Here is a 71,855-nt window from a genome sequence, read left to right as displayed (position 1 = left end):
TATCCTGACATAGCAACTTTAAGCTGTGTGTACTGGAGGGAGGAAACAACTAGGCAGTGATGAAAGACCAATGGAATAGGGGGTGATTGCTGACTCAGAAGTTATTTTGTGCATGCAGGGACAGAGGTGACAGCCAGAAATGTTACGTGAACTTGACTGAGTGGCCACACCAGACCTAGCCTTGAGGAGCATTGGTTTTGCTGTGTCTGTCTATTCTTGTTCTTCGTATTTGACTTCTAGCAACTAATTCTCGAGAGACTCCTACACTGCTTACTCTGACTGAAAGTCTTCCTGGAGTAAAGCCACTTCCAGGCTCTGTCCTGGCTGCTTTGCTCTTTTCACTGAGGGTTCATGCCCTGAGTGGACTAAAATTAAGCAGTTACCCACCGCACCAAGCCCCTCTGAGAGACAGCCTGTTCACTACAGCTAGCATCCTGGCTAGCACATTTGTCTTGCTCCTGCTTTGCTGGAGATGACCCACTATCTTCTCACAGAAGGAATTCAGACTGTCCCTTGTCTTCTCCAGGTAGGATAACCCACACAGGCATCAATATGTTGGGCTTCTGGTAAACTTGGAGTCAAGTGGGTCCGGGTACCTCCATCTTCCTCTTAAGTTCAGGTGTGGCCTTAGGGTCTTGAAAATCATCCTGGGCTTATAAAATTGGGCCCGAAAAGGAGCTGTTCCCTAGTCAATGAAACTGGCTTCTGAATGGCTTTGCTTCCTCTTTTCCCTGTGCAAGAAGTGAAGATAATAAAATGTGAACATCAAACCTTGCTTTGTGGAGTTCTTTGATCCACAGATGGAAGGTTATATAAATGCAAAGCACTATCATTATTTATAAGAACACACAGTCGACAGCTCCTTGCAGTCTGGTGCAGTGGAAATAAACAGGAAGGCACAAATTTAGCATGATGACTGCTGGATCTAATAAGATGCAAAGACAGGCTGGCAAGACGTGAGTTTGTTTGAACACATGATGCTGTTTTACCAGTAACTGACACATAAAAATTATGAAAAATTAATGAAAAAAGAATCACAAGTGATGAAAACTGGTCTGACCCCTCAGTGCAGCAATCTCTGGGAGTTTGCCTCACCTTTCTTCCAAAGAAATGTATGTTTTAGAAGCAGACTGCTTTCCTTCCAGGTATAAATTAATGTGGTTAAAATGACTCCCTTAAACCAGTGCTGACTTAAAGTGCTGGGTATTATGTTTAGTTGTGATGGGAATGCATTTTAACTAATAGCAAGCTGTCAGCTTCAGAAACTGAAATCCAGGAGTTATGCTTAAGAGGAACAGGTGGGAAGACAGATGCTCCTCTTCTGCTAGAAATGAAAGAGCAAATTCCTGAGCTTCTGCCTGGCTTTAGGAAGCAGCTTTCCCTCTGTCTGGCTGGTGCTGTGGGATCCTTCTTTTCCCTGCTTTGACCAATTTTTTGCTTCCAGTGAGTAGGCGCAGTACAGGGGGGGAAATACAAACTCTCTGGCAATATGGTTCAGCTCTTCCTTGTGGAGATGCCAACCTGGAGGAAGAAGGGGAACTCACCAAAGGCTTGCTCATCTATTGGTTCCCTTGGGACTCAGATGCTACTCATCTTTCTCATACCTGGGAATCAGTAATTCGGTGCAGACACTGCAGGGGGAAGGATGTGGGTCCCCTCGCTGACTTTGCTTTGGGCACTGTGAGATCCCTGTCAGGCAATAGGGAAGGTGCTGCTGCCCACACTGTTGTGTAGCCCATCCTCTCTCCCTGCTCTCTGCTCCAGACAGAACTGCTCAGGTTCCCTGACCCAGGGAGGAGCCGGCTGAGGGCTTCCTCTCCTTGCAGCACTCTTCCTAAGCGCCAAATCAGATTAAAACATGTTTTGACCGGGGTTTGCTGGGTTTGGAGATACAAGGTGGGTTTTGGTGGCTGCTGTGAGCTGACCTGGTTAGGGGGCTGTTTTACAGCACCATCATACCAAGCCCTTTTGGACCGGTACTGCCTGGAGAGACGAGGTGAAACAAAGGCAGGGACAGTCAGAGCATGACAGTATTTTGGCATCTGGCTCCAGTCCCCCTCAGTACCCACACAGGAACTTGAGGCAGCAGGTCAAAGTACATGGGCTAAGGGACCTCAGATTTCACAGCAAGTCTTTGCTTAGGACTGGGAGACAGGTGAGGTACCTGGGCTAAGAGAGACCTGCTTAAGCTTACTGATTGCCTGTTGCACTCAGGCAGGCAATGGCCATCTTATTTTAAAATCTTGTTCCCTCATGCGGTGCAAAACCCTGCTGTCTGCAGACTTCTCTGAGCAACTGCATTACTCCCTCCTGGCACAGGGATTTACTTGTGCTGAGCTCAGCAGGGCCAGGCTACCAGCGATGCTCACTGCCACATCGCTGAGGGTCTGGCTGCAGCTCAGCCTGGGAGGAGGAGATGCCTTTGCCTGCCTCCTCCAGCCCTCCAGATGGAGGTGCAGGAATGAGTTTTCACAGGTGTGAGAAAGAGTAGGAAGTTCAGCAAAATTTGTAACTTTGCCTGCTGTTATCAACACTAAGATAGGGAATGTGTCCAGACCTGACCATCACATTTGCTAAAGGAATGATGTAGCTACAGAATGAGGTACTTCCCAGAATACTTAATTCCAAGAGTACTTGGTCTCAGGATATTCAAAGGACTTCTGACCAGTCCCATATATCTTCTATGCCATGGCCAAAAAGGGGATGTGAAGTGACATGCTTGGTTAATACTTTTGGACTATGCTTGAGCTGGATGGATACTATAGGTTTTGTGAAGTGGTAATCTTGTCTTTCATGGAAGTGTATGTTCTCTGGATTTTGTGTTGTGCTCTGGAGAAATGAATTGGTTGTATATCCAAGGAGGAGACACTTTACCTAGTGCTTTGATGCACAGCATTTTGGATATATATTATGTGGTAAAAACCTTGTCTGACTTTTTTATGTTCATTCTTTCTCTCTCCATCTGTGCCTCATATTCAGTGAATAAGTAGTAATACTTTTCCAGAGTATGGAATTAACTGCCAGTACTCCTCAGAGTTTCTGATATGTGCTTTACACTGCACACATGCTGAATTCCTATGAAGGTGTTCTTGCTTCTTAAAGCCCTTGGCATAGGCAGATACATACTATAATTTCAGTGAAACGTGAGCTCTTACCTCTCATGGCCTTCTGGATGCCTTCCAAAATCATTGTTCTGGTTAACTTCTCTACTTCTCTCAACAGGTAATGGTGCTACGTTGCTTGGGCTGGGAAAGGACACTGCCAGCTACAGCAGCATGGATATGTCTCTGTGTACAACTGGAGAGATCTGCCAAAAGTTCCTCCCTCACTCAGATGTCTGCAGTGGCAGAAACCAGAGAGGGGGCTGCTGTGGGTGTTTCCCGTTTCCAGCTCAGTGTTCTCAAACAACCACACACTTTTTCAAAAGGAGAGAGGATATATAACTCAATGGGCAAAATCACAAATATCTCTGCTGTTCTATGAGAGCTGTGATGTGACTGGAAAGCACTCACAAAGTGAGTATCCCAACCCTCTCCTACTGTTATGTTTTTGTTTGCTATTCAGCTGGACTGAAATCTGGGAACACTGTCAAGCAGAGGAGGGTGGATATGTCACGGAAGTTACTTCCACGTTCCACTGGGCATCAGCTCATGGAGAAGCACCTGTGCAAAGTGAAATCCATCATGCTTTTGCCTGCTTGCTTGCTCGTTCTTGCCAACAAGCAGCAAGCTGAAATGAGCAGTATATGCACTCTGAATTGTTTTTCATTGCCAGTAAGCAGGTCCAGAAATAAAGGGGACTGGGAAAAGGTGCAATATATCTCCATGTCCTCTGGAATATACAACAGTTGAATATGTAGCAGGATAAGAAAATCCATGGAACAACTTTTGTATTGTTGTTCTTACATCTGGGCAAACTACTTTATCATATGCTAAGGGCAGAGTCGTAGACACATCATCTGATGTTACAGCATCAGCTGTAACATCTAGCGCTGGGGCTAGCTAAGCCAGAATAGTCCTCCAGAAACATGTTCTGGGCAATTTCCTCTGGAGTCCAGGAGCCTCAACAAACATTTCTGCAGTGCGATGACAGCTGGGATGAAGGCTGCTAATACTGGCACAATCTGAAGAGAGATGCATTTTACTGCTGCAAGATTATGTAACTGCTTTTGTCAGGCAGGATGAATCTCGGTTCTGGTGAAGTCAGTGTCTTTATAGGAACTGTCCATGGTGTCAATTCAGAGGAGGAATGACGTTTTTCATCTGTTGGGAAGTGACACCCTTGTTTAGAGGTGGAAGGGGCAGGGAAGGGGGGCAGCCTGCCCACACTTGATGGGGATGACAGCAGCACATCTCTGTTAGGCAGTGGCTGCCTTCTCTTTGTAGCCATCTCTACCGGAGAGTCTCAGTCTGGGTTATTCTCAGTCTGCTACTACTAATGAAAGCCTCTTGGTCAAGAAGCAGTGCCACTTCCCTTCCCTCTCCACCCTCAGACCCTTTTTGTTGACTGTGTCCTTCAAATCTTTCTCAGCTATCTGGTGATCTCCCCACAGTCACTGTTGAGCCAAGCTGAGCATATGTTCTTTTATTTTTCCCTTGTAAATCAACTCTTCTGACCCTTTTATCATGTTTTACTGCTCTCCTCTGAAATCTGTTCACTTTGGGCATGTTTTTGTCTGTTAGATGCTGAAAGCAGCTCTGGATGCTGTCTGGCTGGAAAGGATTATTACCTGCTGGAGCACCTCAGGGATTGGAAGAAAGGGATCTACTGCTGCAGGAGCTGTAAACTGTTGGCCATCAGCTTCAGTTTTGCAAACCAGGCAGCTGCCTTCATCCTCCTGGGCTAGCTGGTGCTCTCCACCCAAGAGGTCTCCTCTGTACAGCTGCAGCAGATTTCCATGGCCAGAGCAAACTGCCTTTCCCAGTGCTGCTGCAGATGGTTTTCACCAGAACCTGTCCCAGCACTAGGGCTCAGCCCAGGCCCACCAGCAAAGGAGGCTGCAGGAGGAGAGGACAAGCTTGCATTTAATAGCAGCAACTCCTTGCCTTTGCAACAGCCACAGCTGGAGGCAAGATTCCTCCAGCTTTTTGTCCTTGCTATAATTCATGGCCTGTTTGCGTATGAATTTATGATCTGTCACTGCCGAGCCTCCTTCAGTTTCACTGTTTCATGGGTTTTCCTCTCTCCCTTTGCATATCTGTTGCAGATCACCAATTTTTTCCCCCTTCCATACTCCCCTTGCAATATTCATTCCAAGGGGGAACAGATTTCTTTTTTATTCCAGGATGTAGCCTCTCCAGGTCTGTTGGTCTTCCTTCCCTCTCCCACGTTTCTGCTGCTTGCAATAGCTGTCACTTCAGGACCTAAAGGGCACAGACACAACTAAGTAAGGGAGAGTCACCAGGGCAGCAGTAAGGCATGGCCAGAGGAATGAGGCTAAGAGGCTGGCTTTGTACAGTGTGCAGCATTAGCACAGTACACAGCCCTGGCTGCTGAGCTACCACCACAGTCTGTTGATGATGTGGTTGAAATGATGTCTCTTTCTATGGGGCAGCTCAACTGCAGTGTGTCCTCTGAAGCTCTGTAAAATGTTTTTCTTCATAAAAATATATGTTTCTACATAATGGCCAGTATGACAGGACATAGAAAGTCTACAAGATCAGGCCTATGGCTGCACAGTTTGAATCATATCTTCAGGGAAATCCAGTGCAAGAGCTACAGATGCTGGGTAGCTGTGGGAAAGTTTAGTTTTCTGACTAAATGAAATCGATGCTGCTGTTTTGACAGCTTTCAAAATTAGATGATGCTTGCAAATACTCATGTCTCTTAATGCAAAATCTTTATGGATGGCTGTATCTGAAGGAAATATTGCCTGCAGGTTATGGTCGCAAATGATTGCTGATTTGTGAAACTCACGCCCCACATAAAAAGCGGTGGGTAGGTGGGGCTCTTTCAAGTCTTTCTCCCTGGAAATTTGAAGTGATTCATTTTGTAATCCAAATGTTTGTCCCTGAGCCTTCTGCTAAGTTTCCAATCTTGCATTCCATCTGCACTTCAGCTAACACCAGCAAACCCCCACCACTGCCTCCAGGGCCCAAGGTCTCCCAGCCAACCTAAAAAATATCACACCATGACAACCTCCTACCCTGAGATGGTTTTGTTTGCACTGCCTAGCAGGTGACACTGCACCTGAAACACAGCTGGTGTAGTGATTTAACCCCAGCTGGTATCATGCAGCAATTCACTCACCCCTTCCCAGGCAGGGAGGAGAATTGGAAAGAAAAGATAAACATAGTGGGTTGAGATAAGAACAGTTTAATAATTGGGGGAAAAATAATAATACTACTAACAAATACTAATAATACCAATAATAATTGTAATGTAAAGGAGAGAGAGAGAGGAATAAAACCCAAGAGAAACAAGTGATGCTCAACCCAATCGCTCACCACCCAATGGCTGATGCCCAGACTGTCCCTGAGGAGTGATCAACCCCTTCTGGCCAACTTTCCCCTGTTAATGTACTGAGCATGATATTCTGTGGTATGGAATATCCCTTTGGCCAGTTTGGATCGGCTGTCCTGGCCATGCTCCCCCTCCCAGCTTCTTCTGCAGCTCCTCACTGGCAGATCATGGGAAATTGAAGTCTTTTACTTAGGGTAAGCACTACTTAGCAAAAACTGTAACATGAGTGTGTCATCAAGATTATTCTCATACTAAATCCAAAACACAGCTCTCTAGTAGTTACTAGGAAGAAATTAACTCTGTCCAGCTGAAACCAGGACACTGTCTTCCAGAGACGGAACAGTACAGCTGCCTGTGCAACCCAGATGTCTCCAAGCCAGTATCACGGTCAACAGGCTGAGGAATAAGAGATGAACAATGCCTAAACCCCAGTGGTTTAGCAGGGAAAGCAGGAAGAACTGCTCATTGACTGTCACAGCCATTGTCAGATGTTGTGCACAGGACTGAGTTTCACAGACCAGTGTTGAAGTAAGGTGAGGTAGTGAATTTTCTAAGTGGTGGCCTCTTGCAGGACTCTCAGTACGTTGATGGGCCCTCACTGGCAATGTAAATACCCATGTGTGCAACAGGCAAGCACACATGCAAAATTACACACGTGCAAAACTATGAGCTCATACGTGAGGGATTACATGATTCATCAATTTGTGGGTGGAAAATAGAGGTCTCTGCTCCTCTATTTCCACAATACAGCAAAGAGTTGTCTGCAATACTTGGGTGACCTGATATTCTTCTGTGGCCTCAAGGATTTGTGTCACGTTAAGCCAGTTGCCTCAGGGAGTGGCAGAGTGCAGGGCAGGATTTGTGGGAAGATAGTTCTGGGCCACAGAGCCTGCACAGAACAATGTTACAGCTTCTGGTGCTCCAAGCTTTCTGTGCATTTATAGAAAGGGAAAATGAGCCTAAGATTTAATCAAAGCAGTTATTAGTGCTTTATAAAGAGTCAAGATGGAGCTATATTTTGTGTTTTGTGGGTGGGTATACACTAATTATTTGCTACTTATTTGCAATTCTGCCTTCAGATATGTTTGCTGTTGTCCCAGGTGTTCTTCAAAGGCAACATCAAAGATGGGATCCCACCACTGAAGCACCAGCACATCCTTAAAATGGCCCTGAGGATTCTCCCATTTCTCTGATAATGCCATTGCTTACTAGATCATGTTCTGTACACACAGTCCTATTAGCAGAACAGGACCTAATTTGTTTCTCTTGGCAGCAAATCAGAGCTACCAGAGTTCCAGGGTTCATGCTGAGTTAATGCTGAGTTCCGTGCTCTGCCTGAAACTGAGCACCCAGTTGCTACTAAATTTTCAGACAATTATGAAAAAAAAAAAAGAGGGGGAATTAGGGGGGAAGAATAAGAGAAAAAGAAATGTAGTTCATATTTCCTGCATGACAGTTCAGATCATTGTGTTTGGAAAAATAAATATCTGCTACAACAATGTGCAGTCCCCTGTGAAATGGGGTGTGTATGCGTGTAGCTTCAGATTCCTGTGTTGGTTTTAGAGATTTCTCTAGCAGCAGCGCTTAGCCCACACTGGTAACAGGTTAGGAATGTCCATTTCAAAATTGGAGCTGTCTAGGGAAGACTGAATGGAATAATTGATTTTTTTATCAGACACAATAATTGAGGAATAATGGAAAAGGAAAGCTCAGAGGAAGAAGGGCCTGGGAATTGTGGTAATACAAAGTAGAGGAATCCCTTGGGGACAGATCATATCAACTGAAGTGGAAGAAATATATAGGCTTTTCTGTCCTTCTGGCCTCTTGTAACAGCAAAATGAAGAGGAGAACTGGGACTATGAAGGGAAGAATAAAGCCAACTTCTCTCTTTCACTCCACTTTCAGTTTAACCCTCTGCTGTCTTGTGCAATTGAAAGTAAAATGGGTTGTCCTGCCTTTCTTCCTCAAATTGATGGGTTGGGAAACTGTAATGCTGCTGAAAAACAATAGCAGTTCAGCAGGTTCAAGGGTAATGGAAAACAGGCAGGCCTGGTGAGTCTGGGTTTGGGGTTTGGAAGATGCCCCTTGAAGAATGTCTAACAATAATCAGCTCATGCCACCTCCTGGGTAGCATTTAAAGAATGTGTGGATGGTCTACATCAAGAAAAAAAACAAAACCAAAAACATAGATAAATATCTGCAAAACATCAGGAACACCTGGCATAAGCAATTGTCAATTTCCCTACAAGCTGCCTACAAAACCCTTTTAGTGATTTATGGCACCTTACAATATCCCAGGTCCCTGGGATGCACTGCCTTCCTTTGGAGAAACCTGTTATACCAAGTAGCATACTACTGTTTCTTGGTAAAGTTTTCTGAGACTTTCTAAATTAATTGATTTCTTTATACCTTCTTATGTTTCTCTTCCAGTAATTTTGCCATCCCTCTTTTATATCTATCTCCTTATCAGAAATGATCATACTTACTTTTAGTCACTGATTAGTGAACTGGTACAAACTTTGCTCTTTCCACCTTTTCTTGTAATTAGATGTCTCTATTCTGGTAATCAATATATATTGTTCTATCAATAGCTTTTGGGTATTGAAATGCCCAGAACAGAGAACAATAGTTTAGGTGTGACATCCTTAGAGAAAGAAGAGCATGGCTTGCTGCTGCATAATCTATATAGTACAGCTTCTGTACACAAATAAGGGGCTGACATTGTCTTGCCAAAGTCATATGCAATTTGCCCTCTATTATAGCCCTTAGTGTTCCACTGTTGCAGCTATCTTTGCCATTAAGCACCTGTGGTTTGGGTTATTTTCCTCCTCCCTCCCTGATCTCAGATAATTACTTTCTTTCCCCAAGCTTAATGTTTCATTTGGGTAATTTCTTCCTGTTGTTTCAATTTCTCCAGCTCCCAGTTTGTTATTTCTCCTCCTTGCTTGCCTTTGAAAGCAGACTCTCGCATCCTCTCTACTTTCCCCTCCTCAACTATTCCACATCTCAAATGAAGACATTAATAAAACCAGAATAAACCATGGAACAATAAGAGTCTTGCTGCAACACCCCTCATGATGCTCCCCTTACTGGGGACATGCCACTGAGCATGGCTTGCAGGCTTTGTTCTTGCTTTGTTACATCCACATGTATGCCTTCATGAATTTGTTTTGCCACTGTAAGAACTCTGAAGTTGCTCTATGAAATTCCCTCCTTACCAATGTATGCAGAACTGCATCTGGTCCTTTTTCTTTTCCCATCATAATATTTTTAGCTAGTGTGTCAGGAATGCAAGCCAGTGTGCCCCAATGTGTTCAGTCACTTCCCAATGCTCCTAACACACAGTGCTTCTGTATTCCTTGCTTGGCAGCCCACTTGCTTTGCTTATGCTCCTCAGCTTTGCTTTACATTTATCTCCAAACCTTTCCCAGTTCCCCAAACACCAATATACATCCTTAACCTGTGGTGTATGCAGCCCTTCGCAGCTCCCTTCCAAGCTCACTGCAGTTTATAGGACCAGAGCCTCAGCTGCTATAAATTGTTATAGCTCCACAGAAATCAATTGAGCTATATGATTTGTTCACCAGCTGGACATCTGGCTGGGATTTTATGAAAGACCATTTGCGTGGACTGCAAATAGGGCATTAAAGGTCCCTAGGGCCAAGTGAGCTTGGGGAATGAAGGAGGGAAAGGGAAAAAACAAAAGAGATAACCGTGGAATAAGCCAGCCCTAGCAGCCAAAAGACCTGGAAAAGAGCCAGGTGAGACAGAAAAGACCATCAGCATGGACTTCTGTACTCTGAAAATGACATTAATTGGGACATTAATTGTACTCCCTGCAGAAGTCTCTCACCTCCTTATTTTGATGGTCCGCCTAGTCCTTATACAAGTTCTTATTCTTAGTATTGGGTCATGTCCCATTCTCTTGTATTTAAGCAGTGTCTCTCCCCAGGTAGCAAGACTCTTACTGTTCAAGGTGCTGTACATGCACAAAAAGACCAAAAACTTATATTAGAAACCTGCACACCACCTGCTACCAGTGGATATAGGCTGTGAGCAGAATACTGCTATTAAAAAAAGAGCAGCTTGAGAGGTAGTGAGCCTTGTCTTTAATGCTGGGAAAGTTGACCCCATGGGCTCCTGCTTCCTCTACTTTCTTCCCTCCCTTCCTCAGGTCCCATCTTTTCCCATTGCCCCTTTTATTTTGGTGAATCTCCTTCTGAAAACAACAAATCCATTGGGCTGTATCGCTTTGAACAAGATAGTAAATGACAGTAATACCATGATGCCTCGTGTCTGTAGCTAACACTGTGTGTCCTCCTTTGTCAAAGAGGAAAATGGGAAGCAGGAAAATCCATCAAAAGAAGAATGCTTTCAGAAGATGTCAGGACTGCCCAGTGCATAACCTGGCTGCTGTTAGTGAAATCTCAGGGCCACTCTCCTAGAGAGCAAGAAATCACTCAGGTTGTTCTAGCTGAGCCACAATAACTCACTGCATACCTTCCCTCAGCTCAAGACAAGGTGCCCTTGGTGAGCCCTAGCAGGAGGAGGTCTGAGCAGAGCTTGGTGCCCTCTGGCTTGTCACCAGCCCTCTGTGCCAGCAGGCAGCTGCTGGTGACCCTGAGCAGAAACTCTTGCCCTGGAAAGGGGCCTCTGCTGCTCACCTCTAAGAAACAATTTGTACTTGAGACAGAGAAAAGCTGAGGCTTCTAGCAATCATTAGGAAAGCACTGAGGTGTATAGGCTGTTGGGCTGTTAGTCATTTGGGCAGTCCCCATGAGGGGTTTGTGTGGATGGGAGGGTGAAAAATGTGCCTTTACAACATGTGTAAATGGCAACTAATTTTTCTTTTTTTTTCCTTCTTTTTTTTTTCTTTCTCTGGAGTGCAAAAGGCCTATAAAACAATTAGAGCTTAAAATTGGACTCCTGGCTGAGAAGGAGAGAGGGAGTTTATGCCTTGTTAAGTGTAATCAGTCTGGTGATCAAGGGACAATTTCAGCTGCGTGAGATATAATTACATCATAAACTCCACATTACAAACAGGTCAAGCAGAGGTGAAAAGGTAAAGAGGGAATAAACTACTACGCCCTTTGGGGGACGTGGCAGAGGAGACTTTTCTGGACTCCATTTCCCAGGGAAACTTCTCCATCTGGAATGGGAGCTGTGAGCATGCAGGAAAGGCAGGCTGGCACCCCAGGGCTACTGCCTGCCCTCATTCTGCCGGGTAGCTGGACAGGCAACAGACACACCTGAGGTTTCACATCTGCCAGCTAGACTGGAATCTTACTTTGGGCAAGTTAAATATTAATCATGTTTCAGAAAACAGACAAACATTTCTTTGTGGCCTGAACCTGGACGAGAGTGTTTTTGGCTTTTGCTGCCAGCTGAATTTAGGATGACAGCCAGCTACAAAGAAAAAGGAGGCATAAATAACCCTCCCAGGTGGTGGTGGCACACCTGAGGCTGAGGATGCAGGGCCTGTTTGCAGGTACAGGGGCTGCAGCACAGCTCAGCGCCGAGCTGGAGAGAACATGGTGCCAGAACAGGTGTGGGAATGCTGCTCTGGAACCCACTGCCCAGAGGTCCTACACCTCAAACAGGACTCTCAAGGTGTTTCATCAAAGGAGTGGTGGTGCAGAGCTCAGCACCAGCTTGTCCCTCTCCCAGGCTACCTGTGGCAGCAGCGAGAAAGGGTCTCCTCTCTCCATGCAGGAAATCACATCAGGCACAGGCAGGGGACCAGACTTACCCTGGGGGCTGACTCTGCTGGACCCATTTGGGACACATTCAGCAACACTTTTTAGAGCACAAGTGGCTCCTTGGGTCTATCCAGGAAAAACGAGAAACAAAAATCTGGTTTAACATTTGCTACTTTAGGTAATACTTAAAGGTGTGGTTTTGAAATGAGGAAAATTGAGTAATAAAAAAGAAGGAACACAGTGAGGCAGTGAGGGGACATGGGTTTGTTCAGGAACAGTTTTAGGAAATTAAGATTTCTCAGCTCAGGGACTTGAATTATTAACAAAAGATTAAAGTAATGTTGGAAAATTCTTTTTTCATAGTTTTCTGTCTCAAAAATACCTGAGCATTTTAAAAACAGTTGTGTCAGTAATTCTGGTCCTCATTTCTGATTTTACTGCTAAAGATCTGCTTTATAGACTAGAGAACTCTGTCTGGGATCAAGAGTTCAAATTTTTTCTTGTCACTGACATGCTTCATGTTATTAGATAAATCACTTAACCTTTCTGTGACATACTTCCCCATCTGTAAAATGAGGTTGATAATCATACTGCTTACTTCACAAAAGTGTTAGAAGAATGAATTATCACTGTTTTTATAAACATTTATATCTCTCTCTGGGGCAAAGACTGTTTTTGTTTTTTTCTGTGCTCATGCAACAGCACAGGAGTCCTGCTCTGTAATGGATATTGGTAGGTTGTATCATAGAAAGATAAAAAATATAGCTTTTGACAATGCAGCAAACAGGGTTTGCAAGTACGACAGTTAGAGTGGGTTAGATTAAAAGAGCAGCACCTCCTTTTTTTTTTTTTTTTTTGTGCTGAAAGAATGATCAATTAAGTATAATGATAGCATCCTGAAATACAGCCCTACCTCAAAGTGGGCAGTGTAACCCTTATGTGATGACCGTTCTTCTGTAAAAGATGGAAAAAACGATTGATGTTTATACAGCCCTATGAATTGAATATTTTTACTTATTGTGCTTGGAGAATTTGGTCAAGATCATGTTGCATTAAGAGCTTTACAAGCCCAGAGCTGGAGACAGTCCTCACCCAAAAGAGTTTGAGACCAAAAGAGACACAGCATGAACTTGAGAGAAACTATGTCAAGAGAAGCAGAAATACATATGTCCAAGAACACACAACAGGTCACTGCCAGAGATGGGGATTCCCAGGCTGACGTTATTTTAAGTCATTCTTGTCACTGCCCCCTTGTGACTATGGCTCCTGTGCTGTTCCTGTACTGCAAAACAGCTTTATTCACACAGGCTTGGTGTTGTTACTAGGAGCAGAAACAACAATGCAGACTGGCTAATCTGGAAGCTTAGTGACCATGCAGACAACTGAGAAAGCAGGGAATTGGGGAAGTTTGAACTGGCTTTTGCAGTGGGACCATCAGCAGCAGCAGTCAATGCAGCCTTAGCTAGTGCCTGATGCTGTTGTCATGGAAGAGACTTTCATACATCAATCAGATCCGAGTCAGTCATAAGTAAGGAGCTCAGCACTTACTGACACAGTACATTTAAAAGCACTAATTAGTCCCTGGTGCTGTCTACAAGGAAAGTCTTAAGCTGCAAGTAGCTTAACACAGTTTCACAGGATGGCAATGAAGAAGCCTGGATTAAACCCTGCTGTGAATCATTACTGCCACAGCTGTAGCATCATACAGACTGCTCACAAATAACTCTGTGTGAAGTTGGGCTGACATCATCAGGCATCTTCTTGAGGCATTCCCTTCATGACTGGCTCAGTCCTTCCTACTCATGCCTGTCTTTTTGGACCAGCACAGAGGGAGTAAGCAAGAGTTTATGGGCAGAGTATTACAGCTCTGGCTGTGCTTTGGGACACAGAAGTGGTTCCTAGCTCCTGGCTGTGCCAAGAGCAGAACTCACACAGAATTGCTGCTCTTCTGTCTAGGCCACTTTGTCACCTTCCTTTGGCTTTGGGGAAGATAGCTTTTGTCATTTTCCTGAAGTGGAAGGGCCATAATTTCCAGGAGTTTTAGGGACCCTTCTCAGTATGTCTTTCCAAAGGGTTTAAGGAAGGCTCACACCCTGGAGGATGGGCCCCTTGCCCTCCCTGCCCAAGTTACCAGGGACAGTAAGGGCAGGGGTATGGAGATGAACAGCTGGGACTGTGAGGAGAAACACAAACCAGACGGGACCTCATGGAGCAGTGGGTGAGCCTTGTCCAGTCTGAATGCAATCACCTTTGGACTGTGAGCCGTCCTGAGACCTGTAGGACAGTCTGTGGTGTTTGTGTGATAGGTTTACTGCAGTGCTGCCTGTCCTGAGGTGGGCTTCAGCTGCCAGATGAGGAGAAACAGGCAATACAGGACCAGACGGGTTCCCCAGTCATGCCACCCACGTACAAAGTATGCCTGAATGGAGAAAATTTGGAGGGAAGCTGTTTTTTCTGCATGCTTCCAAAAGCCAGTGGAAGTGCACTGTATTTATATTCCCTCTTGCCTAGCCTGGAGCCATCTTGGCTTGGCAGTATGGTGATGTCCCTGGGACAGTGCTTGCATCAGGATTGGACACTCCTTCTGCCTGTGCTCCCTGTGCTGTCCTTTTCTGCAGGGGAAAAAAGCCCCAAAGAAATCTGTTAGTATACCAAAGAAATCTGACAGCAAATGGAAAAGAGCCCAAAAAGTTGAAACCTGCCATCAGTGTGGGAAAGGATGAGAGAGAAAAATTATGGCATGCAGTCCTGACACCACTATTTCTTGGCAGGAGATAACTGCCTGTGCATCTCAGATAACTTCCCAGAGTAAGAAAGCACAATCACAGCTCAGCATAAAGGAGCAAAGAGCTTGGAGAACAAAGGCCCCATCCTCCTGCTGACCCTTGAGGGAAAACCGATGTCCTTCCCACCCAGACTGGACAGTCTGACCAGCTTGACTCCTCACACTTTCCAAACCTTCTGTACAGTGGTTGGCTCTGTCTTCCCACCCTGCTGTCTCAGACAAAATCACTGTCTGCAGAAGGGAATGCCTCCAGCAGCAGGGTTGAATCTGGCCACGATGCCATCACTCTGCTCCCTGTGCTTCTGCGGTGAGGAATCACGGGTGGGTTTGATCAATCCCAGCTGGACAGGCAGCCCGAAAGTTGGCTTTCCCCAGTTTCTAAGGACTTAGTTGCATTATCTGTCCATATTTGGTGGTCACCTGATACCCGTGCCCAGGCTTTTTCATCCTTGGAAAAGAAAATAGCTGACATATTTGACTGTAACTGTTAAAAGGAGTCTGCCTTCCAGCTGAAGCAAAACCCCAGGAAATCCTTAATAAAACTCCCAGCAGTGTCAGAAAAGTGACAAGAGACTGAAGCAAGGACTTAATAATGGAGTGACCTTCCAATCAATTGGTGTGAGTTAATTAATTAATTGCTGCAGTTGCAATGACATTCTCTCTGGCTGAGTAATAGGGGAAATCAGCCACCTGAGGCTCTTAGGGAGTTAATTGCCTTAAACTTTGTTAAAGCAGAGTGATAATACCATTTAAAAAATGCTATCAATGCACATTTCTTGTCTTTTGGGATCTTCCAAACCCATGCTTCATTTTGCAGAGCAAAACCTTTAGAGTTTTACTTGGAACAACCAAGTAATGGAGACAGATGAGGTGGAGAAACACGGAGCACAACTGTGAAATACAAGTTCTGTATCATCTGAAACAGGAGCCATGCTGGTGAATTTGAAATACCCTGAATCACTCTCTAAACTTTCAGTGTCCATCCAGACTCCTGTCCCTTCTTAAGTGTTTTTTCTCCATCGGGGAGTGGAGTTTCCCTACTCTCTTGGAGTTGTTATTCTCTTTTAAACCTTGTATGAAAACTCTTTTCTTTTTTTCAACCTGATTTTATCTCAAAGAACTGTTGGTAGGTATAGGAGAACTATTCTGGGAAGTGAAGAAACACTTCTCCCACCCCTTTCACAGCTACCTATTTCTCAGGCTGAAGCTGAGCTTTTCTGTGCTTTAGACCTCCCTCTCAAGTGAGTCCTTTGAGATCTTTGCAGGACATTTGGTCTTCTGACAGTGGAAGTGGGTATTTTTGGTTGGAGCCCCTGCAGACATCTTTTTAAGGAGGCAAAGTGGAGGCCTTTGAATGATGTCAAGCTGTCCTGAGGCAAAACTAGCCCTGTACCAGCAGCAGAAAAATCCCTGTCAGAAGGCTTAGCCTGTGGTGTGTCTGGCTCTCAGGCTGTCAAAACTCTGTGCTCTCCCTGCATTCCCTGCTTGTTTGTCTGTGGCTCCAACACACAGTGTGCTCCAGGCAGCTGCCTTTGCTTTCCTGCCCAGGGCTCCCATCTGTACCCTGCAAGGTTTTGGCTCCCTGATAAGTGATGGAGCAGGAGGAAAAAAATTCTCTCTCCAGCACTCAGAGTTTTCCCTAGCCAGAGCCTGCTAGAAAGCTTCACCTTTTCTTGATATTTCTGATTGGAAACAACCCACAAAAAGTGAGTTGGAATAAAGAAACAAAAAGAAGGAAACAGCTTTGTCTCTCAAAAGTTCATCATATGACAGACAGTGAGTGTGTATAGAAGCATTGAGAACTTGATGACACCAATTCCCATAATTTTTATCCCAGTTGTTTATGTCCTTGTTTTCCTCATAAAGCCCTCTGAGTCCTGCTATTATAGCATAGTCTCAGGGTTTGTCAAAAAATGAAAGGAGAGCATAGCCCTTCAAAAGATGGAGGAGAGATTGAAATGGTTAGGCCTCAGAAAAGAGAACAAAACCAAGCGACTCATGTTATAAATGGTACGTTTAAACATTCCAGAGATTTTATAGGGCCATAATAATAATTTTCTTATTGCTTGAGGCTGGCAAAACTGGTATTTTCTTCCTTTTCCAGCATGAAGCATTCCTGGTCTCCAAGGGCCTTTTGGGGAGGTGACTTGGGGCTGAGTGTCTCAGATCTCCCCGCTGCAGCCCTGTCAGAGACTTCCAGTGAGGGACACCACAGCTCTCAGATGCAAACCGCCGTTTTCTCCCTTCTATCTTATCAGTCACTTCATGTGGGAGCTCATACACATATTATTAAATATAAATACAAACCCCAGGCACACATTTTTATCCTTAAGTAATAAAATCTAATGGAAGAATTTACAGTCATGGGTTGTAAAGCAATAATAGTTGTAAAATCATTTAGCAGGGTTCAAACACAGGTGAAAAGAGAAGTTCAGAAGTTCAGCATCTAAATATGTTTCCTGGCAGTTTCCTATGACAAACAGCAAATCCCCTATTGACATGGTACCAGTAAGGAAAGAGCAGAACTGCTCTCAACAGCTCCACTTTCTGAGTTCATGGCTTGTTCAAGTTTATTACTTCTGAAGTGCACTTTCTACAGGTCAAGTTATTCAGTGGGTAGTAGTGAGAACTGGCTGAAAAGGTCTGCAGAGACAACAGAAATCCAAATTTCTCTATGGTGCCACTCAAGCCCAATGAAAGGTGAATAAACTTTTTACTTGAGACATGATACATATGATGGCTATCATCATATCCACATCATATCCACATGTCACAGAAGGAGACACTGGCATTACCTGGAGAGAAATTCTTGGTACAAGCAAGCCTGGCCTCTGTTTTTATTGGCACCTAGCACTCCATCATAAAGACTTAGATGCAATTATCATTAAGATACTTACATGTATATTGCTTATATGGCAATTTCTGCCATTTCTAGCAAGCAGCACTTTCTAGCAACTGCTGCTTACTACATGTAGCCATTCTAAGTTGGGCAACAACTTTGTTAAATGTCTTCACCATGCCAAAGCATAAAACACATGCTTGATTCTTAAGAGATTGAGCTCATCTTCTTGTGCCTCTATTGTTTACTGGTGTAAGAATAAGAGCTACTAAACCTAGGCCTCAGGAATTGCACAAAGCACATCAGGTGGCTGACTTTAAACACCAGGTCTCGCCTGCCATGTGGTGCCAGCCCAAGGCACCGAGACAGGAATGAGGTAGGAACCCCACAGCTGTTGTTAGTTCTGCTTCTACTGCTGCATTACTTAACATCCCACCTGAACTTTGTCCTAATGATGGGGACAGATAAGTTGTAAGGTTGCTCAGTGGATAAGAAGATAACTTTGCCCTATGCTTCATCTAGTAATTATTTTTTTAAGAACAAATTATTAGAAGGTGTGAGAGGTACTAAACAGAGTGTACCTTCTCTAAATAAAAAAGAACTCAATTTCTTCAGCAAGCAAGCAGCAATGTGATAACTATGATGTATGCAACACAAGAACTTTAGCATTTCATGGTCTTTGGCACTTTTAACTTAATTAACCTTGGCAATCTAAACTACTTCCAGCGAATCATGGTTGTGCTCCCAAACAAGCCCGTTACTGCCCTATCTGAAGAAATGTCACCACTTCCTCAAAGCCAATCAAACACTCATATTTTTTCCTGGGAATTGAAGAGATTCCCTGTCATCATAATGTGCATAAAACATATCTAAACGTCCTGTGCTCTTACTGGAACAGGCTGCCATTTTGGTGTTGTGCTGTTTCCACACTCTGAGATGTGTGTGCTTCCACACTCTGAGATGTGAATGCTTCAGCCTGGTGTGCTGAAGCAGGCAGCCAGACAGCTAATTCCCCAGCAAACAGCCCATTACTCCTTCTGTGCAGCATTCCCATGTTGTCCTCTGCACTAACACGCAGGAACAAGCTGCCCAGAGATTTCTGATGGGCTGCCAGGGGAGTTAGGGGACACTTTGGTAAGACAGGGGCTTAGAAAAGTGCTGAAACCTATCACTGGTGAAAGTGAGGATGGCTTCTCTATTCTGCTTGTTGCCAGGCTGTTCTTTTACGGTTTTGTTTGGAAAAAAATCAGAAAATATTTAGTTCTGGTGGAAGTTAACACATTATCAGTTTTTTCACCTGCTTTGCTCCGTCTGTTCTCTTTCTTTCTTATGCTCTATGCTGTTTCTTTCTTCATTTAATCCTAATTCCTGGTGTGATTTGCTTTCCACTATCCAGCTCTTTCCTCAAGGACAGGTCACAGAAAGTAAGCACAGGGTCACTGGCTGGAAAAAAGGGCATATCTGTGGATTGCCCCCATGCTGACCTCTTCTGAGAGTTTACACAGTCTTGCCTGCAAAGAAATTGTGCTGGACACAGAGCAGGTTTGCAAGGCAAGTTCTCTGGAAGGCAGAGAAAGTCAGCATTTTGGCTGCCTGGAGGGGCTTGGTGTCTCCCTCTCTGTGCTGGCCTCCCTTAGATGCCAGCACTACTGGCTACAACACCATCAAACCTTGTTAGAAGAGGATCATCAGCTGAGCAACACATGGATCGAGAATTGTTGCCTGCCTGGGATGGGAGATCAGTGTGTTGTGCTTCTGGTGCAGCAGAGTAAATCTAGAGAGGACAGTTTACTGGGAAGATATCCCAGGCCCAGTTTTAAGGGTTCAAGCAAACTGAACAGTGCTGGTACTGACAGAACTGTGGCCTTCAAAGGAACAGAGAGACTGGCCCTGCATTTGTCAGGGATATGGTTAACCCCAAAATTACTTGCTTCCTGACAAGTAACCAGGTTTTGCCATATTTTTCTCATACATGTCTTCACCCTCCTTCAGTAAAGTCTTGCAGCTGACTACAAGATTTGTCAGTGCAGTCAGATGCCCTGAGACTGGACCCTGGGAGGAGAAGACGAGCAAAGCCATCTAGAGTTTGCATCCTCCTGGGATCCCCAGGGAGCCTCATTTCTTCAAATGAACAGCTCCACTACTGCATGAGGCAACTGGGACAAAACAGTTTCTTCAGCTTCACAAACAGCCCAGAAAAAGCACTGCATGCACAGTGGCTCATGCACTCAGGGCAAATGTTTATAGTACAAATTCAGCATTGACTGAAACAGATTAACAACTGGCTGCAGAATTTTATCCACATCCCCCCTGTCCCCCAGGACACCATGAGTCAGTGAGCAAGATGTTGACAGCACAAGAGATCAGACCTTATCAGCCCAGCAGTAGCTCATACCATCATGGGCATGAGAACCTGCAGGTGGAGATCAGTGATGAAAACCAGGGCTACTGATGCTGTTGTTAGGGCTTGGTGGGATTTTAATTCCTAGCCTGACAGATGTCAGGGGGGACAAAACATTGGCAAGGGGAAAAGAAGAAAACATTATAGTTCAGAGAGCAGATACCAAATCCCTGTGTCTGCAGGGCTTTTTCTGGTGGATTTGCAATGGGTCAGTTTAACCTACAAAAATTAGCTCCCCCTACAATCAGGAAAGACTCTGCATGAGGTAGTTTAGAGCAACTGAAATGGGGCTCATGTCTTTGCCTGACCTGTAGAAAGAACCTGAATTTGTAGCTAACACATGAGGTTAAGTGCCAGCCACAGCACCAGCAGGGGTCCTGGTATCCCAATACAGTAAAAATACCAGATAGATGAATGCAAATAACATCACACTTACAGCAAATAGCAAGGCTGTACTACACAGTGCTTTCTCAGGAAATTGAAAAAACTATGCCTTTCTTTATGAAGGAAGACAAGAAGATTTTTCTTATTGTGTGGACACAGAAGCAGAAGTTGGAAACACTGGTTAGTTGTTCATGCTGTATTACTTGATTTGGAAAGGGTGGTAATGTTTTTCACTTGTCCCTAAAATGGCACATCATGGATTCTATTGTGGCACTTGAGGGTTCAACCTTTTTATGGGCCATATTATTTTCCCTTATTTAGCTCCATGCTCTATTTCAGCACCACCAAAACCCAGACTGGTTTATGACCTCCCTCAAACAACATCTTGGAACACCAGAGCTGTCAGCAACCATAGTATAATTGTAAATGAGCTAAACTGGTTTGGAGGCTAATTGCTGCTAAGTGACTTGATTGTCTCATGCAGACAGCAGGAAGGTCTTTCTGCTCCCATCTCACGTGTACAGTGCAGAACTGGGGTCATGTAGCAGGTGGCTGATTAAAAAAAGTAAATGCAAAGGCTGCTGGCCTGCCCAGTCAGTCAGATACCTGTTTCCAGTCTATGGGGCTCAGTGGCTTTCTGGAGCTTTTGAATAGTTTGGGTCTTCTCAGAGGGTTTGGGAGGTGCTTTCCTTCAGGAGGAGGACATCGTTGTCAGGTACTCCCTCCAGCCTCGTGATGATCCCCAGCCTCTGTGGAAATCCACAATAATTCTATTTTGCAACCTTTATTTCCTCATACCCTGACACTGCTGAGGAGCTTTAAGTGCAACTCCACATATGTGAGTGTGTGGTACATCCAGGTCATTGCTAAGCTGCACTTTCTCATGAGAACCCACTCTGCCAGCTGGGCTGAGGGGGAGCTGGGATTCTCCTGAGCTGGTCCCAGGTAGTAAAACCTGTGCTATCAGCATTCATCCTTTGATGAAATGAGCTTCCTATTCCTCATTTCCTCTTCAAGGGCAGAGCAGGGTGGTGCTATCAGCCACAGGAGCAGACACCACCTGGAAAGCAGAGAGACAAGTAGCTGTCCAGTTCCATGCACTGGCCTGTGTAGCTACCTCTTTCAGTATAGGGAAATGGCAAAAAGTGGCAGAAGTGAAGCCAGGCTCTGAGGCAGGATCACAGCTAGTGCGTGGTGCTGCTCAGGGATCATGAAAGCAAGGACTGGGGGATGTGTGTCACACCTGATGCTGTTATTGACAATGCTCACTGAGTATGACCTTGCACCAAACTTCCCTGATGACTGTCAGTCCCCTCTAAGAATTCTGCCTTTCCAGAGGAGGTATTTAGGAACAGCACCTGTCAAGAAGAAGGATAACTCTGGGCCGGACTGTGTTTGGCATGAGTTTCTTGATATGTGGGGAGACACAGATCTATTGCATACAATTTCTGCAGATGCTGAACGGCCCACACAAGGCAGGAAACCCAAGATGTGGGCCAACAAAATATTTCCTTTGCAAAGGAGAATTCCATCACTCAGAAGATTATGGTTTTATTTCTCCATGGCATTTTTGATTGGCATGTGGGCATTGTCATTATGGTGGGCAATGCAACTATTGCTTAGAGCAAGTGAAAAAGCAATCAGGATTTTTAGCTGAATTTTGCCACAAAGAAAAAAAAGTAACATAAAAAGTAAGACAAATCTTTAGTCTTTATTAGGATAAATGGGGCAAAGCTTAAATTAAACTCTGCTACTGAAGCAGCATTGATTGTGAGTGGGAGTTGCAGAGCTCAGCAACAGGAAGGCAACCGTGATGCCTTTGGTTAATGAACACATTCCTGCTGTCATCAGCCCAGGCACTGCCTTTGCACTGCCCAGCTAATAAGAGAGGAAAAAGTTGCTCTGAGTTTTTAATATAGTTCCTACCTAATGTTTTGATTCCATCTGAATTTGGCTCAGGTATTTTTCCAGCCTAAGGAGAAAACTCTGGGGCTTTGAAGCCATTCCTGCTTGGGAAAAAGAAGCCATTAGCAGAGACTTGTGCAGGAGCTTGTACCACACAGGGTGGCAGAATTCTGCTCATTGTGATACTGCAAGATTTGGCAAAAGAAATAATTTTAAACACAGAGCCAGTGGAGAACATGTCTTTCCCCCTTAGATATTCAAATGACCCAGGTGTAACAATGAAAAAAAATAATCCCTTGAAAGTACTTGCAGCTGTTTCAGCATCAAGATTTAATACACTACAGGATGGAAATATATGGGAAGCATCTGTCAATGTGTCAGTATTTTAAAACAAGGAGAGTAAAAAACCAAAAAACAACTAACAAAGAAACTCCCAAGTGGACAAAATGGAGTTTGTCTGAGAAAGACTATCCAGAAAGGATATTGGTTTGTTTTTGATTGGATTTCTCAAGCTTTGTTGTCCCCTCATTCTATGCTCACTTCTTGGTGCTCCCAGGAGATTCTGCCTGAAATGTCAGAGTTAAATTACACTAGGAAAATTCTGTGAGCCTTTGTAGGAAACCATGAAGCACCTCAGTAGGTTTTCACATATTTTGATTCTTGCCAGAGAAGCTGTGGATGCTCCATTCCTGGAAGTTTTCAAGGCCAGGTTGGATGGGGCTCTGAGAAATCTGGTCTAGTGGAAGGTGACCCTGCACATGGCAGGGGAGTTGGAACTGGATGATCTTTAAGGTCCCTTTCAACTCAAACCATTCTATGATGCTGTGGTTCTTTGATTATCTTCCCAAGTAAGGCAGCTCTCTAGAGAGAAAAGCTGAGTTGGAGCAGTGAGTGGCAGTCCACATCTGACATGCCGTGCATCTCTGGGGAGTCCAGGTGTTTGCCTAAGCTGTCCCCATTTTCAGCGATCTGTGCCCATATAGTGGTGTTAGAGTGAAATCACTGTGGAAGGAACTCAGAATCCAAATTGTGTAAAATGCTTCCAAATTTGTGTAGTTGGTGAATGCAGACTGTTTTTCTGTAGCAAAGAGCTGGTGGAAAGAAACTCTTCCTAACATGTCCTCTCGTATTCTGGAGCTTGGCTCTCTGGTGAAAAGCTTCCTTGAACAGGGAGAAATGAAAGTGGATACAAACCTGTTAAGAAGAAACAAGATCATTTGGCAATCAGCCAAGGAAAAGGATTTCTATTTCTGTTCAGTAGTCACATGATCTGCATCACCAGAAGGTTTTCTTCTTGTTTTGTGTTTGGGAAGCAAAACTCATCAGTGTCCACAGAGAAATTGTGAGGCCTGCCTAATCTTCCCAGAGCTTTTTCAAGTTGATCTTTATTGGCACATATGTCTCAAAATTGATGGCCTGTGCAGGGAGAGATTTTATTCATTCCAAGTGCAGGTGAGATGGGGATAAGAAAGGATGTATGTGTGACCCAGGCATTCACAGCGCCCAGGGAGCTGCCTGTGGGATACCTGGGGATTCTCCATCTGCTCCTCCCCACCAAGGGCAGGGTACTTTGGTGTGGTGCAGCTCCTGGGCTGGTGTCCCTAAGTAGCTTGCAGGCTGAACCTGGCTGGTGTCTCACCACGTTATTGATCTGCATTGGCCAAAACTCAGCACACCTCAATGTCATGTCACTTTGCTCTGAGGTGACATTTAGCATGACCCATGCCAGTTCTCTGTGCTGCATGAAAATGTTGGCACATTTGGCTACTGTGGAGCTGGAGGAACACATCCTGTCTCTGGGAGGTACAATCTGACTTATTCAGCAACTGAGTGTCTGCTTTTAATTTTTTTAAAATTAAACCTTGGGACCTTGTAATGAGTTTAGTCAGTTAAAATCAGATTGTCAAGGGTGGCTCTTCAGTGCCAGCAAAACAGAAAAAAAATTATCAAGAGTTTCTTGTCAACTGCTAGAAAATACTTTCCATCACCCCTAGGGAACTGTGCCTGCTGGAGACTGTGAGTGATTTTGGAAGCAGCAAGCAGGGAAATCACTTATTTTATTAGCTATATTTTGCAGCCCAGTATGTTTATACAGTAAATAATATTTTGCATAAAGTCACTGGCTGATGCTGTGCTTTTTATCATGGACTGCTATTTTTTACAGCTGCTCTTTTAAGTGCCAGCACTGAGCATTTGTTTGTGTCATCATCTGTGCTTTACATTGCTATGTGTGGTGATATAACTGTTCCAAAGCTTTGTACTGTGACAGGGGTGTCACAGTTATTTGGGAGAGACGAAACCACACTTTGAACATTTTTTCACTCTTTCCATGGCCACATTTATGGCGTTTGTAAAATTCTATGTGATTTTATGGCATTTCTAAAATAATGTCATTTTATGGCAGTTGGGAAATGCTGTGATTTCAATGAAAAATGGACTACACTGGTTTCAGTGGGAGAATTTTCCAATGCCACCAAAGGATAAAAAACCTAGCCAAAGTTTCTGAGCATAACAAAAAAACTCTTTTGAGGACAGCAGAAATTAAAGTGTTTTCTGCCTTTGGTATGTAAGTGATTATTTTTCTTGCTGTATTGTATGATATGTATGAGAAAAGAGTGCAGCAAGGAAACCTCTATAGTTAAAAATTTTAATAAAGCAGAGCCTCAAGGAAATTATATATTTATAGTCACACCCATATGTGAAGGAGTAATCATGTTCAAAGCTGACAAGTCCCTAAAACTGGTATTGGTAAAATTTAGTTCTGTGCAAAGGGCCAGAGAAAGGGCTTTGGGGCTTGTCTCTGCTCATTCTCCATGTTAATTTGTCCCTATTTGCAGGATGTTAATGCTCCTGTTTGTCAGAATTAAACAGGAGTGTCATTAAATGCTGCAGTCATTTTTATTCTATGCAGCTGTGTAACCTTCAGTAGCTATGGTCAACTCCCCCCACCTAACCTCCCCTCCCTGCAGGCTGCGCTCTTAGTCATAATTGAAGAAAAATCCGGAGAGGGCTGGGGGCCTGGAGGTGAGGTTTGTTAGAGCTGCTAATTAGATGATGCCATCACATCAGATTTACAAGCCAATTCCTTGGAGGACTCCAGGACCTCTCCTCTCCAGCCTGGAGACAGATGCTGAATTTACCCTCAGAATACAGGGGCAGATGATTAGTGCTGACACCCTCCAGTTCTGTCACTGAACTTTCTGGCTCAGAGTGCTTGGTTTAAGGGCCTTGGCTGGAGTTAAAGTTTTCTGTCAAGGTTGCCTTTTTAAAAAATTTATTAAAAATACTTCCAGACTAATTCAACTGAATGTGAAATTTGATGAGGGACATTTCATTTCTAGAGCTGCTCATTTTGGGAGGAAGGGAAAAACAACAGCAGCTCTGCTGATGATAAAATTCAATTAGAGTTGAATTACCATTGATTGTTGTGATTTAATTTGTGTTTATCTTTTAGTTAAGCTATCCTCATCTGATTTTTAATTTTTTTAAGAAGACTTTTTTCCCCTCTTCTTTCTTTACACGTGGTTCAGGAGCAGGTGTTCTGTGACTCTACATGAGCATACATAGTGTTGCATCCCTTATTTCCCATGCTGGATGGTGAAGACAGCCTTCTAAGAAAAGGAGTATTGTTAAGATATATACATCACATTGAGGACAGTATCCAGACCATGCCTGATACAAGCAGGCATTGCAGAGCCATAGCTTTGTGGCCACATCTGGACTGCCCAAATTAGGCAGACTCTGTGGAGAGATTTAGACATAATTGAAGTTCAAAAGCTCCTACCACTTTAAAATAATCCTTCTCAGAGGTGGGAACAGCCAGCATTGTTGAGGTATCTGCTACCACTAGCACTGAAGGTGTGATCCCACTTCTGCAATTTCCAGGCCAAAAGCCACAGCTGGACCCAAGACCTATTGATCACAGCTTCTACTCACCAGGATGTGCACCCTCAGTTTTCTCTGTCTTGAGGAAGATGTGATGCACAGCTCTGGTTGGTATGGGCAAAGAGGGTGATCCTTTTTCAGGCTGGGTCATGGTGCAGGCAGAAATGCAAAGGCTGTGGGGCCAGGAGAGCAACCAAAGAGCCCAAGCAAGATCTACTGGTCTGCTGGGAGAGGCTGGACTGGGATTATTCTACCTGATCACATCCTCCCCATGGAAAATGAAGGCACAAGATTAATTTTGTTCCTTGTAAACATTTACACTAAGAAGCAGTTATTTTATGACAGTGTGATAAAACATTTCCTGGGCTAGTACTGTGTGCTGCAACAGATCCTACATGAGCTGAGAAGACTTGGCTTCCCAGAAGAGGAGTTTCTAATCTTCATAGCTCCTTCAGCACTATCATTCATTATAACATGAATATAAATTTGACTTTATTAAAACAGCTTGTCTGAGGTAGCTCAAGCTAACCACAGAAAACATAAGATGCTACCACATGCTGTTGTTTTCCTAAGGATAGCAGCTTTAATACTGGAGAGTACTAAATAGCCTGGAATGATATTAACTCCTGGAATGCTACGCTAATGCTGGTCTGCATTTGAGTAACGCCCTGTGCAACATGAACAGGCCTCTAGCTGCAGTTTTCTTTAGTGAGTATGTGTGTTAGAGGCGTTTTTTTCCAGCACACACCAATCTCTGGTTCTGCCAAGGCAGGAGGACATTTTCCTGTTGGTAACAACAGAGACTGCACCAGACTCCTACAGTCAGGCTCACCATCCTTCCTGGAGACATTCCTAGCCCCCAGTTACAGAGAGCTGAACAGCAGATTTTTGCAAGGTAGAGATCAAAAGGCAGTGTTTGCCCCATAGCACCCACATATTTTGCAAGTGGTCATAGGAAATTATTTATTTCATGTGTTTCACTATTAGGCTTGAGGAGACTGCTCCACCAGCCTGATCCTGTGATTGAGGCAGTAGGGCATTCAGGAAGCAAGGCCAAAGGGCCCTGCTGGCTTTCATGAGAATCTGGGCCACATGTTGTTCACAGCAAGCCAAGAACTGAACTTGTGGGAGGAGATTGTGCTGAGCCATCAGAGTAAATGCTTCTAGAGAGCATCGACTCCATAAGGAATGTAATTGCTATCATCTAAAGGATACAGAATAAACCTGTGCAAACCAATAGTTTTCAAAGAGCAATACTTTGGCCAGATGACAGTAGCTGGTGACAATGACGGCAAGAGCAAAATTAACAGAAAAGGCCACCTCTGTGCCAGATTTCAAGCTCCTGCTCCAAGTGCTGTTTTCAAAAGGGCACCAAAATTTTGTCATCCTGAGTTAAAAAGTGCAATTTCCCCAGCCTCAGGGACTGAATTGCTTAGATTTAAGACATCGGCCTGAGGCAGACAGATAACATAGACAAATGTCAAAATTTAAAAGTTAAAATTTGTTGAAAGTCCAGGTGTCTGAGAGCAGCCAGATAGCACTGAGGAGTGCTGTAAAATGCAATCAATAAAAGATTGCTAACACCTGTGACACAAGCTCAGCTTTGAGACCCCTTGGTGGGGACCTGCTTTTTCATAACTATAAGAAAGATAACCTTGGGATTCATATGATAGACTCTGAACACCAGACACCTATTTACTTCTGCTCCAAGAAAACAAAGGAAAAAGGCCCTTCTGAGTAGGTCCTTACATCAGCAAGATTTTCATGGTAGCCGTTTCTCAGGAGGTGTTTACCCTGCCAGGCACCCCTAAAAAGAGTGTGCACCTATTCCTGCTTGGGAAATACTGGCAGTATTGTATGGGACACCTCTAAGTTCAGAGCAGCAGAAAGAGATTAGTGGAAGGAATAAAGCAAAAGTAGCAAAGGCATTAGTCCTGTTAATGTGTGTGGGAGACAAAAGAAAGGAGGTGAGGAAAAGCAAGGCTTCAGAGAGGGGAAGATTTGGGATAGACAAGGCTGGTATTGCTGAGAGACGTAAAAGATTTCCTAGCTTCAGTAGTCACAAGCAGAGGAAAGGTCACCCTACAGTCAGGAATATGCTTCCGGTAGAGAAAGAAAGTGTTAAATTGGCTTATCCTATTATTGAGGGACAGACAATGTGTCTCTTTTCTGCTACTGGAAGCATTAGAAAGCATTTACAGCTGACACGGCCCAGGGTCTGCAAGGCTATAAATAGCAGCATCTATATTTAATCAAAGATGATGAAGGATTCAGTGAATTTCTGTCCTGTAAGCTCAACATCAGCCACGTGACAAAGACAAGTAATGTGATGGCAAAGAACATGACTATGAGAGTTTTGAAATGCAAAGAAACGGACAACTACTACAGATTCCTGGCACGTGGCTGCTGGCTGGTACTCTTTTAATTCTTAAACAGGTTTCAGATCATTCAGGTGGCCAACATGTACTGCTTGATATGATGGCTCCAGAAAGGGTCACAGAGCCAATGCAGTCTGTCCCATGAGGGGACATCCTCTCCTTGAAATGCCCAGGAGAATATAATACGTGTCTAATAGCTGTTGGAATAATGAAAAATTTGCTACTTTGAGACACTGATTTTTTTTTTTTTTGAGCTTATTGAAAACCAAACCTGTTTGGGTTTCCTTTTAAAGCATTTAATCTAAACCCACCTTGTGGCTTTGACACCAGGTTCATTTTTGATCAAACTCCAGAGTCCTTTCAGAAGCTCCAGCTCTGAAGACCTGGAATGAAAGGTATTTTCCCTTCCCACCCTCTCCATTCTGCTGGGCTTCAGGAAGTCAGGAGGTGAGTTTTTATTGTTAGCTGCTTGAAAATAAAATCATTCTGTGCTGGTATCTTTGGATAGACACTGTAAATTATGGATTTCAGCAGAAGCAAGAACATGTCCTGAAAGTGGGGTAAAGCTGTCCCTGAAAGAGAGCAGGTTTGCATAAGGACACAAGCAGGGAGGAAGTGTCACAGGAGACCTTCTTAGAAGAACCAAACTCTCCTGGTTGGATAAAAGTCCATCTGAATTAATTCACTGACTATTTTATTTTAAATTAAGCCCTTATTTATGCCAGGTCTTTTGGGTTAATCTCCCTGAGATGCACAGACATTGGCTCATTTGCAGGTTCCTGAGCTAGAAGTGATAGTGTTTTCTCATCCCAAAGCCAAGTCAAACTACACAGGTGTGGCATCCTAAGCTTCTTACCTCCATATCCAGAACAAGGAAAATGATCATGTTATGATCATCCCAGAATCCTCCTCTAGGCTAAAGAAATATTGATGGAGGAAAAGCTATCTCAATGCAGGTGCTGGCCTGAGTCTCTGGGCTATTGTGCAAAGAGTTGTGTCCCCTTAGCTTTAGATTATTATAATGCCTATATTCCAGATAATCATTGAGTAGGGACAATTCACATTCCAGAAACTGCACTAATGAGTGACTTGCACCTAATTCAGAAACTTTAGTGTGATCACTTTTTCTTCTTTTAAGTGAGCTCAAGGTCCTTAATTTGAGTGTGTGTGTGTGGCTACAATGCAGTCATCTGTAGCTGCATGAGGTGCACACCCCAACTAATTTGTGTTAATTTTAATCAGTTAGGTGTTTAAGCTTTTTGCTGGAGCTGAAGTTTAGCCCTGTATCTGACCTGAGTGTCCTTCAGGTGACTGATAAGATGACAGGGATGAAGACAATACAGAATTCAGATCCAAGCAGGTATGAGGAAAGGTCTTGTGGAAGACCTGTAAGAGTACAGATAGAGTATATACAGTGCAGACCTTAGTGGAAGCAGGATTGGACCCTGAATAAGCAGGGAAGAGAAAAGCATCTTATGGTGGAAGGGGATGAGTATTATGTAAATAACAGGGACAGATGCATTTTGCAAATGGGCTGGCCAATCTCATTATTTATCTACAATTAAACTAAACTGTGGGGTCATATCATCCTATTAGACCTAGCAGATTAAACTCAGGCTGTCTCTTTTTGTTATTGTTTCTGGGGGAGTTTTGGAGCTTTCTTAATTTAGGTCAAAAAATGAGAGGCTTCCTTATAAACATTTTAATTAATCAGCTGAAGAATTCTCTTGCCCTCAGAGACTTGCAGTACCAAATCCAGAGCTCAGACTGTAATATTTCAGCTCAGATTGTGTTTGTGCCCCTTTATTCAAGTCAAAAGCACAGACAGCAAATCAATCCCCCTCCCCACCATTTGACTACTTGAGAAAAAAAAGGATCTTGAAAGTTTGATTTTTGACCTAAACATGTTCTTTGCAGCAGCCCAGTACATGAAGACCAGAATGTATGAGGAAAGTGACCAAAACCTGCAGAGAAAAGCACTTTTGGGTGGACCTTAGGCCTATGTACACTTCATCCCAGGCATCTTTCCTGCCCCAAGGCCTTGGTGCAATAGGGTCATCCAATGACTCACAGCCGAGTAAAATCCCAGTCTTTACAGGGCTGCTTCGTGCACTGTCCCACTGGGGAGAGGCTCTTGGTTGAAGAGCTGGGTTTCCACGGAGTGTGCTGCTCCTCAGGGAGATGAGGAGCTCCTTTCTGGTCCTTGGTGCCTCTTGCACACATCCATTGGCTGTGGCAATTCCTGGCAGCACTCCTCCAGCATGGTGACCTGGCACCACGGCCACCCATCATCCCAGCAGGTTTGTTCAAGGAGAGGAACTGCACACCTCTACGGAGGACATGAGGAGAAAGGCATCCCCAAAGCTCCCCAGTGCCCCATGTCCTCCTCTATGAGGAGCTGGCACAGATACTGCTCCTTTCCAACTTGCGGGGTAGCAGTGAGCCGTAAGGGGGCTGGACATTGAAGAGCAAGTATGGTTTTGGGAAAGACAGCAGCTCCACGTGGTGGGGAGCAAAGGAGAGTGTGCTGGGCAGCCAGGCAGTTGTCAGCTGTCCTTGCAGTGGTGAGTAGTATCCCACGGCAGGATAGGAAGCAGAGAGCTTTCTTGGCATCGAGCTAGGAGCCTTTCAAGAATAAAAGCGTAGTCTCAGGTCAATCAATATGGACTTCTATTTAGATGAAAGTTACAATCAATCTTATTTGTTTCCCTGGTGATCAGTAATTAAGAAGAAAAGTTTAGAAAAACAGACTTCCTAAAACCCAGTGTGGTGTGTTGTCACCCAGGACACAAAGCAAAACACTCTTTTTTTCTAGCCATGAAAAAACTCCTGTCAGGGAAAGAGCCTGTGTGGCAGCCTAAAAAAATAACAGTACTGGACTACTAAAGCATACGTCAAGGTACTGGTCAGCCTAACCAAGGCTGGATGTTGTAAAGAGATTCCGTCTGTAAAGGAACATGGCTTTGTAGCTGCAAATGTCTTAGGTCGTCCTCTTAAGGAAATTTCTGATTATAAAGACATTCTGAATCAAAGAATGATTTACAGGGAAGTGATTTAGAAGCAAAATGGGGAAGGACCACTCTACAAGAGGCACCTCACAGAATATTTAGGTTTAATTCTATGAAGAAATGTGTTACTTGATCAGTGGATTGATGGTGGGATTTCTTGTCATCATATTGCCAATTTTGTCTTTTCCAGTGCTCCTTCTCTGGGATAGTCCCATGGAATTACTGATGAAGTGATTACCTGGTGAAGGATAGCTGACTCTCCCTCAATGGCTTTGACACAAAGTGTCCAATACTCACTGTGATATCTGACTTGGGGGCAGGAACGAAATCAACTTCTGTCAGATAGCGAAGGCCACCAAAGTTGCTGAACTTTTCATGTTTCCTCCACTTTGCTCGCTGATTCTGGAACCAGATCTGGAAAAAGGCAAGAAAGAAAAGGTACAGGAATTAACAGAATATGAAGGATGAACTTCTCACAGCCAACTACTTTCCCTAAACTTTGAGGATTAGAAAACATCCAGCTCAGCAGAACCAGGGGCCAAATCTAAAGTAAACCACTGAGTTTGACAGAACACTTTTCACATTTTGCATAGCATATGGCATCTCTGGACCATGATACCCTGTTTTCTGTTGTGGCTCTCAGAAGAAATAGGATCACCCTGTTCAAGAAAAGACAATATTGTAGGTTTTACAGGGCTCTGTGGGGAAAGCAGATCCTTCTGCAGACAAAGCTGTGCAGTGGTCAATGCCCACAGCATTCTGTTTTCCCTAGAAGGTGTGACATCTCATGACAGAGCTCTTCCACCCTGTTTCCAAGTGAATAGACTGGGAAAAGATCCACCTAAATGTTTTGCTGGGCTGCAATAAATGTGTGTCCCCAGTGGAGATGTAGTAACAGGGTTCTACCTACATTTACCTGGTAGCATTTGGAAATTCACATAAGGGACCTAGGTGAAAGACCCAAGGGGATCACTCAGCAACCCGAGTATGCTGTTGGCCATATCTTTTGCACTGGAAAGCAGACAACTAATTTTCTCTGGGGAGTTCCTTTCATCTGTCAGCTGATTTGACCAGTCTGCCTTCTGGCAGAGGTATAAAGTTATTTATTGTGCAGCTGCAGTTGTGCATCTTGCAGCACTGCTGTGAAAAGTTGAAACCCCCTTCAATTGTAGTTTCTAGCTTGCTAAGGGATTTGCTATTTGAATGTAAGCAAGTGATTCACATGGACACAAAGTATTGGTTATTGAAGACAGGTGCTATTTGATGTAAATACATATGTATTTTTGGCCAAATAATGAGCAGCTCAGTTATTTCTGCATCTCTCACCCAAGAGGTAATGGGAATGTCAGGAGCCCTTTGCTATATTGCTGATAGTTAGCTGCTATATTGCTGATAGTTAGAAGTAGCTGGGGTTACTGAGAGGACAGTTTTGTTTATCTGGGTTTGCAGGTGTCTGGAAACTGCTTAGTCTGTATGAACTTTTCCATTCCCTTTCTACCATGCAGGAGTTATATGGTGAAACAGCACCATTTAACACTCGCAGAGTGACAGAGGGCAAAGGTGGCACTCCAGCCATCATTCAGTCTCTGAAGCGCTCCTTCTAAAATCTGCACATGGGATAAAGCTCTCACTTCATGGACTTACTTTATTTAACTAAAGGCAAAGATTTTAACACTCCTCACACCAAACTGCTCTTTTTTTCCCAAGCAGCTCTCCAGCACCCTTATGTCTAAAATGATTTCTCCATACCCAGCGTGAGTCCTTTTTATTGTTTTAAACCTGTACCTCATGCTCTGTCTACTGCAGATATCATACCTTTATCAGCCAAATACACAGAACCATAGACTGGTCTCAGTTGGAATGCATCTTTTAAAGAAGACACAGTTCCAATGCTTCTGCTGTGGGCAGGGACATATTTCACCAGACCAGGTTGCTCAAAGCCCCATTCAGCCTGACTTTGAACACTTTCAATGATGGGACACCCACAATTTCTCTGGGCAATCTGTTCCAGTGTCTTGCCAATCTCACCATAAAGAATTTCTTCCTTATACACAAAGTAAATCTACCTTCTTTCAGTTTAAAACTGTCACTAAAAATCTCACCACAAGAAGATGAGTTTGGCAGTGTCTATTTTCATGAACCAGTGCTGATAAGCATTAAATACGTTATCTTTTCTTTAACTCTCCATTAACAGAATATATATCTCTTTTCACAATTTTTGCCAAAAATCAATGTTTATCTGACAGGCCAATCATTATCTGGTCGGCCTGTTTACCTTTAAATACTGACACATTAGATTTCTTCAAGGGCTCTGGAATGGAATGTCTCTCATGCTCCAGAACTGATTAAATATCAACACTGATGACCTAAATTGCTTCTCAAGCAGCTTCTTCAGAACCACTGGAAGTAAGTTACTTAGATGTGTAGATTAAAAAATAACTGTCTGTAGCAGCTGCTGTTCAACATTATCCTTATAGAAAGTGTTACCTGACATATTTCCAAGGATAGAGAAGAAATTATGACATGTTTGCCATTTATGCATTATCCTTGAAAGTCCTACTGTTTCTATAAAGTAACAGATCAATATAATTGATCACTTTGGGGTTTTTTTTTGTTCTTAATCGACTTTTATTGAGCTTTTGATCCTTAATTTTTCTGACCAAAGCTTTGGCCTGCACCCTCCTGCTTTGCTTATTTATTTTTATAATTTCTTGTTTCTCATGTTTACTTAAACAGAATTTTTATTTTTTTTCATGCAACACATGCAGTTACACAGTTTCATCTATCCATTTAAGCTGTTTCACAGAAATCAAAACTTTTTTTCTTGGTTGGAAGACACAAGATTTTTCACAGTTATGAAGGGTTTCATTTGGTTACCAAGTGGTTGTTCACTTTTCCGATGTTTAAATTATATTTCTGAGGTGATTTAACTTACACAAAGCTTTTAGCTTTTTCAAAACCATTTCAAAGTAGCAAGAGCACACACAAATTCTCTGTGTGCAATTTCATTTGGGCGACAAATGCAGTCAATTGAAACTATAACTTGTAACTTGAACCTAAGTTACTGCTAATTTTTAGTTCTGTGGCTGATTTCCCTTTATCAGCCAGGATGAGGTCAAAGACAGAATTCCCTGTGTCATGTATAACACTGTCTGCATTGGGAATTTGCCATCTGCACTTCATACATGAGGAACTTTTTACTTCTTTCATTTACATCTGAGGTTGATGTTTCCCATAATAACTCTTTTTTTTCCCCATACAGATCATAAACAATTTTTTTTTAAATGGGAAAATGCCTTGTTCTTTCATGTGATCCATTGTTCTGTGGAGAACACTGACTGGCAGCTCAGCCTGTGTTTTATGCAGATGGAAATGCATTGCTGGAGTACTGGCATTACTAATAGGCATATTGTGGCAATGCAGGTCTAATTCTCCCTGTCACCTAACGATGAAGCAATATTATCATGGCTAGTCAATGGTCCCAGGCATGTCATAGTCAATAAACAGCTCTGTGTCGAACTTTGATTGTTAGAGAGGGATATATGCAAAGGAGTACACCAATGACTATAGCATGACAGCAAGTGCAGAAACTGCCCCATGAAAAAATCGTCACTACAGTGCCTGGTAGGCAACACCAAATGTCAATACAGAGTGGTATGTGTATTTTAATGTAGCAGATTTCCTATGCAGTAAGAATTTGGAGTAAATTTTTAGCTCAGTCAGCAACATTATATTACAACTGGGGGAAACCGGATTAGTTTCTGTGCACTGAAATTATAGCCAGGGCATTTATAGCCTGTCATATTGAAATACAGAACACTAAGAAGCACTTCCATTCTGGCAACTATTTTCATGTTTTTTGAGACCCTGTGGAAGAGGGATATGGATGACAGTTTGTACTGGATGAATATTAGCCTATAAATGGTTGATAAATAATTAATAAATATTTTCATAAATGACTGCTCTGTTGCTACAGAGTCCAACAGGTTACTCATAACCATCTGTAACTCCTATCTGCTATGCATTTAGTATGCTCAGAGCTTCTGTTAACCCTTTGATTAATTCCATGTGGTTAGTCACAGCTGGGCAAAAAATACTTCTTTCCCTATTTGTAAAAAGAGAACAGTGTCAGTGGCCTCGTCTGTAGGGTAAGAGAGAGGTCACGTCTCTCGTTAGCATTGCCACCCAGGCATAAACTATTAAGAATGCACTCCAAATAATGAATGAATTGCAGTGAACATAGCCTTTTGGAGACACACTGTACCTGAACTCTGGCTTCTGGGAGGTTTATCTTTGCTGCCAGTTGATTGCGAATATGGACATCGGGGTAGTGAGTCACTTGGAAAATTTTCTCCAGTTCCTGGAGCTGCTCAGCTGTGAACGTTGTCCGGATTCTTCGTTTCCCTTTCCTCTCAGCTGTGTAAAACAAGGAAAGGTGTATTACCTTTTACAGGAAAAGGTTACAGGACCACAAGAAGATTCAGAGATGCAGCAATTTCTGTAAATTGCTCTGCAGTTGGGATGGCATCTACAGCTCCTTCTAGATATGTACTTATCATAGGTGACTGGCTCCTGACATTCTCTAGCAGACAACGTGAATGCATTCCTTTATCATTAAAGGAATGAGTCAAAAGTGTCCATCTGCACTGCTAATTCCATGGATCCACTGCATGTTAACAGCTACAAATGCCTATGTATTTTAACCACACTAGCCCTGCAATGAGTTTGTCACCAAAGTCCTTCAGTGTTGGACCAACCATTGACCCCTGATTGAATGCTGTTCTCTTCCCATACCATTCCTACAGCAGCAGGGATAGCCAGCAGTTTAACTCTGCTCTTGCAAAGAAAAGGTCTTTTTCTGACTATACATTGTGGTGTGGGACTTTCTAAACAAGCTTAACCTAAAGAACTTAACCTTAAGAATAAGGCCTTAAAGCCCATACAGAAGTTTAGGTGCTGTGAATTCCTAAGGAGACTCCTAGACTGCTCCATTGCTTCACCTGTTGTGGTCTGATCACAAAAAGTACTTCCCTAAACACTCGTATCATGCTTTGAAAATGCCCTCCTACACTAAGATATTTTATTTAGATCGTGAACTCTGTATAGCACTTGATGTAAGTTAGAGTGAGGTCTCAGTTCCTCTGAAATTATGCTGAAGGTCTTGCAAAGAAGAGGAAAAAGCAGCTGAAGAATGTGGAGTTCAGTCTCATTCCAAAGCTGGAATCTTCTCTGATGCATGGAGTATCTTCCAGCTGACAATGAGTGACCAGCACAAAAAGCCATACCCCAAGCATTGTGAATCACAGGGTTTTTTCTACTGAGCTTGGAAAACTGCATCTGATGGGTGCATAAAAATTCTAATACTATTTTACTGACTGTGATGAGCTTGCTACTCAGTGACCTGAAGTAACTGTCAATGAAACCATGTTGTTAAAGAAAGTTGCTATTCTGAATGGCTGCTTTTGGTCTTCCATGGTCTGATGACAACTAACAATTCATACTAAGTAACTAGACGCATGCTCTTTCTAATAGGAACAATTACCCAGACAAGGTGAGCTTAGCCCTCAAAAAGACTTGGTAGCTTTTCCCCCTTTTGTTCAGCCATTAGCATCCTTTGGAGGGCTAAATAGTGAAAAGGTAACTAAACATCTAGGCCAATATAAAGCAGGCTCTGTTCCAATCAGAAAATGACATTTTTCATTCTGCAATCAAAACCTCATTGTGACTTTGTTGACACAGAAAATAAGAATTAAAATGTTTTGTTCATCAGCTTGGTAGGAAAGAGCCCAGACACAATACCATTCTGAATATTTCATCTTTTCTAAACCTTTTGGGGACTTTGAAAGAAAACCACTCATGCAAGAATAACTGAGGAGTATCATTTATCATGACTGTCAATACTACCATGTCTCAGGAACAGCCTAATAAAGCTGATGTCCAACACAGTTAAATCCATATCATTAGACTTTCCACCAGCCTATCAAAGTACTACTCATTAAACTGCAGCACCAGCTTCAGCCTCAAGAGAAAAATGTTATTTCCATTGAATCTTGCTGGCACTACTGGGGCAGAGATTTGAAATGAGAAATATTTGTGTGCATTTACACTGAAGGTATAAAGGGCACCTTCTCCTAAGAAGCCCTGATTACATTTACTTGAACCTTCTCAAAAGATTACTGTAAAGGGGGTTTATTGCTACATGCAAGAAAAGGGAAATATCAGTGCTGACAGTAGAAATCTTAGGACACTACATCCCCTGTAAATAAGTCAGGGTTCCCAGTTCATAATGTTGTTTCTTGTTTGGAAGATTTTCACCTCCCATTTACTATATGGCTTACTATATTCTGTCCTGCTGGCACCTGAGAAATGTCCAGGACTAGAGAGTGTGGCTTCAGAGAGAACAGGCACATGAGTTTCTGGTGTCTCGTGCCAGCTTCTTGGGTATGAAAATGACCCAGATAACTTGGTGATGAGCAAAAGAAATCCCTATCAGTCCACTCCAAATCCTCCATATTTTTCCTTCTGGAAAGGTGAACTGTATTGTAGACAAGACTCTAATGTAAGGGGAGGGTCTGCACAGTACTCAGAAGTGTCAATCCTACTGAAACCAGACTTTGCAAAGATGAAACTCATCAGATTGAACAAAATACAGTAACATAAAGTCAGTTATGAACCAGTAGAGACTGAAGGATAAACTTTGATTTTGACTATATATTAAATTAAATTGCTAACAAAATAGACTCCTGTGAACTAATAAAGACTTTTGCCAGTAGGGAATATAGAAAACATTTTTTTTTTTAAAATAAGTAATCAGTCATTCTATTTTAAATTTAAAAGAAAACTATTAAGAAATTAAAAAAATCTGGGACTCTATGTTAACATTTTCTCTTGCAAGATGAAACTTTCTCTGACTGTAGCTTTGATAGTTCCCTTTGCCTTGGGACCTCAGCTTAGAGATCCCATAGCAAACAACAGCATTCAGAATTACAGTCTAATAAAGAATGTGTGTGGAAGATGTAAGACTAGGAAGTGTTGGAAGTGTAACTTTGGCTTTTCAAATGTGGCTCTAGAGTCTCTGGGGAAATAAGACTCTGTCTGAGTTTCCTGAGCTATTTTTTATGTAAAAGCTGGGGATATTCAAGTGTGCTTTTATACTCCGTGAAAGTCATTTGCAGGTTAGCTGGCTGTTGAAGCCAAGCCTGAAAATACGAGGCAGCTAAATGTGTCAGCATTTTCAGATGCTTAGAGATACAGCTGTCTATACATTGCCTTACTGTTGACATTGGAAGGGCCAGATTCTACAAGCTGATAAAGCAGTATAGCTCCTTTAAATTCAGTATCAGGCTCATTTGTCCTTTGCATATCTGCTTTATTATTAGGTCAGACTTGAAGCAAGTTGGAACATTTGAACTTTGTAGAAACAGAGATTCTTCTTGAAAGTGAACAGTGGAAGGATGAGATCAATGACTACAGGTTGCAGCAAGGGAAATTCTGGTTACATAATAGGTAAAAAATGTTTTCATAATGAGGGTAGTCTGATGTGGGCCAGGAGAGGCTGTGAAGTCTCAGACCTTGCAGATAATCTGAACTTGACTGGTCAAAAGCCTAAGCCACCCGATTTAAACTGGTCCTGCTTAGATTTGGGGTTGGACAAGATAGTCTCCAGAGGGCTCTCACAATTTATTTTGTTATGTAATCTCTGAACTCCAAATAACCATATGAAGTAAAGTCCCCCCATCATTCCTTCCCTAAAAATTAAGGAAGCTTAGGATATTAAGGCCTTAAACTAAGTACAGCTCAAAGCATCTGATTTGCAATTGCTTATATACATGGTTTTAGCTTAGCATTTTGCAGCTTATTTCCACTGTCCAGTATAACACAGTTTCAAGAAATTTGAGGTATGAGCAAATCAATACTGATGACTGCACCTTGTAAAAGTTTGTTAACATTTGCAATTTGTAAAGTAAAAGCTGCACAGCTGCAATGATGCTATACTTGGCACAAATTTCTTCTGGACTACATTCTGTAGTAGGCAAATAGCCTGTGGTACACCTTGCACTGCTGTTTCTTAGCTGCATATCTGAACCAGCTAGAAAAATGCTGCCTCATGGAGATCTCTGCAACTGTATCCCCCATTTGCACTTACCCCAGTAACAGCTAGGACTGTATCAAGCCTACTTCAGCCAAACACTGGAGGGACAAGGAATTAAAAATGCAGGAGAAGGGCTGGAAATCAGTACTAGCACATATTTGCCTTGAAGTAGGTAACCCAGAGAGATGAAACCTGGTAGGATCAATCTATCTTCCTGCAATCTTCTTTGTAATTTCTGGACAGAAACCCTCTCACAGTATGCAACAGCCAGGTCCAAAGATTCTGTTTCTTCTTTGACAAGGAGAAAGCAGTTACATAAGCAAGCAAGTGGCTTTAGCTATATATCCTCAGAAATACATTTTTCTCTGTGCAACAAAGTTGACTGCATAATTTTTTTTTTCCCAGAAAGAAACTCAGGTGTGTTGAAAAAGAGTCCCATTATATCTGGTTAGGTTCTGTTTCATCCTTTTTTGCCTTTTTCAGAGAAGTTCCTATATCTCTCTCTCTCTCTCTTCTTTGTAATTCAGATATGTGGCTCTCCCAGCCAGTTTCTTCTCGTGGCTTTTCTGAATGCTGTCTTCTTGTGGTGAGATTCTGCTCACAGCAGACAGCCCCATAGCAAAAACCTCCAGTTATTACAGAGTGCTGATGGCATCAGGAAAAAACCTGCTTGTCTGTATACAGGGATGTGCCCATGGCAGCACCTCTCCTAGTTAAAGAGGTAGCTCATGGCTTTCAAAACAGCTTGTACTGCAATATTTAGGCATGAGTATTGCAGTGTAGCTAATCTTTATTAAAGTGGTTTTTCAGCCTAAGAAGGACTGGCATAGCCAGTGAGACTGATCCTAATTGGATGGGTACAATGTGCTCCAGATAGAGCCTCCTGCTAGTGAAACACAGCATTTCAGTTGCCTGTTCAGGCATTGCCAAAGTTAATTCAGAGAAGCACAACTTGAACTTTTTAAGTTTTGACCTCCTCCCTTCAGTCCAAAACTCCTTCATATAGAGTTGCTTCCACCCTGGCACTGAGTATGGCACTTAATCACCTGACATCAAGACTGAAATGCAGAGAGGTACAGACTTCAAGGGGTGTGAGCCAAAAATACCAGGCTAGAAACCTGTTTAAGCAGGCTGTACAGTGGTGGTCAGGGGAGTTTCTTATGTCTGCTTGTCAGAGGAGTTGGCAAGTAGTAGACAGTATACATGAAACCATTCATGCGGACAGTTTGTTGTGGAGGATCGTGCTCACCATCAACCTTGAGTCCCTGGTGAATTTGACCTTTCCTGTCTGCCAGAAAAGTGATGACAGTGTTTACAAATGCTGCTGCCTGTAATGATGGTGTGCATAGCTCTGGCACAGCCAGTGGTCAGCAGAGTAACTGAAGGATGAAGCAAGCTGTCAGATCTGTACCTAGGCCAAAGGGACTGCACCTTCATGAACTCCTTCAGGCCAATGTGGATTTGCGGTAGATGCATGTGTTGGTTGCCCACACAGCTAAATCTCAAGCTTGACACTTGGCACATTCATTTCAGTGAATGTTTGCCATAGTCAAATCTCACCTTAAAAGCAGTGGCCAGCCTAAACCAATAATGGTTCTCACCAAAGAAAACATGTTCCCCACCACTCTCTGGTCCAAAACCCTTGTGAGAAACCAGCCATTTGCAACAGGGAGAAAGCTGAATTTATTGCAGGTTGCACAGACAACCTGCTTTTTTCTTTATTCCTGCTCTTTGTGATTATTTGTACCTGCAAACATCTAGACACTAATCAGGAATGTTTATTTACATCCCTGCCTCTGCTGTTTCCCCTTTAAGCGTAAGGGCTTGCTAAAACAGTAGGTAAAAGACCTGCCCTCAATTTCAAAGAACAGTAATAAACAGTATCATATCCCAGGGCTTTGATAAAAAGTTCTAGGACAATTTTGGAGAAGCAAATAAATACTCATTAAGACCTTTGAAATAAACTAATCATGATGTGCCATCAGCTTTACAAATGGTCACACCATACAGACTCAACTAGAAGGAGCAAATTAACCTCTGGGTCCTGTGTAATGTACCCTTTGGATCCAAAACTCCCTGGAAAGAAGGGACTGCTTGAGGAAAGCATTGAATGTTAACTTTGCTTTAAATAAACAAAACTCGAAACCCAAAACCCATGAAGAAACAACACAAAAGGAATTTATGATAGTCCCCAGCTGCTGACAGCTTTCCTTTATTCAGTGCTTACTTGTACCACTGAGACTTCTATGTGAACGGAGTTTGAAGGGTGAGAGTAAAGGATTCGGGCTTTCATTTAATATCCAGGGTGTCATTATAAACAGTCAGTTTTCAAAGAGGGAGAAAAAAAAAAGAATCAGCCTTCAACAATACCTCAAGTAAACCCACCAAAACAAGGTCAATGGTCTGGGGCATTTCCAAGTGTATACAGAGGAACATTACACTTTAGAGACACAGGGCTGCAGGGACTATTCACACAGATAAACAAAAGGCTGGTAAGACACCTAATGGCAGCCAAATTATATATATGAGCATTTTTTTTCCCCTGCTTTTCCTTTTCATTTAAAATTGTTTCCTTTTGTTCTGCAGGACAATGGGATACTTGTGCCCTTTCTCACAGTCCCATTGGTGTAGTCTGGGCAGCTGATATTTATCTGGGATTGTGATTGCACAGTGCTTCATTGTCTCTTGGGTGATTCAGAAATGCATTAAGGTAAGTCAGCATATTGGGGAAAAGACTGTTCTGTGAGAGATAAACCATACTGTTTCACAGGGGTACACAGATTTGACCATATTGTCGACAAATGAACAGTACAAGTGAATTTATGACTTCAGAGAAAACATAAACATTGAGCTAAGGACGTCTGCAACTGGCATCAGTACAGAGGGGACATGACTTATACTGGACTTCCTCCAGAACTGAGATTATCTCTATACTTTCTGCTGTCTTTATGAAAATTGCCACCAGAATTCATCAATATGCTTTGGGATCACAGATGCTATCATAACAATAAAACAATTAGATTAATAAAAAGATTCCTGAGCTCCCAGTCAGCAAGGCACAGAGGGTTTCCGCTACGGAAATATTTGGGTGATGTTGACTCATTAGGGCAGCCTCCTCTACAGCAAATTATGAAGACCTGACCTGCAGGAAATAACATGAACCTCTGAATCACGTGTGCTTCACAGCCTGAATCCCTCAGTTTCTGGTGGAATTAGGAGCCAGATCTGTTTATTGAAGCATGATCTATGCTGTCCTTGAATTATTGCCCAGAGAAGAAATCCCACAGGACCAGACATCCACCTGTGTCTGAAGATGATGCTGCTACCTAGCTTCTCCAAGGCACCGACTGCTCCTTTGCTTGAGCAGAAGACTGGAACCATTATCTGTGTGCAATGCAGGGCACACTCAGGCACTGCCTTTGGATGTGGTTACAGTGCACACCTGCCCATTGTATACAATCAGACCCAGCAAGTGTAAAAGGCTCATTGGAAAATGATTGCCCAAGAGGATCCAGACTAGGCTGGGATCTTGTACTTGGCAATCTCTACCAGGAGCTGCTGCAGGCAGGCAGGTCAGGCATGCGTGGGGGTGTGTTATCCTCTCAGGCTCCAGTGCTCTACTCTTCTGAACTGGCAAGCTGAGTCCCAGGGAGCTCAGAGCAGAGAGAAGTCTTTAAAAGGAAAGTGGGAGCTCAGGATTTGGGTGTTTGCATAGACAAGTGCTGAGAGGCTGACCAACAACCACAAGAGTTTGCCCTGCTTGCTCTGACGTTTTGAATACCTTGGCAGTGATGGTGGTTGTACATGGCAAAGGGACTGCAATGACTCATCTCACAGAAGCTGGCCCAAACAGAACCTGTACCTGCAGCTTCAAAGTAAGGCCTTCCTTAGAATGATCTCCTAAAACAGATTTTATCAAAGCTGTTTCTCCTTCTAAAATGGACTTTATCAATGCTGTTTCCAAGAATCCAGGTTTTCTGAAAAAGCTCTGCTGAGCTTTCCATACAGAAGGCCACAGGTGAAGGCATACAGCATTCAGAATGAAGGCACTCAAATTCAAAGAAGGGTTTAGCAAAACTAAATGCCAATGTCAGCATGTCTCTAGCATATGAGGCCTCTTCTTTTTTTGCTTACAATGCAGCCTCTAAGTTCAAAGTACAAGAGGCATTGCTTCCTGCAAGTGGTTTGTGATAAGGGCATAAATCTATTTAGCTCAAATGACACTGCATTTCTAAACCGCTTAGTGGCAGAAGCCATTTTGTGGGAAAAGAAAAATTTTAGGGAATTGTTACAGTTTCCTGGAAATATGCTCCAAATCCCATACTCAGGGTCACAGTCGGAGTGCTCTTGTTATCTCAGACCACATGCCCATGAAGGAGGCTGCTGTTGAAGCCTCCTCCTCACCTTTCTCCTCCCATAAAAAATAGCACCAAAGCCCAGCTCTCCTGCCTCCAAGGTGATTGTACAGCACACCTGATTTCTTCTATTCCCTGACAACTAAACAGATGTGTGTCTAGATAGAGCCCAGGGACCTTCCTCACAAACCATGAAGGTGTTTTACATCAGTAGATGTGTGCTAAGAGAGAGAAGTGCGGGAATGCCCCGCTAAGGGCTTCTGATGTCTTTTCACATCAGAAAGGTCTCCTGCTGCTGAGGCTGGTGCTGTTCCTCTGAGTGCTAACAGGCATCGCTGGTGTGGGTGTGAGGGAGGTCCTGGGGACACCTCCATGGATATGCTATGGGCACTTGGGACTGCCAAGGTGCCTTGTCAGAGCCGACAAGGTAACTGACCTGTAGCTGCCACGTCAAAAGCATGTCTGAAGCCCCCCACAGTTGACAGGTGCATAAACAGAAGTTAATTTGCTATCAACAGGACTACAGACTGCTTCCAGGGATGATGCGGTCTACCCTTCCTGCAGGTTTTGTTGCTGACTTTGTCTGAGAAAGGTGATACCTGCCACAGCCAGAGGCAGGAGAAAAAGAGCCTCCAGCTCTTCCTCTGTAATGTAAAGTGGAAGAAAGAGGCTGAAACTTGAGATACAGGAAAGTATTTTAAACCTAGGCCTCCAGCTCTCTGCTAGGAATGACACAGTGTATGAACAGGATCCAAAACATCATTGTTTGCACACTACGGGGAAAACGTCAATCCAGTGCTTTAGGATTCTCCCTCCTCCTTCAGCCAGTTTCTATCAAAGGCTTGGCAACTGCAGGAACCAGTAGCCTAGAAAATGGCAGTTCATTAAACCTCTGCTTGGCTTCAAAACCTCACTGTGACCAGGGAACAGAGGGATTTTGTTTAAAATGTCTTTAAAATACACTTTGCCATTGAAGGGGGCTGCTCATGTTGGCTCCATTTTGTGCAGATAATTGCATGCTTCCTCCCCTCATTTACTGATGAGACTGGTACCCACCATGGTGCTGGTCAATGAGGCTAAGTGCCAAGTCAGGATAGCCACCTCCCAGCTATGGTGTGATCCTCCTGGCTGGAGACTCCCTCATACGGAGAATATGTGAATAGTCTACTCTTATACTCAGAGGCAACTCTGAGAGCCAGATGCATACAGCCCTGGCTCTTCTATGAGGAAGCAACATGATTTAGCCCTGCTGTCATGAGTTGTGTGCAGCTTACAGGGCAGAGAAAAGCTAAAATTTCCAGTTATCTTACAAGGCTTCTGCCTGCATCAAGACTGATGGCTGTCTCATGCAGGAGGAGGAGGTGACAGCAGCTTGTCACAAGACTCATGTATACCATGGCAGCAGTGGCAGAGACAAGGATTTTCTTTCAAACGTGTTTCACAGAAAGTGCTGTTTCTCCTGCCAGCTTGCAGAGTATGGAGCAAGGATGATGTGTGGATCTCAGGAAAGCCAGCTGAGTAACCCCACATCTGCCATCTTCAACAGACTTAAATAAAATGCCTTCTTTTCCCTGGAGTAAATATTAACAAACTATGCAAAAACAACTTTCTGCTGCTGCTGAAAACCTGCTTTCTATATTGTAGTATGAATGTCTGTATTTACTTTTCCTCAAACACAAAGAACTTAGAGAAATTTTTGTCACTCACATGCTGCTAATTAATTGCCGTCTGTCTGTTAGGAACTTGTCTTGTTCAGGTACCACCTATCCTGCTTAGCCTAAAGTCTCTGTGCAACATATTGGAAAAGGATATTTGTATTGTCCAGTGCTTTGGCTAAGAGATAGACTGCTATTTACCAATGCTCACAACTAATTAAATTAGCATATTCACCAACATCGCCAGCATTGAAAATTGTGCCTGACACATCCTACCAGATCTACTGCCTGTCGCCAGTTTGCCTGTGTGCATGCTGATGACCTCTTCATCACCTGTACAGTGGGTCCAAGGTGTACAGAACATATTGAGCTGACTCAGCTTATTCACCAGCCTCTCTCCCCATGTTGTGCAATGCACAATTTCCAGGCAATGGGCATTGCACAATCCTGGCAGTGAGGCTCAGAATGTGGTAACTCCTCACACCCCAAGCAGGAGGGCAATAAACACCCAAAGCAGTCCCTACCACTAACATTGGTAGAGTTGGTGGGACTGAGCTGGAACTTTAGCTCAAATAGTGGCTCTTCAGTCTTCTGATGGCAAGAATGACTGTCTCTGTGACTCATCCAAGAGCTATGACCATCTACTGTGACTCAGCCAATGGAAACACATGTGCTGTCTGTTGCTTGGTACATAATTCTAAGAAAACAGCTGTGTTTTGGGGCATTGAAGGGGAAAGTCTGGATATAGAGGCACTCACCATGAAGTGGATGGTCCACTGGGAAACCACATAGCTGGTCTTCCTCATGTTTTCTTTTGCCTTCCACACGTTCACGTCCCATGTCCTCACCCAGGAAGGACGCTGGGTTGGCAGTAGGTCTTCTGCAGTGAGTTGCCTGCACCCTCCTTGCTTTGGCCATGGGTGTAGCACATGTGGTGGGAAGAAGCCTTTTGGATGAAGGTAAGTCACAGTCAGACTGACTCCGGCTGCTGGAATCTGTGAAGCAGACAGCACAAGGCAGCTTTGAATAAAGCAGCCACCATTCAGCGCACCTTTCAGTTTCTATGAAAAAAGTGGTCTGGATATTGTACCATTCAAACCAGATCATATTTCAAATGGCCCTAATCCTTCTGTGCTGTACTTCAATGCCAAGATTGCCCCATGTTGCAGACACAGAATCTTGGTGAATTTGACCCCCACATCTTGCCTGTTTTCTACTTCCTTCCACCTTAAAACTTTCAATGGTCCTTATAAAGAGATTTTTTAAAAAGGACTGTAAAAACTAGGGAGACATAACCAAAAGATCGAGAAATCTCAGCTTCCCTGTCAGTATCCACATTAGTGGCTACCTTTTTGGAAGAACTTGGAAGCAAAGTGGATATTGAGCTGCTCTGAAAATCTGTCAACAAGATTGCCATGGAATTTGCTGGATGCCAAATGCTTTTAAAAGTCTGGTCCTTTCTTAAAATGTCCCTGTAGGTACATCTACCTTATAGGAAAATGGGCCGATGAATAGGCTAAAAGTCAGTATCTTCCTCAATTCAGGTCCCTCTGTCCTTGTTTCTCCATCTGGGCTGCCTGCTCCTCTGATTTAGGCATTGGACAATTCTAAAGGCAGTCTTTGTCCAAGCTGTCAACATTTCCTCTCTGCCTTTAGACAAGTGATGCTGGTGATACCTAGAAAGGTACTGACAGCCAACTCATCTTTGTGAAATCACCTGCACACTCTTGTTGACAGGACAAACAGGAGAAGCTGGTGTTGGCCTATTTTCACAAAGTGCAACTGTAACATTAACTTAGATTTGAGCATGGACATTATAAACAATCTCTACAGTAACCTCAGCAGCAACCAGTCACGTCATGTGCTAGGACACCTGACCCCACGTGCTGAGGAAATTGGCCCCAGAAGTCACAATTTTTCTTCAGCCATAGTGTTGCCTTATTACTAACACCGTTACCTCAGTTGTGTAGTAGGGGCACCTCAAAGATGTTCCAGATGACTTCTCCGGCCTCATGAATGTAGTATGAGTTTTTACACCTCCTTATGAATGTAAGCAGACCTTGCAAAGCCATGCACTGAAATGTAACACGCTGGGAAGCCTCAAAGTTTGCGACAGTGGGCTGTCTGTGGCTGTCAGCATCCCAAAATAGCTACACCAAACACCCCACTCTCCACCTCCCTTTTCTGTATTACAGCCTTGCCATAAACCCTGATGCTGAATGTTTGATGTGCTGCCTTTGGTAGTAGCAATCAGGGCTCAGTTGACTCTTCAGAGACAAGACATCTGTGTTTGTGCTGCTTTAATGGCAAATCTAAAATTTGCTCCAGTTCTCCACCCCACCTGGATTTCTTTGCTTGGAAAGCCAGAGTAAAAGGCAACACATGAACATAATATACCCATTGGGGAATTTAGGTTTTCATGGCCTGGGAGCAAATATGACAGTACAGGTTTGTCTGCTATTATTGCCAAAGAACATTAAAATCCTAATGTAGTAATGGACTGCACTCCTGAGCAGTTTCCCACATCTGAGCTCTGAAGTTTGCTGCACCTGTGGGGGGGTCCCCTCTCCCTTCTCATATCTAAATGGCAGCAGGTGTGAACCACTACAGGCTGTACTCGAAGAGACTCCACTTTTTAATGTACATTTTACATGTGTGTATATATATATATATATATATAATATATATATGTTGTCACGTCTGGCATTGGGAAAACATCTAACTTTTTAGACTTGTTAGAGATTTATTTTCTCCAATGAACAAGGTCTATTTGAAAGCAACTTTGGAGCAATGATAATTATAACATCTGGAGACAAAGTACCTAATTCTGATTCTGCCCTCCCTAAAAGCTCACAAAATAGCAGTTTTATAGAGGGTTGACACTTACATGAAGAAAATGAAGTGTTAAGAGCTCCAAAAACTAGCCAAAGCTTAATTTCAATAAGGAATAACTGTTCAAATGTTACCTATTTAAAATATCACCAACTCTGAGTAACCTTCTAAACACAATTACATGTGTACATTCATGTGGACCTTAAAAACCTGGCCCACCTCTGCATTTGAGGCACATTGTGCAAAATGGCACTCATTTTATTTCTCTAGTATTAACTAACTTTGAGTTTTCTGGTAAGAAGACAGGTGAGGTTTTGTATAATATTTGTGGGATAAAGGAGAAGGACAGACCTGGGAATGGTCACTAGCATAAGGCAGTGGTTAAATAACAGATATCAGAGGATATCAGTATTGACATAGGTTCTTAGCCCAGGATTTCTATCGTAGTCTCCCATCCCTAAATTAAGGACTAGTTGCACTCCTTTGCTAGATGTGATGCTGTGAAAATTCGTATGTTACAAAAGTGATGATGCTTATATCCTACAGTAATGAAATATGTAAGAGTACCTAAGCAAGGTGCTCTTATGGGGAGTGATTAAAGCTTTCTAAGAATGACATTAGCATTTCCTAAATTATAGAAGACTTTTCACCTGTCTTTATTCTTTATTTACAACTTTCCTCCCCAATATTTTTCATCACCTCAGTGATGAGCACAAGTTATGTATTAGTACAGATAGAGCAATTACAGACTGAAGTAGAAAGAACAGGGAGGAAATGGAAGACAGTTCCAGGCAGATTGGAAAATGTCAATGTCTCTGTGAACTGGTGAAAAGGAGTGGGAGGATCTGTTGTTTGAGATCAAAGAAGTATGAACCTCATAGTATGAACCTCTGAATTAATCAAGGAGTTTTTCTGGATAATAAGATTGAAGGTGGACAATACTGAGTTTACAGCATATAGCTGAGAGTTAGGAGCCCCAGGCCTGTTTGCATTGCAGCCTTCTCTGATGTTTGTTGTTCTGACCAAGTAAAAAGCCTGCCTGAAGTGGTTCCTCTTTAGGCCAGCTTGAATTTTTTTTTTTGTACACATTCATGTGACACCAGCAGGGAGCTCTGAAAAACAGCTATGAACTGGCATGGGGCAAAACTTCCTCCAGGGAATGTAGTTTTCTTTTTTTTTTTTTTTTTTCCCCAGAGAAGTCAATGACATTTCAGCCTAGCACAACATGAGATACTTGTTACTGTCAATACTGTCATGCACAGAAATTACTTTGACTTGTGGCTCAAAATGGTCTTTTTGTCTTGACTTTCAGTTGCATAGGAAAGGATGGACAATTTCAGACAAGATAGTAGGGTTTCACTTTGAAAGCAGGAGGTTATTTCAGATGACCTAAGTTCCATTTAAGCCTTGTTGTGTAATCACTGGAGAGAGACAGACCTGAGGAGGCACAAGGTTTATGATTTTAGGGTCTTACTAAGGCTGTGAACGGGGAAGAGTTTATCACTGAGAAATGGAAGCATATTTGTATTGTGTTTTTTTCTATTTCTTCTACATATTTTTCTTTCTTTCCTATTTTTTTTTTTTTTTGCTTTCCAGGTTTATTGGTTTTCCTTGCAATAGGTGGGGTGAATTGGTCTTATTGGCCAGATGGTATCTGTTCAGTTAGATTCCTTCAGTTTGTTTCCTCTTTAGTGATAAAGATGGGTGGAGTGTTGCAAAAGGTGAACGATCACCATATTGACATTTGTGTGTGAAGTCGTGGTTGTATTCCTATTAATTTGCATATCCTTAACACGATGGAGCATAACACAGGCAGAATGACGAAATTACCATATCTGTTACTGCTTTCACTATTAATTTCCCAGGTGTAAAACTTTCATCCCAACCTTTCCCTGACTTGATAAAGGATCTCCTGTTGGTGAAACCTCACTGGCAGAAACCAGGGGAGTAATGAACAATCACTTCAGATGTAATTTCAAGTACATTAAAATCGGGTTCCCAGGAATTTCAGAACATTTTTTTTTTCTGAAATAGGCCTGATATTCTTCTGTGTTTTAAATGAAAGAGTTGGCACAAGGCAGGGATCAGCACTCACTGGGTGTTTAATTGTCTTCTTTGGAAAGGGTAAGGTTACCCTTTCTAAGCATTGTGACAAAAGGTTGAGAGGGAAAGCACAGACTGCATACTAAAATGCCTTCTTGTCATTAATTTGTTTTTTAATTTGGTAAGAGTCTTTCAATGATTTAAACAGGCTTCAACAACTGCAGCTCCAGGTCCTCTAGCTGTTGTGTTTTTTCAGTGAACTCCCCTATGACTAACACTGTAACTGGAAAGCCAAATGCTTCACAGAAGACAGCACACTCCTTATGCCAAGTCCCACTGGAATTACACTCACAAAAACATATGAATTTAGGAGTCAGGCCCAGAGATCTTCCCATACGTGATCAAGCCCCACCATTCTGTGAGAGGCTTGCACTGTACATCACAACATCCTTTTTGTCAGAGACTCGGAATAATTTGTTAGAAGCAACTTCTAGAAGTCATCTGATCCAGCACCCATGGGTTTTCTTGGGAATCTTGGTTTGCACCCCTCATTTAGAATCACAAGTTGAAAAAGACCTTTAAAATCATCGAGTCCAAACATTAGACCACCACGTCCAACCATTTCTGACATTTTGCATCTTCTGCTCCCCTGGTCCTACCCATCTCCTCAGCTCATAATGACTAGATTTAGACTCCAGGACAAGTGTGATCTTGGTATTGAGACTGTCTACATCAGATGGTAATTTCTGGCCTCAGTATTTACCTTACAGTAGCCTGTAGTGCCATATGGATCTTCCTGTCTCTCATATGAATCATAGCTTTGCTCAGATAAATACCATATAGGATTGTGGGGAATGTTCTTAAAATCCTTAGTAAGATATAACTAACCCTGACCTGTAGTACTTCCTTCTTTGCTGCTGCTGAACTGTTATGAGAAAGCAGCTGGATTTGTGTCCCATCCTGGAATTTCCAGCAAGTTCCCTAGCTCATTTCAGTTCCCTGACCTTGGCCAGCACTGAGCCATACTAGATATGGCTGATTATTTATACAGTTTTTTTAATGACAGTGTTATATGGCATGAAGCTGAACGACTTAGATGGAATACAACAATTATCCCAAGATGTACAGCACAGAGTATTGCACTTCTGAAAGAAACATAATTTATCTGAATAAATCACAGTTCAGCTCAGAAAGCAAAGGGTAATAAATTTAGGTATCACATTCTTAGGTAAGAAACAAATAGTGAAAAAAAGTTTTGTTTTCATTTTTTTTAAACTTCCTTGATCAATTGCAAAAACAAAGTACAACAACATTTTGGAAGATTTCTGCAGCTTTCCTGTTTTCCCACTTCCGTAACAATTAAGTGAATCTTCACATGTATATACCATTTTCATTAGTTAATATTCTACATTCCCTTAAGTTTATGAATCCAGCCTTGCTTTCTAGCAGGGGAGAGAAGAGTCAGTATATTTCTCTTGCTGCAGCTATAGTCTCTCTCTAGTGTGAACGTGGTGAAGAAAAGCCAAAGGCAAGGCCTGGTGGTTCTGCCTGTGGCTTTCAAGATGAAAAACTGACTGTATGCTCAGGTGGAGCAACTTGGGGTGAGGCTGCACTGGCAGTGCAGTAGAGCACCATGTCCTGCATGCACACTTTCTAGACTCTTGTGCTTGCACTTAGCTAAGACACACAGTAAAACTGGGCGTCAACATATTTGATTGTGGAAATGACTTAATATAAAAAGGTCCTGTCTCTGTTCCCAGAGAACATTCTCATGTTGTTGAAATGCAGTTCTGCGGCCCATGTTGTGAATAAGTACTGACTGAATTTTTGGTAGTATTTGTCTCACTTTGGATCCAGTGGCACAAAGTGACTGCCACATCACCTCAGGAAAGGACTTTCAGCTCACAAAACCACACTGCCAGAGCTCACAGCAGCATTTCTCCCCTTCACAACCTTTGGCACATGGGACCCACTGCACCAGCAGCAGCATCAAACACGTCCTCTACAAACTACCAAGTTCTTGCTTCTTTCAGGACTGGTTGTCCAGTTCCAGTTGGCAAAAGCAGCTTAAGGAAATCTCCAAATGCCCCAGTCCTCCAATAGTACCAGTGGCAAAACAGCCAAGCAACACTTGCCAAAGCCTCCAGCTACCTTGTTTTTTCTTTGGAAGAGCTTTTCCTTTGAGCAGATGACCTGGAGAGGTCCCCCAAAACCCCAGTTATCCTATGGTTTTGGGAAAAAAATGCTATCTCTCTTTCCCAAACACAAGAGTCCATGGAAAGCTACAGTTACTGGCACAAAGGCAGCAGTGGTATATTCAGCCCAATGCTGTCAGGTGAGTGGTGGGCTGACTGCCACATGGTGAGGAGACAAGTAAATCCCGTGTCGCAGATTAACGAAAAGAAATCCAAATCTTGTGCAAAGCATGGCTAAGAGTCAATGTTAGGGTGCTTGAGTCCAACCCCAGTAAGTAATGTTACAGTAGTGAGTAGTTTCCCTCACCATTAGGTCTTGTTTGCTTTCTATATGAATAGGCAATGGTTTCTTGGACTGACAGGCTTTTGGAAAAAGAGTCTGTCCCCTACTAATGTGTGGCTCATCCAGTATCCTGGGATATGGGGTCCTGATCCATGAAAGCATCTCTCTATATTACAAAAAATAAAGTGTAGCATTAAGCTTTATTGAAAGCAGTTGAGTGAGAGGTGAGTGAAAATTTTACGCCAAAACTACAGGTCATTTTTTAAGTGGATCTGCTTGTTGTATACTTATCTGTTTTTTATGGAAAATGCAGATTGAAAAAGATGAAAAAATATCAAATTCAGAAAATGCGGGACATTGTTCTTTGTTTAACGAAAGAAGGAGACAATTTCTGTGGGGGTAAATGTTCACTCAAGGCCAGCGTAACCAGACTGTGAAAACTGAAGTCAAAAAGTCTAATGCACTTGCTGGTTTGCTAAAATCAAAGTCATGCAAGTTTTCTACTAGCTGTTTTTATTTAGTTCATGAAAGAACCTAGTGTCCATGATGATAAAAATAAATGATTAAACATATATGATTTCTCTTTTCTTATTCCAGCAATTGGGTTCTAATTCTCCTGTAGCTACCATTACCCTTACAGATCATTTCTTCTGCTTGAGGGTGAGTGGTCAAATTTATCAGAAAAGGGTGCTGATATGAGATTTGGCTATAATTCCAGACAACAGTCAACTCTTGATATAAGTGAAACTCCAAAAATTTTGTTAAGATGCAGCAGTCTTAGGCTTGCTTCCTGAGACTGAATACCTTTCCTTACAGCATGCATTTATTTGTCTTCCGCCACCCCCCCACCCCGACCAGATAACAAGAGTATTATTTTTTAAAAGGAAAGATGTATTGTATTTTTACAATAAGCACTCCTCACTGAACAGAGCTACCTGAAATAACTTTTCAGGTTGCATACTCACCTCTCCAATGACATTGGGGCTTTACAATGTACAAAACCCCAGAGTCCAATCTACTGCGAGGTTGAAAGCAAATTTTAAAAAAAATATTATTTCTGCATATATAATGAATGATTTGTACCTGATAAGGGAAATCCCAAATTCCTATAAAAGTTAGAGAATTAAAATTCTAGATGACTGAACCTGACAGCCTTTGGGATCAAAAAGTAAGGAGCATTTTCATTAAGTGTTATAACTGGCACTTACCAAAGGCCACCGGTGACTCTGCTTTTAGGGACGGAGGTCTCTCAGCATAGCTACTTCTGTTCCTATTTTCACTGTTCGGGACAGTGCTGGCAGAAGGTTTCTTTAAGATTTCCTCAATGGAAAAGGACAGGCTGGGCTTCCTCTGTCCAGCACACACGCGGGGATCCGTCATATTCCTGCCAAAGTGGCCGTGGGACACAGAGGGCTGTCGCGCTGCCCTGGGTCTCGGAGCACCGCGAGGGACACGCGGCTGGGATGGCGCGTGTCTCTCCCCACCCATGCCCGGGTGACCCGCGGCAGCGCTGGGAGGAGAAAAAGGCCACCCGCAACTCAGCACACGCCTGCTCCTCGCTGCTGATCACCCTGGGACCAACACCTGCACTCCCTGCGTCTGGGGAAGGCAGTGTTACAAGCGTGGGTTAAAAGTTTTACCAACCCCACCCACTGCTGAGCATTCCCCCTGCCTCTCGTGTTTACGGAGCTCTGAACAATCGTATGGCCATTCCAGGAGGAGGTGTGCTCCTTGCAGAACCAGGAGAAGAATACCCTGGGAAGGGTTGCCTCTTTTTCATAAATCCTGTTTGTGGGGTAGTTATCTTCCTTTTCTGCTTTCAGGCTGAAACCTGCAAAAAGCCCACTGGATTTGTACCATTATGGAGTTAAGAAAATTATTGGCAGGACAAATACTTGATTCTCGGGCCATTTACTAGCAAGAGAGACAACCTGTAAACTTCTCTCGCATATAAGGAGGTGTCACGTATGAAAACCTTCCTCACCAGCAGTTCCCAGGTTTTCCTTCAGCCATGCTCCTAGCCATCAGCTTTGGTTCAGATTCTCTTTTCTCCTGTTGTGAAAACCCTTTGAACTTTTCAAGCAGGTGCTTTTCAACATCATCTCATCTTATCAGTCACAAGAGAAAAAGAGATGGCTCTTGAAACACGTGTAAGAATAGGAATTAGTGCCTTCTACCCCCCACCTATACTTGTAAAGAGAAAACATCATTTTCTTTCTATCCTGAGCTATGAGGCAAGCTAGCTTGATAATCATCCTACCAGTTGCTTAAGCCTACCAATTATGCATCCACCACAGTGGGAGATTTCCTGGTTAATGAGGGTGAATACCTGTGATTCCTCTCCTGAGCCACTTCTATCTTCTTGTTAATTTTTATTTTGGGAAGAATGTGGTTAGATACACTCCTGTTCCTTCTCTCTCCCTCCCCCCAGGGGCATTTCTTGCCTTCTTCTGGAATTGCCCCATACCTTTTAAATTGCTATGGTCGTTTCTCCCTTTCCTGCTGGTTCTTCTCTGTGCCTTCCTTATCAGGCTCTTATAATTGTATTGGCAGTCCCTGCCTTATTTGTCCAGCGAACTTACAATTCTTGAGCTGATATCCCATCATATGACCTTTTCATGGAGTGGAGACCAAAATTACTGTGTAACCAGGGGGCAATAAACCACACCTGATAAGATGAAAGGCTTTTGGCTTTTTCCAGATTCTAGATACTGGAAAAACCGTGGGGGCTGATGAGGAAAAGAACAATGGAAGAGGTTGAAAATGATGCAGCCGGTTGTAATGAAGAATATTTAATTATCTGATTTTATGAATCACACTTCTCCCCAGGCGACAGGGTAGACCGGTGAGCGTCTTTCACTCAGACAACACACGTGGCATAGAGTGGGAAGTGTTTTCCTTAGTTCCCTTTGCATCCCTCTGCTGTTTCTATAAAGGAGGGTCTTGTTCCTTCCTGGCTGTGTGATGAGATGGCAGCTGTTGTGTGGGTGCAAAAGTTCTTGTGGCCCTCTCCATTAAGCAGGGAACATCTTCCCGTTTCAGTCGCTGTACTGGGGGAATGTATCTCTAGCCAAGCTTTGTCCTTTCCAGCTTTGCTGCCAGAGTCCATAATCCTGGCTGGTCACACAAAGAGGGATGTGTCCCCCTTCTTTGCTTAGGCAGAATGAGAGAGTGGGTAATTTATGGGCTGAGAACAGGTGAGCATGCTGTCTGTATACAGAGAGAAAGGAAAGAAAGGTGCTCTGAATCCATATCCTGGATTAAAACAGCCTATTTAATAACAGGGTTTCCCTTTTTTCCTTGTGATTCCTGATTCAAAACCCATGAAAAAGCACAAGAAGAAACCTAGTACATTCTTTTACAGACACCCTATTTTTCCTACTCTGTTTGCCTGAGGCACCTAAAAAGGGAGCCACTTTTCTTGCTTTCTGGCTTCCTATACAGCAATGGCTTCAAATCTTACTTCCCAGGTGTCTCAAATTGAGAGTCCTTGACCCAGCCTTCACTGTATTAATTTAGTATATATTACATTGTTTGAACTTTCTGATGTTTACTGTGCTACCTTTACCTATAAGTTTTAGGCACAGGAAAATCAGATCTAGGGACATCTGTTTTTTAAGCCTCCCCTGCTGTCCATCTTTCCAAAGGATCCATATAGGTGCAGGAGTGAAGCCTATGGATTTGTCTGCTTCAATTATTAAATGAAGGACAGCCACATTTTGCTTTGCAATGGAAAATTTTAGCTTTGGTTTGTTATGAAAACCTAGGTGTTCAAGGAGCTCATATCTTGCTGCAGGGGCAGGAAGAGGAGGATTTCACAGGAAAGTCTGATAGATTCCAGTACTCCTCATGAGAGGACCCATATCTTTGGGTAAAATAGCTGAATAGCTGTAAATTAGCCTAGAGACTCTCAGGGAAAAAAATATACCTCTTATCCCTCTTCCTTGCCCCAGCTCAATTTTTGCTGTATTAAACACACACAGTTTTGAAAGGGAGAAACGTAGCCTTCTGGCAGAAATACATGTAGACTTCAAGAAATTCATGCAGACTTCAAGTTTCCATCTCAGAATAGAATAAATACTTTTATTCTATGGTCACGAGTGAATTCAGCATTACCCCATACTCAGAGTGCCTGCACTGCCTGTCTCCACTGCCACCAGCTTGCTCTTTGCAGGTACCTGCTGAGATGATTCTGTAGTCCCTTGTCACAAAATCAAATTGTGCATGTTTGTATAACTAGTCTGTCTCAGTCTGCAACTTTAAACCTGCGTGCTGCTTGCAGTGACAAGTTGATTTTCTGTGTGTGCTTAAATTAGATGCTCACATACAAATTTACAACTTGAAAGTGTCCTTGTGAAGGCTTTATTTTTCTGTCTGATTGTATTGTACTTTTTTATTAAAACTGAAGGCAATGCCAACTGAGAAATATATTTTTGTTCTTCTATATTTGAAAACAAAACAAGCACTAAAGTAGGAAATAGGATAAATAAGTGACAACTCTTGAAAGGGGATTAGAAAGCAGCAGTGTAATGATGCATAAATCCCATGTTTTGTATACAAAATATTCTTCAGAAGAAAAAAAAGCAGGTTTGATATCAAAATGTTTAAGTAGTACCAAAAGACTTGAACATTTTACTATTTTTAATACAGAAGTGGAGAAACAGCGATAAATACAATTTCATTAATTAAAAAAAATTAAATACTGTCTTTGGAATGACTGCTCGCCCAGAATTTCCTTGCTTTGTATTTTGTTAAAATAAAGATGAGTGGCAAAAAATAGACCCTTGAAATGCAAATGTACATTTTGCAAATTAAAATAGTTCAGTTGACCCCCTTTCTCAAATTATTGAGTTGCTGAAATGTAACAAATTATTTAAGTTCAAAACAAGAAATTATTTACTTTTAAATTACTGGAGAATGAAGAAGCAATTTTTCTGCCAAGTTCTAATATGCTGGCTTTTTCTGGGATATTTTTATATTTCTGCTTGACCTGGAAATGCAGATGACTCTCATTTGTTACAATTATTGTGCTACCCATCTAATTTAGTCTATAAATTCCTTGAGGCAGGAAACACATCTTCCTCTGGGATTGATGAGCTCTGAAGGCAACCCTTTACAGCAGAAGGCGGCTGTCTAGAACAAAATTGTGCCATGTTGATTTTCTCAACTCATCCTCTCAGTGCCAGGCAAATCTAGAGGTCCACACAGCCCCTGAGGTTTATAAATTAAGGAATTTCAGAAAGTGAAAAATTCTGGATGCATAGATTTAAAATCAACTTGGGATCAATACTTTGGAATTTTTTGTCCTATACTGGCTATCTTAAGGAGGAAGAAGAATTGTGTTTACCCTGTCAGTCGCAAAACAGGACCATTCCTGGCCCACAGGTCTCTTCCACTGGATAAAGGCAGTAATAGGATGATATTCCTCCCAATGCCTCTGAAGCATCTCCTTTAAACTCTGTTCCCAAGTGTGGCTCAGAGTCAGAGCTGTCCAGTGTTTATGCACAGCATGGATGCTGCAGCTCACAGCAGCTCAGCTCCCAGGGCCTGTGCTCAGTCAGCTGTTCAGAGCAAGTCAGCAAGCTCAGACAGCCAGAGACACACCGGTGCACCTGCAGCTGCAAATTGCCCACATCACCTCTGGAGCCTCATGTCCTTGCAGGTTGTCTTCCATCCTTTATGCCTTACTGGACTATACCAATCTCCCCAGTGACATCTGAGCTGCTCTGATCTTCTCAAAGTTCAACAACTGGCAGTGATCTAGTGTAAAGCTCACACAGCCTGCTTCTGGAGTCCCTTTCACCTCAGATTTACTAGCCCTGTGGTCTGTGTAGATTCCTCAAAATGCTCATAAATTAGAATTATTAATAAAAGGGACGCTATAGGTTTAAACAGATAACATTTATGATTTTTTTATGGCACAGTTATTATCAATTGACATTTAAAATGACATCATAATCCATCAAGGTTAAATGGATTCAGAAAAATATTTCTCCCAAGCCAAAAGCCATAACAGCAGCAGCAGGATTGCAAGAGAGGAAGGACACAAACAATTTGAGCCCAGGTCACTGATTACATAATTTAGAGGTGTTTTTTTAACAACTTCACCCTCTGTTTAATCCATTCTTGTATTTCATAATGCTTCTTCTCCACTGCCAGTCCTCCATAGCCCTTTGTAGAGGTTTTTCCATCAAAAATCTTTAGTTAATCCATGATAGGAAGCAATTTGCTTTGGATGGAGCAGGAGCTGTTATATGTGGGAAGGGCTGGAAAGATCAAAGGTTATCCTTTTCATAACAATTCAGGCCATGGAGCAGAAATTGACATGGAGAACTGTCCATGGCTATAAACAAGCTTTGTTTTTTTTTTTTTTTTTTGCTGTTTGCCTGATGGAAAGCTAAAAATAAAGAAGGAATATGCTTAATGAGGTCCATCCTCGCAAACATGGGGGAGAACAACAATTCTCTCCCCACCTACTGAAGAAGGCTACAGAATCCATATATACAGAAATGGAACCAATTCTCCAGGGAAAAAAGGGGAGGGAAAAGCCCAAGGAATCAATAACAGAGTAAAACATAAAGTCCATGACCTGTAGCTTATTATTTTAAATTGGTTGTAGCTTGGTAGTGAATATATGTCTGTGGTGATGCATGGAAACGAATTCCGGTGACCAGGAATGGTTCTTCATCATCCAGGTGATGAAGAGAAGGAGAAGGCACTGAATGCTACTAGGAATCACTGGTGCTATGTTGAGCTGCTGTTGTCCTGCAGTGGTACCTGCAGTTAAAGGATTAGGCTTTCACAGCATAATCCATTAAGGAGATGCCAGCAGAAGGTAGTCTTTGAAACAGTGGCATGGCAAACTTCTTGTTTGCCAACAAGGAGGAGACTGGCACTGCTAATGGGCAGTTAAAGGTATCCTTAGGCAAATGTCTGAGGGAAATGTACCTAACACCCCTCAGGATGCACTTCTCTTCCTATATTTTCAAGAGAAAAAGCCTCAAGAAGTAGTGTAGATTAATTATCTAAAAGTTACATGCCTGGAGTACAGTACATACAGTACATCCTCCACTCCCAAATTGACCATGCAATGCACAGATTGGGAATATGAGACTAAGTTTTTTTTTTGTTCTGTGTTCTTAACCACATGTGCTTTTTTCAGTGTGTTTGTATGAAAAAAGCACAGGCAGACCAAGTGAGTACTTAGGCAGAAGTCAGCGAGGTTTAGCTGGCCATCAGTGTGTTTGCTGTGAGGGAAATGTTCATGTTACAGCAATGAGGTGGAGCTGGCATCTGTTGTCTCATTCCTGAGAAGTCTGGTCTAGAAGTAATTCACAGCCTGGGTACAGTTTCATGGGAAGCAGCCTACTCACACTGGGGAGATTTTGAGATTGTAAGCTCCCTCACCAAACCAGAACAAAAAGTCAAACTCTGATAGACTCAAAAAAGAAGGCATATTTTTGTTTTGGGTTTGCGGGTTTTTTTTCAGTCCATTAGTCTCAGCTCAATAAAAACATTTAATTTTGGTCATAATAAAATGTTTTGTCTTGCTGTTGAACTTGCAATTACTTTTCCACTGTAATCAATTAATTTTTAAATAAAGCAGTAATCTTGAACATGGCAAAATGACCTTTTAAAGACTATTGGAACAGCATGTTTCAAGAACATAAATAATTTTTAAAATTTATTTTATTTTAATGAACAGTGAATCCAAACAACCCCAGCCTGGTAGTGCAGAGCTTTGTATGTGCAGAGCAAATGCACGTTTTTGCAGCTGACCCAGTTTCCTGGTCTCATAGATGCGAAAAAACATTTAGGGAAAGTTGTAGTATGTATGTTTTTCCTAAGGGTGCTGTCTGTCCTGATTAATAGGATGCATAGTTAACTATCATATTATGTTGTTAAGCCCACTTTTTTGTAGATATTTTTTCTCAAATACAGCAGTCTGCTCTGTGAGGTATCCTGGAAAACAGTTACTGCATAGAGATTTTATGTGGGAATAAAGAAATTCTATACTGCATGTGTAATAGGGTTTTATCTGTCTGGGATGGTCACAGATTTCAGTATGTATGGATTTGTAACCTTTCCTTTCACTAAAATTGCTGTGATTTCCACAAGGAAAAAGCATTGCAATGTCATAAAGTTCCCAACTGGCTCTGACACTCTACATGGATTTTAACCACCTTTCACATGATGGGCTTTGCAAACAGTGTTGTGAAACAGTGCTTTAGTTAGCACTAATTAATTCAATGTTCAGGTTGACAGAGCCAGTATTAGGGGATCACTGCTGGAACTATTTCTGCCTCTCAAAGCCAAGCAGGAGAGGGCAGCATGTCCTGTGGGATAAGCAGGTGTGTGACAGCCCAGGTGGGGAAGTGAAAATTGTCTTACATCCTCATCTTCCACTTTAAGTTGAGACATTCCCATGATTAAAAGGTGTCACAGAATAAGAAGTGATAGTCTTACCCATCTGATTTGCATGCAAGGATTCTCCTGCAGTTACTTCATACAGTAAAGCCTGTGATTTATAAGCAAAGAGCAACCTTGATTTTTTACATAAAAGGGTTTCTGTAGCTTTTCAGGGTGGGAAAGAATTATAGGAATAGAATAGAATAGAATAGAATAGAATAGAATAGAATAGGACTGCTTTGGTTGGAAGGGACCTACAGTGATCATCCAGACCAAATGCCTGACCACCACAGGGCTGACCAAATTAAAGCATGTTATTTAGGGAATTACCCAAATGCCTCTTAAACACTGGAGCATCAACCACTTCTCTAGGAAGACTGTTCTAGTGTTTGACCACCCTCTCAGTGCATAAATGCTTCCTAATGTCCAGTCTAAGCCTTCCCTGGCTCAGCTTTGAATTATTCCTACACAGCCCAGCACTGGATACCAGGGTGAAGAGATCAGCACCTTCTTCTCCACTTCCCCTTTTCAGAAAACTTTAGAGAGGATCCATTATCTATAAGGAAAGCCAGTAAATTAAAATCGGTTAAAGGCTCGTTGCTAAAACCTGTTTTTCAGGTGACTTATTCTAGAAAGTAGAAGAGAAGCTGAGAGTTTTCCTGTCTTCTTTAAACTTCAGTCTTTGCAGCACCCATACATGCAATTTTTAAGAAGTTTATAGTGGGGAAGATTAAAATAATTTGTGATTTTATCTGTCAAATACCCCAACCGTACTTATCCCACAAAGTGAAAGGAGTGAACTGATCCTGAATCCTCTTGCCTGACAAGACCCTAAGTATTATTTCAGGATGAGCTGGGATGGTTTGTATTAATTTCTCTACAGGTCCTTAATAGGAATGGCAGGAGGGCATGAAGATATGTCCTTGGAGCCATAGTAAATGCAGTCCCAAGAGGAGAATAAAGTCTTTGCTGACAGAGGAGTGAGAGCATAAAGTCTTAATAGCAAGAGAAGATTCTGGGCAGGAGCAAGACACATCTGCAGAGGAGACTGAAGATATTATCCTTGCAGCCTATCCTGTCAACACATCATTTTCGTCAGTGCTAAAATTCAGGTCAAACTCCATGAAGAGAAAGTAAAACAGATTGCACTGTAGCAATTCATTAGTTCTAATTACAAAATGTCACTTCCAAATTTAGACAAAACATCAAAATTTCAACCTCTGCCAGGGACAGTCGTGTTAGGCTGGCCAGATGGCAAAATGGCAGAACAAGCAAACAGTCCACTGAGGCCCTGCAAAATCTTGGGAGAGCACAAGGTATCCATGTACAGACTAGAGAAGGAAAAATACCACCTGCAGGCACACAAAGGAGACATTCTTCTACTTGCCAAGGAGGTACAAGTCCCTCTTGCCTGGCAGAGCCCACACACTTCCCAGGTTCCTTCCCTCCATTTAGACAGCATTGCAACTTTCCCTGTCCTATCCATGGGGATCCTGAGAAAATGATGAAGTGCACAATATTCCTAGGCTCTCAGCATTTTGTTTTGTTTAATGGGCTCCTGCGGGAACTCCTATTACTCTACTCTGGAGGGAAGAACTTTTTTGTTTTTGCTGCTGCTGTTGTTGTTTGCCCCCTTTTGCCTGAGGCAGGTCATGAATTATGTGCCTGATGTTCTTCCTCACGCCTGGACTTCCTGTGATGCCCCACGGGGACCCATTAAGAGCTTCCTTGCTGCATCCTTCCAGAGAAAGGCCAAGTGCTGAAGTGGCAGAAGCAGGGGTAGAAAGAGGCTCTTGTGACTCTAGGATCTTTGGAGGAGAGCAGCAAGTCGCTGTTAGGGTTTGGATGGGCCCATGGGGGTCTGCTGGGAAACTGAGTTGCATACCAAAGTAAACTGTCCAATTACAGGGCAAATGCATGGTTGCATGTTTTTTCTCCTGAAGTTGCTCTTTGAATCATGGTATTTCCACTCATGAAGTGGCACAAGAACTCAAACTTCAGAGAAATGGGCACTTCTGACCTGCAACTAACTGCAGATCCTTCTGTGGTCTCACCCATGAACTGCACACACGCGAGCCAAAAGTTTAGATCCAGCTGCTAAAGCTGTCTACGCCTTTGAGGCAGAAAAACCCTAGTTTGGTTCCTCTGGGTGACATCTAACAAGCCACTTTCATGCACTTCAAATAAATTTCCTGCAAGAAGCCATCTCATATTTTTATAACCACAGACATTTCAAACATATTTCTGTATTTTCTGATGTGCCATTGGCACAGGCTATGAAAATTGTTTGGGCTATATATAGCTGGACTTTTTCCTTCTTCTTTTTTTGCAGTTTGTTATAGGAAAGCAACATTTCTGTAGTTTTGTGCCAACCCGGCCTCTTTTCAAGTGAACTGTCTGCTTTTTATCCATAAAATCACATACCAGGTGGTCTGCCTAAAGAACATTATTAGCTGAAGCTGCAGAGTCAAGTACTGGAAAGCTAAGGCAATGCCAGACTTGACATGGCTTCTGCTCATGCATTAAGGGTCAGATGCATTTGGACATATTAAAAGCTTTAATAGATGGCCAGACTCCTGCAAAAGGTGGGATGACCTGTCTCACGGGCAGGACTGATGAATTACCTGAAAAGAGATTCATTTGCATGAACTCTTTCTTCCTCAGCTGTGGCCCCCAGCCCCCTTCCCTGTGCTCTTTTTAGTCCCTTGTCTGTGTCCTCTGCAAGTCCCAGTAGGTCCTAAAATCACCGTAGCTGTGACACACACTATGGCACTACCACAGATTGATGGGGAGGAAGAGGAGGAAGCAGGTGAGGATTGTCTGGTTCAGACAACTTCTGAGGGGATGAAAGGGCGTTTTCTCTGCCCAGAAAGCACAAGAAAACAGCTGCTTGATAGATCACCCCTTCCTGTGGTTTGTTCCTGACTCATGCAGCCTCCTTCTGTGATAAGCTCTCAGTCACTGGTGAGACACTGAAAAGGACTACTAGAGTAGTGTTATTTTATGATCTAGTAAGTATTTCCACAGCTAATTCAGAAGAGAAAGTGAAAATTTACCCCCACTGCACATCAACATAGCACAGGGGAACTGAGCTCTGCATGGCCAGAACAAGGCACTGAGGATCCCCCTGCACAGCCAAAGAGAAATCTGGTCACAGATTGGTGAGGGTTGTTCGGGGCAGCTTGTGCAGGGTCTGTCTCTCTCCCCCCACCCCTGCCTACAATAGTGGTAATGTAACAGGACAGTTAATTTCCTTTCTGGCTGAACTCTGAAGCTTATTTGCAGTTTAGGTTGCCAAAAATAAAACCAATTGTCTGAAATATTCCATTTAGTTGCCTTATTATGGGAGTAAGCTTTGAAAAATGAAGACATTTTCAGATTGTCAGTGCTCTTGTTATGGAATCCACGAGAATGGAATTTTTAAAGATGAAAAATCTTCTCTGTCTTCTTTATTTATTTAGGGGGGAAAAAAACTCCCTGTGATTTCCTTTTAGCTTTAGGTACAGCCCTTTTCTCTGCTGGACACTGACAGCAGATTCAAGCAGATGTTGCTCTATTACATGCAGGTTATAATCTCCAGCTTTCCTTCATGGCCAGGAGGGCTAAAAGCATTTCTTAATAAGGAAAACAGAAATGTTGTTGACATCAAAGCAGAGCTGGAGCCCCAGGCACACTCCTGTGCATTAATCTGTCCTGGGCATCATGTAGATTTGTTCCTCTGGATCTGCAAAGGCAGGTACAGCCTTGTGCTCTATCCACCAGATCTTCCCTGCAGACTACATACTAATTGCCATCCCTGTACTGGAGACACAAGGCAGTCACTGCCAGCCTTGGTAGGGTTTTTTTTGGTAAATACTTTCGAAATTTTTTTACATGATAGTACACTAATGGTAGGAGTGAGATGTGGTTAAGAATCAGCTTGTTATTACCTATCACTTTCTGTTTTAAAGAATAAGTTTCTGTTACTTCTTTGATGAACTATGAAGAAAATGGAGAGCAAAGTCATATTATTTTTACATCTCCAAATCTGCCACATTTAGTTCAGTGCTCAGTTGATAACACATGTGATGTCACTTGACTAACAATAGTGACATGGGAAGTAACTCTAGATCCCACTTCATGTTCTGGCAATGGTTATTTAGAAATTGTGCTACATAAACCAAAGTGTAGTGTCAAGCAATTTGAATGCTGCATTCAAGAGTCCTCCTGCTTATACATGAAGAATTCTAGTTTCACTTAAGTATTTTAAAAAGTTATGGACCCACCTTTCCTGCCATAAAAGTAAAATAAAAAGTTCCTTTGATTGAAATGCTGGTTGGATCAAGCTTGCAGCATGTCTGTGTTTTTTCATAATTACAGAAGTGTTATAACTACCAAATACATCTGAAATTAATTTTCTGAGAATATTCTGAGAAGAGTTCTGAAGATGCACATTTTGGACTTGGGGCTTATAGCTCATAATGGAAATATCACATTTCAATAAAAATCCACCTCAGGCATAACAAGCTAAATCACTAAATATTCAGTTGGCATCACCTTAATACAACACAACTACACAGCAGTAAAATAATTACACAGACATAAACAGTCATCCACAGGCAAGGATTTTTTTCTCTTGGTAATGCAAGGTAATAGTGATAGAGAAGGCATAGAGATAAGGTAATAGTGATAGAGAAGTTCACAAAAAGGAGTAAGACAGCTGGCACTGAATGCATTTGAAATAGTGTGGATGACATGCAGGGAGGAGACAGCAGAAAAAAGGATGTGGTGAGGGACCTTGTCAGTGCAGACATGTTGAAGCTAATGTCCAGTAGAACCAAAGTCCCACTTGGGACCCTGCAGCACTATGCTGATTTTCTCTTTGGATGTGAAAATATCATAGTGGTTTGTGTGGAAGATCCACAGCTGACTGCACAGTTAATATCCAGCCTATGGATAATGGACATACAGAAAATCAGGAAGAGCTGCAGCATAATCTTTTTATTACCTTCATCCCCATAAAGGACAGTCTCTGCCTTCCACAAAAATCTTTTTACTGAGAACTTTTCACCATCTGTAACTGAGCTAATCAAATCCAGAATTCTTCAATCCAAAGAGAGTGCATGGATCCTTAGTGTGTGGACCCTGACAGACTATCCTTTTTTTAAATAACAATGATTAAACTAACTTGCACATCTCTTCTATTTGCAGTTGCAGCAGGGAGAAAGATGAAGAAACAACATGTTAAACCTTAAATACAAGCTTTTTGCTTAACCTGGCTCATGGTTACCCAATTTGCAGTTGCTTTTTAGTGCTAATTGTCAGCTTCTCCTCCCCCTATTGTCTCAACAATCAACTGTTCATAAAGTCTTCTTGGTGACATTTTAGAAGACCAAATACAGAGAGAGTGTTTTAAAGACACAGAGAAAGAGAATTTGCACTCAACCTTGCAGTAGGTCCTTTCCATGCAGTTCAGGTGTGCATCTTTCAGAACAATAGCCTGCAAACATAAGTAAAGGTGGAAGTTGTTTGCTTGGAAATATGCTTCAATCTGATGCATTTTTTTATTGTGGATACTGTAGTCATATTATTAATTGATTTTGTGTTCTGTGCTTGTTCAGTGCTCCAAAATGTATCTTCCAGCTGGGCTTCTCAAGGCACTAGACTGAGTTTGCACTCTCTTTTAACACCTAAGAACCTCCTTGTGCTAGATGTTGGAAAATCATAGAACAAGGAAACACTTCTCTGTGTAAGATGAGAAGTGTCCAATTAATGCAGTGATCTTAAGATGAAAAAAAGCTACAAAAATCTTGTTATGTCTTCACACTGCCCTTCATAGAATTGGGCTGAACTGAGATGAGCAAAACCATGGCTGTACTTTAAATATTTGTATCTGAACATTTTTCTACGTGCATAGGGCATGTTAGCACCATGCAGTTCAGAGATGTTCAGAATAGTTTTCAGCATGCTGGTTTTTCCAGGTAGAATTGTGCTGAACTTTGCTGTACCACAATGCTGCTTCTGCTGTGGAGCTCTCTTTTAACACAGACTGCCAAACAAGTCACTTAGTCCTGGGGTGTGAGCCTGAGAAGGTAGTTATATTTTACAGCACTGGCTTTTGTTGACACACAGTGCTGCCCAGAGTGAGGGAAATGAACCCCTTTTTTTTTTTTTTTTTTTTTTTTTTGCTTTTTCCCCCTGTAAAAGCATTCATCACCCACTGTTGCTGGGATTTACATAATTTCTGGAGGGCTTTGACAGTGCCGTGGCTTGGCAAAGACTACGGCAGCGAGTGCAGCAGGGAATGACCGATAGTCTTAGCAGGGATCTGGGACCGTGCCGGCCGGTTGCCGCCAGATGGAGCCCTGGGCACGGCCGGCCCGGAGGTTTCCCAAGGGGCTGAGCCGCACGGGGCTCCGGAGGTTTCCCAAGGGGCTGAGCCGCACGGGGCTCCGCCGGCCGAGAGCTCCGGGAGGGCGGCGAGCGCCAAGGGCTGAGCCCGCGGGAGGGCGGGACGAACTTCTCTGGTGAGAAGCAGTGGGAAGAAAACTAACTCTGGGCGTCACCTCCACGCGATGGGCTGGGACCAGGAGGCCTGGCTTTGTGAAAGGGAATTTTAGTATAGAAAAAAAGTTATGGGTGGGCATGAGTCTCTGCAAAGGAGCAGGGAAAAGTCACATGGCCTAGGTACTCCTGAGATATTGGGCAGTTTGGAGATTCAGTTTGTAGACGTTAAAAGGTAGGGGCAGCTTCACAGAAGAGAAAGATTGTTGGTGTGGTCCCACAGGCACAGCATGCCTCTAAATACTCTCCTTGAAAAAGAGGTGAATATCAGTTGGTGTATCCAGCTGCTGACATCTCATTATTTACCACAGTCAAAGATAAAACTGTTTGTGAAGGCTTAAAAAAGGAGCTCAAGAAACTGAGTGTTTGGGTAATAAAATGGCAGATTAAATTGAGTGTCAATAAATGCAAAGTAATGCACATGGAGGAAAACTACCTTAACTATACATTCACAGTGATCGACTCTAAATGAGCTATCACCACTCAGAAAACAGATTTGGGAATGATTACACATAATTCTTCAGAAACAATCACCTCAAAACTACCAGTGGTCAAAAAAAGAAATTATTAGGAAATAAATAGATAACATGATAAAAACATATTTTTTTTAAACCATGCAAACCAATGCAGTGCTCACATCTTAAATGCCAGGAGGGAGGGAACAATTTCTTAGACACTTAGTTTACAAGAAGCACCATATGTTTTCAAGAGATGACACTGTGGAACTCATTGCCACAGGAAATTTTGAAAGCTCAAATGAAATTAAATTAAAACAACAACTAAATAAATGTGTTGGCTTTTGCATTGAGTGATGTAGAGAGACCTACAAGCTCAGGTAATAACATACTTAACATACTTTCTAGCTGCTGGAAAGGAATGGGGATAATCACTCTTTCCCAGCCTTGTTTCTGCTCTCTTTTTTTTTTTTTTTTTTTTTTTAATCTGTTGGGCTGCATAGATAGACCTTTGCTTTTAACCATTGAGGCCATACTTATATCATTATCCTGAAGATAAAGAAATATTTTGGTCCTACAGAAAATCAATGGCAGAATGCATTGATTTCAAGAACAGGAAAATCGGTTCTGCCTGTAGCTGGGTCATGTCTCACTGTGCGAGGTGTTGCATTGATTGAAGCAAGACTGCTGACACAGCATGAGCAGCTTATAACAGGTATCTTTGAGCTACCCAGAAAGCAGCAGTGACTAAGAGTGGGATTCATTTTAACTAACTTTAGCTGATGGTGAGGACTAGGTGCTGGTTCTTTAAGCAACTGAGGTACTTCTTCCTATTATATTGTGTCCATGGTAAGAATTTTGACAGAGGAAACAATGGCAAAATACATAGCATGTTCCAGAGAAAAACAACTAAGGCATCAGGAGCACAAGTCACCTTACTTGCTCTTTGGCATCTGAAATAGGAAATTAAGATGGTGTTTGGACACCTTGGGGTAAAGACATGAGATGAGAACTTAATTTGCCTGAGGAAAATAAATGTGATACTGTTTGCTTTTGGTACATAAATACACCCATCCTTTTCAGGTGTCTCAGTGACAGAATGACTAAGCAAAACCCAGAAACGCTGTTTGCATTAGAAACAGAAATATTTCTGTTTGGTGCCTGATTATTGAATAGGGATCCCACTTCAGGGCCATTAGTGAACTGCTGCAGAGCTGTATCTGTTTCCTCCTGGCATGGTTTCATCTTTGTCTACTGGAGAAAGACCTTCTGCCAGTGAGGAAGCATTGCTTCTCAGAACTGGTCTTGACTACTGGGACAAGCATGTTTTAAAGCAGTAGCAGGCAAACCCAAAGCAGAATAATGCAAAGGGCAATACCAATGAAAGAATCCTTAATCCTTTAAGCTTTATGTTTTAGTAAGGTAGAAGAAGAAGACTAGGTATGGTGAAATCTTTTGCAGGGATATATATTGTCTATCCTTTTTTTTTTAAATTTTTTTATGTAGCAGCTGATCTCCAGTTCTTCCCCTTACACTGAGGTTTTTTTTTCTGTTTTCAATAGAAAAGCATAATGAATCAAAGGCTTGTGCAGTAAGGAAAGCCTAGTATGTTTGTTCCAGAAATAATTTAAAAAATTGAAGACACCCTTTCAAAATCCAGAAAATTCCATGGCTTAGGAACATCCCTCTTATCCTTTACAGATCTCAGGCCTTATATACCTTATTTTTAAAATGGTTAATCACTGAAATTTTTCCATAGAGAAGAAATATGTATATACAGTTATGTATGTGTTTAAAAACAAAGATAATAATAGCAATGTAATAATCTTTTCAGAAGTGGGTACCTAGGACCTGCCAGTCAGCTGATTTCTTTGGTGTATACAATTAATTCATATTAGTTATTGTGTATTGCACTGGTGCTTAGCAGCTGCCATTGAAACTCAAGGTGCCCTATCTATACAAATACTGGAAGAATCCCTGCCTTGAAGATGTGGAAAGAAAGAGGAGATGTCTCCTCTGTTTAATTCCATGTAGCAATCCTCATAGTTTCTAAAGGAACATTTACTCAAAGCAGTGCTTGGTCAGAGATCTCTGACCTAGTTAGTGCCTTAAAACTCCCCAGGGCACTGCTGTGCAGAGACCCTAGAACAAAGCCTGGATCCAAAAAAGCCTCACTGGTGGGGTGCTGGGCCACCAGCTTGGCGTAGGAGGGCTGACAGGCTGATGTGACTTCCACTCTACATCTAAAGCAAGTCTGTGGAGTACTGGCAGAAGAGCCATTACTTATTTTGCCTTCAGTGACAAACACACCTCAAGTGGCATAGATGAGGCATACAGATGGGCAGCACTACAGCAAATTGCAGACCTGCCTAAATCTTCTAAATGAAGAGCTCCCAGTCCAGCAAACCTTATTCATGAGTGTGGTCACATCTAATTTCATGCCATTGTCATTGTGAATGACACATTGACTCTGGAAAGAAATCATAGGTTTTTGCAGTGTATGTTGGTTTTGACTACACCTACTGTTTCAGTACACTTTCTGGATATTGCCTTGTATTTGTGTTAAAAAAGAAAAAGACTTGCCATTAGTGCTTGGTGTTATTTTAACGTAATGGTAAAGTCTGCATTAAAAATGCATAGCTAGGTTAGATATTTAACATTCAGTTGATGTTCTGGCACAGTCTGAGGGCATGAACTGTCGCCAAGAATATATGGATTCTTAAAACTGTTTCCTGTGCTAAATCTCAGCATCAGTCTGTCCATAAGTAATAAGGAGAAGGATGATGTAAAATTATGGTATTGTTAAAATACTGTCACCTCTCCCTTCCCCACATATTTTAAAGAAATATATTGCAAAAAATTCATAATGCACCTGGCCATCTTTCTCATTGTCTTTCTTTCTTCCTCATCCTGATAGTATCAGTTCTCTTTATTACTCCTTAGATTCAAGAGATTATGGCAATCTTCTCCGTTTTTTTCATTAGCTAAGCTGATTCCACGCAAAAGCTGTTTAAGATTCGTGAGTGATTTTGCCTTTGCAAAGAATAGGAATGCAGCTGAAGGAAAAAAAAAAAACAAAACCGTTTCCAATAGTCTAGACTGATGATGGGATACTGATGAGAAATATACACACAATTAACTTGAAATAAAATGTAACAATTTCTTGTTTAAGACTGTCCCCACAAATTGAGGTGTGCCTTGCTTATGCATCCAAACCCTCACAACCTCATTTTTGTACACAGGCACA

The 71,855-nt window shown here is 42.5% G+C and overlaps 1 protein-coding gene and 2 long non-coding RNA genes across 3 annotated transcripts; all 3 read right to left on the bottom strand.

Annotated features, from left to right (window-relative positions):
• Positions 1 to 30,996: 30,996 nt before the first annotated feature.
• ISX (intestine specific homeobox) lies at positions 30,997 to 54,620 on the bottom strand. The gene is made up of 5 exons (XM_068191101.1): positions 54,410 to 54,620; positions 46,607 to 46,843; positions 36,011 to 36,162; positions 32,044 to 32,160; positions 30,997 to 31,363 (listed from the first exon to the last, which is right to left on the bottom strand). The coding sequence occupies exons 1-5, from the start codon at positions 54,579 to 54,581 to the stop codon at positions 31,127 to 31,129; spliced, it is 915 nt and encodes a 304-aa protein (XP_068047202.1). The 5' UTR covers positions 54,582 to 54,620; the 3' UTR covers positions 30,997 to 31,126.
• Positions 51,569 to 52,664, bottom strand: LOC137475030 (uncharacterized). Its single transcript, XR_010999651.1, has 2 exons — positions 52,372 to 52,664; positions 51,569 to 52,304 (listed from the first exon to the last, which is right to left on the bottom strand). It is a non-coding gene; the product is annotated as an uncharacterized lncRNA (long non-coding RNA).
• A 306-nt stretch (positions 54,621 to 54,926) lies between the features above and the next one.
• On the bottom strand, positions 54,927 to 56,656 carry LOC137475029 (uncharacterized). The gene is made up of 2 exons (XR_010999650.1): positions 55,669 to 56,656; positions 54,927 to 55,032 (listed from the first exon to the last, which is right to left on the bottom strand). It is a non-coding gene; the product is annotated as an uncharacterized lncRNA (long non-coding RNA).
• Between the last annotated feature and the right edge of the window lie 15,199 nt (positions 56,657 to 71,855).

This window comes from Anomalospiza imberbis, chromosome 5 (genome assembly GCF_031753505.1).
Source record: "Anomalospiza imberbis isolate Cuckoo-Finch-1a 21T00152 chromosome 5, ASM3175350v1, whole genome shotgun sequence".
In the NCBI taxonomy this organism is placed as follows: domain Eukaryota; kingdom Metazoa; phylum Chordata; class Aves; order Passeriformes; family Viduidae; genus Anomalospiza; species Anomalospiza imberbis.
Note: the sequence above shows the minus strand (reverse complement) of the source record. Positions and strands in the feature narration are given on the sequence as shown.

Coding starts and splice junctions, on each gene's coding strand:
- ISX (XM_068191101.1), bottom strand. CDS start 54,581: ATGACGGATCCCCGCGTGTGTGCTGGACAGAGGAAGCCCAGCCTGTCC. Junction 46,844..54,409: donor AGAGTCACCGGTGGCCTTTG/GTAAGTGCCAGT, acceptor TCTGCTTCACAG/ATTCCAGCAGCCGGAGTCAG. Junction 36,163..46,606: donor AGTGGACCATCCACTTCATG/GTGAGTGCCTCT, acceptor TGTTTTACACAG/CTGAGAGGAAAGGGAAACGA.